Source organism: Drosophila eugracilis, unplaced genomic scaffold (genome assembly GCF_018153835.1).
Source record: "Drosophila eugracilis isolate 14026-0451.02 unplaced genomic scaffold, ASM1815383v1 contig_423, whole genome shotgun sequence".
Lineage (NCBI taxonomy): Eukaryota > Metazoa > Arthropoda > Insecta > Diptera > Drosophilidae > Drosophila > Drosophila eugracilis.
In genome coordinates this window covers 347,372-418,403 of record NW_024573287.1, presented here as the reverse complement: position 1 = coordinate 418,403, position 71,032 = coordinate 347,372, and the positions used below count along the sequence as shown (strand labels likewise).

The 71,032-nt window shown below is 41.9% G+C and overlaps 3 protein-coding genes across 3 annotated transcripts; 1 reads left to right on the top strand and 2 right to left on the bottom strand.

The window, feature by feature from the left end:
* Positions 1–17,026: 17,026 nt before the first annotated feature.
* On the bottom strand, positions 17,027–21,879 carry LOC108105193 (serine palmitoyltransferase 2). Its single transcript, XM_017211644.2, has 4 exons — positions 21,587–21,879; positions 17,662–18,780; positions 17,341–17,603; positions 17,027–17,271 (listed from the first exon to the last, which is right to left on the bottom strand). Exons 1-4 carry the CDS (start codon positions 21,794–21,796, stop codon positions 17,055–17,057), a joined length of 1,809 nt encoding a protein of 602 aa, XP_017067133.2. The 5' UTR covers positions 21,797–21,879; the 3' UTR covers positions 17,027–17,054.
* A 13,103-nt stretch (positions 21,880–34,982) lies between these two features.
* Positions 34,983–35,722, bottom strand: LOC108105137 (mitochondrial import inner membrane translocase subunit Tim17-B). The gene has a single exon (XM_017211570.2). It carries the CDS (start codon positions 35,610–35,612, stop codon positions 35,079–35,081), a length of 534 nt encoding a protein of 177 aa, XP_017067059.2. The 5' UTR covers positions 35,613–35,722; the 3' UTR covers positions 34,983–35,078.
* Positions 35,723–42,443: 6,721 nt separating this feature from the next.
* Positions 42,444–44,063, top strand: LOC108105129 (protein snail). Its single transcript, XM_017211561.2, has one exon. The coding sequence runs from the start codon at positions 42,582–42,584 to the stop codon at positions 43,746–43,748; it is 1,167 nt and encodes a 388-aa protein (XP_017067050.2). The 5' UTR covers positions 42,444–42,581; the 3' UTR covers positions 43,749–44,063.
* Positions 44,064–71,032: the final 26,969 nt, after the last annotated feature.

Sequence of the window (71,032 nt, the reverse complement as noted above, 5' to 3'; positions counted from 1 at the left end):
ATGTGTTCTCAACTTTAAGAGATAGATAGATAGCTCAGAAATGGAAATAAAAGTATAATTCCCATTGACTTATTAATATTGTCGGCCATCAGAGTAAAATCTTCTTAAATTTTCATAAGGGGGGCACTGATTTCGAGATTCCACAATCTTAATTTGATTATAAGTTCATTTTTTCAGAGAATCCATATTAAGCTTATCAAGGGTAATGCACTTCCAGGATACTGACTCATCGTAAGTGCTATTATTGTTTCAACTACATATGTAGATTGATTGCGCGTATTTTATTTTTTTGCCGAGTGGCCTGCTCTGATATATTAGTTACACTTGCTGCCTTTTGGCCACGTTTGTTGTTGGGCGGCCGTCGGTTGTTTTTCCTCCTCGCTTTGTTATTTATATGCGTGTGCGGTGCATGTGGAAACATCCAAAAAAGAAAAGCGGGAAAGAACGCGACCGACGGCCACATGCTGCGGTCAGCCACACACATCAACGGGCCGGGAAAAATGGAAAAAAAAAGGACGAAGGACCGGCGAAAGTTATTTACTGCAAATCGGTTGAGTGAAGCGCGGATCGCAGCTGGCTACATTTCGTACAAAAGTTAGCTTTAAATGCGCTCCGTGCTCTCGCTGCGTTCAATTAAAATTTCACAAAAATTATTTAAAAACTAACAAAACAGGAAAACTTTCGCTTGGCCCCGCCCACAAATGCATACACAGCCCACTTGAAATTAATTGAGGCCATGCTCCCAAATTGAATCGCAAGGCAAGCTTACCCACACTGATTTATTTTTTATAGTTTGCCATTTAACATCAATTTGGATATCGAGTGCCTGGCCCAGAAATTGGCCAACTTTATTTTTGGTCCTGTTTTGGGCAAAGCCAAATAGAAACAAAGGCTTTCGGCAAACGGAATTGAGTTGTGGAAATTTGCAGCGGAGTCGAGGTAATTAGAAAGTTGACTGCAACTTCTGGTTGGGAATAATGGTTCTGTAAAGTTAATTCTACCATAACCAATGGGGGGCTAAAAAGTTATATTCAAAAAGGAATGCTAAACCTGTTTTGGTAATGGAGTAATTTAAAAGCAAAAGTGTGATACAAATGAAAGTTTTTTAGAGCAAAGTTAAAGTTAATTTTGACAATAGATTATTTTTTAAATGAGATTTCAGGAATATAATGTTAAGGTCAAACATTTTAGGATAAATCCAATCAAATTTATTTTTTGAAGCAGCAAAATTCAAACTTATTTATGAAATTAAATACAATTTCAAATGGGATTATATTCATAAAAGTTTTGCATATTTGACACCGTAATTAAGGAATACATGTCAAGCAATAATCGAACCATAAATTATTGAAGTTGTAAATTCAAATTAAAATATTAAATTCAACCCAAACTGCTGGGCCTTCAACTAAATTTCTACATAAACTCTTGAGCCCTGAGAATACGTATGGCCTGAATGGATAGTAGCCATCTCTTGCAGTTCTAAGCCCCAGTTCTAAGCCCTTATCTCAGGTTAACTTATTTTGTCCCATCTTGTCCTGGTCGAGGACACATCTCATCGCTGTTTTGGCCGGCTGTCGCCACTTGAGAGTCAACAAAAATATTTTCCAGATGTCGTTTACAGGCAGAGGGAACTTTTCAACGGCCACTTCTGTTGGCCGAAAAGTGATTGGGCCAACTCAGCTGCAGATGCAGCTGCACTTGCCTTTCAGGATTCCCAATATCTTCAAGGACCCTCAAGGCGAAGGCGTTGGGGACATTTGTCTAAGGATGACAGACCAAGAACATATGGACTGGGGCCTAGACTTTATCAGCCGAAGGCATTCTTGAAAGCTGGCCAAAGTTATGAGCCGGGGCCAAGTAATTAAACGTAATTTAATTTGGCCCACAGCTGAGCACACAGACACAGAACAAACTAATGAATTCCGCGCGAAAAGTCAAGGAGGCCGAGAATTTATGATCACGACTAGGAGGCGAAGTGGGGTCCTTGACAAATGTTCGACGTTAGACGACGTCAGAGGCGACTTAGTGCTCTGAAAATTTGGCAATAAAACACTTGGCAATTACACTGGCCGGGACTAATATTTCTTGTTCCGCTCTCGTCAGAGCGCAGCATTTTAATTTCGCCCAGCTTAATTTAATGAAGACATTTCATTTGGAGTCCCTGATTTGGGCTCTTAACCCTTGAATCGCCCAGCGGTCGAAATGGCCCTGAAACTTTTCACGCAATTTCCCCGCAAATTGCAGGAGGACTCTTAATGCAACAATTGTTGCAGCAATCGGGCAAAATGGACCCTTAGCCATTGATGGCTGTTTCCCGCCCCCATCCTGTGCTCTCTGCATATGCACATATAAATGGCTCGTTCAGGGCCCAACAACATGCGGGATGTTCGCGTCATTTATGCAAATGAGGCCAAGGATGCGTTGTCCCATTTAAGCTCGGCCATTGTGCGTGATTCCCCACTCTCTTTCTCTCCGTCACTCCCAGCCCTTTCCCCATATCCTGCAGCTGGCTGAACTGATCGATAATTGTCAGCAGCCAAACAAAATGGCATCGAAATGGCAGAGAAATGGCCAAAAGCGACATCTCGCGAACGTGCCTCACATGCCGCCGAATTCGTGGGGGAAACGGCATCAGTTTTGGGAACACATTTCCATACAACTTTCCAATTGAATGGCCACGTTGGCTACGACTTCGAGCCGGGAAAGTGAGAAAATGTCTGTAAGCCAAGGCAAAAACTTTAAAGCCAGTTTGCAGATTGCCCAGGCATTTGGAAAACTTAAACTGCTAAATCTTGCAGTGATTAAGTATTGTAAGGGTTAATATTTTAATAAATAATTATTAAAGGCTAAAGGTGAAAAATACACAATAATATTCTATGCTTTATAATGGAGAGAATATTAATGATTGGATAGTCATTTTACCCAATAAGCTTACATCCGTTTCCTTATGAATACCATGTTCTAGTTATTCATTACCAAACTAATAAGAAAACTTTGGTTCCATCTGCCCCCTACCTAATCATTTATTGGCCATCAAATCTATAAAATACATTTTACTGAGCCAAAAATAATTGGGCTCCAACGAAAATGGCCCAGTGATTAATGAGCCGAAAATGATGTGGCATATTGAACAACAATTACAACAGCCCTCAATCTTGTGAAATATTTTTGGCAATGTGTTGCATCCTCAGCATTTTCCAGCAGCTTTTCATTAGCGTCGGCAGATGGCGGTCATTCCGGGCCAATATTTCGACATTTGGCGACCCCTCAAACATTGTTAATTAATTAAAATTCAATTAGGCAGGCCTTCTCGCCACTTTTGGTCATGCAAACTGTCTTGTCTGCTCATCTTTGAGCTGTTAATTGGAAACGCGAGGCGAGGAAATTAATTCCGAGACGCATTTATTAATATTCATTATACGCACTGTTGTGCGGGGTGGGCGTGGCATTTGCTTAACCCAATTCCGTTCGTCCAGGGACTCTTACACTTTTTCCCAGTATTCTCTCTTTTTCTCACTGGGTGGAAAAAAGGTTTTAACCTTTTGTTTTCGAGGCGGACTCTTCGCTCCTTCGGTTCTTTATCTTTGCCTGCATTGCCTTTGACACTGCAGCACTCGGTGTCCTGCGTCCTCGGATTCCTGGCTCTCTGTGTGTGACTCTAAGTGTGCATAAAATATGGCGCTAAAATGCAGTTCCACCTCCCCGTTCAGTTTTCCCGTTCTGCAGACCAACACAGCGCTGCACAGTCTCTGCTTCTTCGTTCCGGGCACATTTGTTAGCCTGGTTTTTATGGCCACGTGCGATGTTTAAAATTTACTCGGCTCCAGCATTTTTGCCCCAACTTGAGAGTTGCTTAACCCCAAACCTGACTCCATATATCCATATCCTTTTCTGCCCTGACAGCTGCATTGATTTTATTTTTTACGATATTGGAATCCTCCGGACGGGCATATTTGTGACAGGAATTTTGTTGATTTTCCGTATTTATTTAAATGCTAGCCAACGAAATTTTGTTTAAATTGAGATACACTTTCAATATTAAATTTCCGTTTATTTGCTTGCCCAAATTGGATTCCATTTCTTTAGGATGGCACGCAGCAAATGAATTTTTCAAAAATGCCCGAGACCACCGCAGTGTGTGTATGTTATGTGGGATCTATTCAAAGTGTCAGAAAGGACTCGCTGCTATAGAGATTTACTACAAATTACGGGGTCTATCCGGACCGCACATCGCCGAGTTGAGAGTCCGGCGGCGTGTCCTTATCAGTGGACATGCATCTTGGCTTGTGGGGCATCAGAGTGGCAGGACCAGCACCGTAACCAGCACCATGACCACGACCCAACCCCAATTCCAATCCCCTAACCACTCGAGAGGTAAGCACTGGCGCTGTAATTGAACCGGAAAATTACATATTTCAAGCTATTTTTACACCGCGCTTAATGGCGAACGTGAGAGCAGCGAGTGGAGTTGTTTGTGGTCAGCAATGAAATAATTTATTGTTGCCTACTTGTGGGGGCTACCCGCCTTTAGACCCTGCCAGTACCAACACCGCCAAGATAAGGCCGCCAGATATGAGCTGCCGCTGGAGTGCCTCACATAATTACACCTTAACCCGTCGCATCGGATCGGCGCGATTAAGCCCAATGTGCCAAGAGTCCTGGAATCGCCCATCGACCTGTTCTCGAAGGGCAAAAGAAATGTGCACCTGCCGGGATTTATCGCGGCATCAAAGCAAACTGCTGCGGACAGTCCACTTACACACAGTTTAGTTAATCGTTCCGCCAGAGGAAATGGGTGAGGTAAATAGTGGCAGGATTGGACTGGATAACTGCTGATGAAGTATCTTAAGATAATAACTAAACGAGTCACAAGTAGGTCTTGTCCGGCTTTTTGAAAAATTATAATATTATGATGGGAATTAAAAGAAATATACTGGCAAATAATTAACAAGAAAACATTCTTTAAGCCTAAGAAAACAGAAAAGATAATTTTATTAGCTTACAAAAGCTATTATCCAGGATCCAAGATTTTCCAAGCCCCCTTGGGTGTCCTGGCCAATTTGGTGAAGCCATCACTTATTCGCTTTTGTGCAGGACCAGAAAATTCCCCAAGCGAGCTATTCAAATGCAACCTCCGACACTTCGTCATCGTCTCGGCAATTGGCTCTCCAGTCGAGGATCCATTGTCTTATTCTTGTGGCAAACACTTACCAAAAAAAGCGAACTTGTGCTGTGGCGAATTTCGTGCAATTCATAAAAATTAATTAAGAGCCCTGGGGCCAGCTGCCAAGTACTTGACCAGCATCCCGGAGCGAACCCCTCCTCCTCGGCCCTTTCGAGTGGCACAAGTTATTGCCAGTGTTATTGTCTTGTTGTTATTTCAGACTATTGACCAGTTCGCACTTCAAGTTTGTTTGCGTTTGCAGGGCGACTTTCGTCCTCCTGCTCCTGCTACTTTTGCTGCACTCTGAAGAGATCCAAGTGTTTGTCTCCTCCAATTCCGTAGGACAGTCGACAGTCTACATTACTTCACCATACCCTTACAGAGGATAAATCTGGTCAGCTGAACAAAGAAAAAAGAATAAATAAAAAATATATATCATAGAAAAAATTGTACGATTATTGGCTTCTAAATTTTAGTCTTTACTAACTGATTTTCTGTTTGATAAAGATATATTTATTTCCACTTTATTTTTACTCTTTTACTTTACTATAAAATACATTGATTTCAATATTTTTGATATTATTACATATTATTTTATATTTTTTAAATATAAAGGGCATCTTAAGTTTACCACCGCGACAGATCGTTTGATTTCCCTCCACATTTTCACTGCTCTGACTTTACGCCTTCCTCTCGCCGGTTTGTTCAAGTTGTTATTTCATTTTTCACTTGCACTTGCCGCCTCGGTTGTGTTTTCCCAAACCAAACCAGACCAGAACAGAACTGAACAGACCGGAGGACCCGACCCGATCCGTCCGGAGATAAACCAGCTGATGTCTGACCACCGAAGTAAAGTTACCAACTATAAATTCTGGCCAAGCTGCTGCTGCTGCGGTTGGTAGTGGCCAACTTTAAGGCATAAATCGATGTCAACGCCGTTTAAAATCCCATTTCCAGTTGCCCCGCAAGTGCGCAACTCTAATTATGAGTGCCACTCATTTCCATGCCACAGGCTTAGACGTTTCCATGTTTGATTAGGCAACACTTACGGACGGAGTTACTCGATTCCCCGGCTAATGCGTTTTCAAATCATCCCAGTCGAGAATGTCAATTCGAGCGAATCGAAAGGATGTCGAGAGTTGCGAGATTTCCCCCTTAATAAAGGATGGCGAAGGGGTTTCAGGCAGAAGTGGAATTCATTTCAGAAGTTTTCCTAATGGTTTTAAGCGTAATGAAGCCGGAAATTAGTACAAATTTTGTACTGTGGCATGAAGTCAGTCGACATTGCAGTTTTATCTGGTTTTCTAGCGTCTTGACAGCCCAAACTATTTTTGCTAAAATTATCTAAAATGTTTAATCTGTATAAAAATAACTTAAATTTCTCAAAGAAAAAGAATTTGCATTTTAATTAGTTTCTTTTGGCTTGAACATTCTAAAATATTAAATGGAATAAGACAAAACTTATAATATAAAGATGTTGTTTTTAATTGCTTGGCTAAGCGGAGAATAAATAATCTGTGAAAATTGCGAGCCCCATTCGCCGATTATCTTCTCCATGATGGCAAAACTCTTTTTGCGGCTTCCACACTTTTTAACAACATTTTCTCTATTCCTATCTCAATGCTTCCTCCAGCGGCTTGCGCTAGTTAATTCGTTTTAAGTTTGAAAACTAAAAGTTTCAGTGTTGCCGCTTTGAATTTCGCTAAAATGTATAATTATTTTAGCAAATTGCGCGAAACGCTTGAACAAAAACTTGCAGACTCTCGGCTGTCTTGCCAAGTGGCTCACCTAACGCGAGGTGTCCGCCCGTCATTAGAAGCCCGGATCTGCGCCTAGGCCCCAAGTTCAACAGTTAAACAGTCAACAACAACGGCGGCAGAAAGTCATAATTTAACTCCGGCTTTCGGCAGACACGCAGAACTTTCAAGACGCCCCGTTCCCCCACCATTCCCCAAGCCCCATATCCCACTCCTCATCCACATTTTAATTAGTCGCATTTGTTGCAAGCCAACCGATTTAATGCACTCGAAATCATTTCGCAAAAGTTTCCAGTGGCAGCGGTTGAGGGGCGTTGGCATCAAAACCTCCTCCTCGAAATGAAATAATTGCTAAACGTTTTCAGAATGCAAAGTAGGGATAGTTAACGGAGTGGATATGTAGCGGACAAGTGTGTGAGTGATAAGAGATCTGCGATGAAGGTGTTCTGCCATTGAAAATCATCCTTAAAATAAACAAAATATTTGGGAGATAAATTAGTAAATTTGTTGAAGTAGTTAAAACCTGGATCCAGAATACCAGAAAGAACATAATAATTAGGTAATTTAATATAGTCTTCATAAAATATTTCACGTATAAAAAACAACTGTAAGATTTTTCCACTGAATTGATTTAGATGTGAATTCAGTTTGTGGAACACCTCTTCCCACATAAAGGCACGTGTAAAAGTCTCTCCCAGAAATCAGCGACAGCGGGAGATACTACCATTCCCAATACGAATCCTGTACCCCGAATTCCGTCCCCGGGAGTTGTCGCTACGTGCAGTGCATGGGGAATTGCGAAAAGTCCTGGCATTGGGCACAACTTTTAACACAATTTATAAATGCTACACAATTTATAGAATTTTTGAATTAAAAGCAAAATGTATTTCGGTGTGTGTCGCCTGGTGGCGGCGCCAGCATGAAAGTTGAGGCGGCCGCAAAAGTTGCCCAGACTCTCGCAATTGTCGAAAACAAACAGCCAGTCGCTTGTGGCAATTACCGCAGTCAAACGGTCGAAAAAGTTCCTCGGACTCGCCATCTGGGCCTAAACTCTTAAATTCTGTACCCAAAATGCAATTACGAAATATTTACGCATGCATTTACATAATTATTTAATTGGGTTATCAAACATAAACCGATTTGTATTTATGTTTCACTTTGCCTTGCGCACTTGCAGCTTAATTGGTTTTTCACGATGCCAAATGGAAATCGCAGCCCACAAACAGAAATATCAATTACTATTAAATTATAAATATAATTTCAAATTATTTACACCGAAATCAAATCAAATTCATTGATAAGGCGTGAGTTGAAAAAAGCGCAGGATTTAATTTGTAAATTCAAAATTTATACACAAATTGCAAAATATTATTGTGCAGCGAGAAGAGCGCAAATTGAAAATCTATTCAATAGAATATTTAATTAGAATTCGGAAAGACTAATGCAAAAATATTTAGATTTATATTATATTAAATATATAAACGATGTGCACTTTTGGTATAAGTGCTTAAAATTTGTATTTGGTTTGAGTTTAGTAATAAAATTCATGTACATTTTTGATTATTTACCAAGTTGACATCTTATATTAATCTTATTTCGAAAGACCTGAAGTTTTACCCCTTCCTAGATTGCGATTTACTGCCAACCGAGGTCTACGATGTTTGAATATGTCATTCGGGCCTCGCATATTGAAATGGGCGATGGCTAAACAAAAATCGGGGCTTGCCTTCCGTGGTATAAATTTACAATAAATTGCCTCACGCAACTCCATCGCCGCACAATGGAAATGAAGACATTACGTATACGCCACTTTGTACCTGCCAGCGTGGAACGTGCTCTGCAAAAGCGAGAACTAAAAGGCGAAATGTATTAGAAACGGAAACAGCTCAAGGGAAACACTTGAAGGGGCAAAATACGATTACGATTACCCCCGAAAGAAGAAGGTCGTCGATGGTGATGGCGGTGGTGGTCGGTTTCGGGGGAAACAATTTGTTGAGTGCGAGCAACAAGTAAGCGGCAAGGACGAAGGTCCCTCTACAACGGCACAAGGTGCCCAGCCAGAGACCAACTATCGAAACTAGGCAACTGTAACTACGAAGCGACGTGAAACTAAGGACGAATGGTGGCAGGCACATTCCTTGCAGACGGCGCGCCGCATAAAAATTTATGATTATGTTAAAATGTAAAAGTGGCAGCCAGGCGAGCAACGAAGGTGCGGAGATCCTGGCACAGCGCAGCAGGTGAACGGAATCGTGTTAATGTCCTTGCCAGGGATGAGCTGAACACACAAACAGTTTCTAGGAAAGTTGTAGTCATTGGAAACAAATATTTGTTGGTTAATTAAATATATTTCTGTGCCATTATTTTTTTCTAGCATACAGTTTTTAAAATTAAATTTATAAACTAGTTAATTTAGTTTTTTTTTTGCGTTAATATAGAAAATGTAACCGGCACGTGCTCCTCTCTAGCAAGCTCGCTCTTTTCTTGGCCAACTGGGTCGCCTTGCGGAATATAAAATATGATTTTTGTGCTTAACAAAAATGCGACAAAACTGATGACGGCAACATCGCGGGTATTATGGCAAATAATGACACTACAACGGCAACAGTAACACCAACAAATGATAGCAGCTTGCTGCATTATAGCAATTTTTAGCATTTTCTTCGCTGTTAGTTTTAGTTGCCAGTTAAGGGGCCTGTCATCCTGTCATCGTTCACAGGAGTCGCATTTTTGTTTAACATTCAAGTTTCCCGGATTTGTGTCGACTTTGCTTGTCCATCAACCAGGTTTTCACACGTGCGACCAAAAAGATGTCTGGCCAACTTTTTGATGCCTTAGAATTTCCTTATTTGGGTATGGAACATTTTCCCTCACTTCATTGGAATTTTCGGCACACATCTGGAAGTAAAGATATTCCAAGTAAATCCACTTAAAATGCGCTCAAATAGTTTGGTAATCCCATCTGGTAAGCCGATTGAACAAAGCTCATCGACTTGGGCATTTCCACAATTTTCAATAACCAAATCCACCGCCTTTGTGCCATAAGCAACGTTAATATTTCTCAGATTTGTGACTGTTGGAAAATTACTTCCTGCCAAGAGCAGCAAGCTTCCGTATCCGAATCCGAATCCACATCCGCAGCCAGCAAACTGCAGCCAGGATAAGGGAAAGGCAGCATCAAATCGATTATGTTGCTATTACTTCCGCCAGTTGTCGCTGCCAGCTGCATTCGTCCTTCCACTCCACGATTTTCCTTTGATACGGATGCGTTGCATACTTCCCAGATCAAGACAGGAAATATAAAGAACGGTGGCGGAGAAAATTTAAAACTTTATTAAAATTTATTTTTCATATGGGATTACTGAATTTCGACGCACCAGGTAATCCAAAGGCATTGAGTTATGGTAGCTTTGGTATTGCGTTGTACGTACCGTAATGAAATATTAATCAGAATTTGAAATTATAAACTTGATAGGTCCTTAAGCCTTCCGTAGATATTCTCTTTAATTCAAATAATGTGACTTCAACTGGTTATGGAATTGATTTCATTATATTTGATATAGTTTTGGATTTCAATGCTTTTGAGATGACGTAAGGTAACGTAATAGCATATGGAAAAAGTTATGTTGTTTCAAGGCAACATCTTTGGATCTCACACATGTTGCCGTATTTACTATATCCATTCTGTATCCCGTACTGGATTCCCTATATTCAGTCGTTCCTCTTCAGGGCCACTGCAAACAATTGTCGATTTTACAATGGGAATATTCTCCCGGCCAAATTGTAAAGGGCCATTAAAACTCCCCCGGGCAGGGACCTTTCAATTGGCCAAAAGATGGGGCTAGGCTACCCCTTTGATTGCCTGGCAGGTGGCCCTGGCCCCCGCATCATCGTCATCTGTCGCGCTTCTGTTGGCCATGTCATAGGAAGTGTGGGTGGGCCGCATGGCACTTTCCTGTCCATTCACCACCCATTGCCGGACCATTTCCGATGCCAACCAGGTCAGACAGGCAAAGCCCGCTGGGCATTCGATTGCGAATTCAATTGGCAGTGGACACCCGAAATGCAGCAGTTCATGTTGTCCAAATGGCTAATTAGCTGGGAAATGCGCTAAGCACTTGCACATAATTGCCCCATAATCCTGTTGCTGTTGTTGCATGGATCATGTTCAACGAACTCGACAAGATTGAGGACAGTTTAGTCTTTGATTGATAACAAATTGTGCTCGAATATCTTGACTCCAGAAAAAGCAATGCACTGAGAGAAGCTATGTCGGTTTTTTATTAAAAGAAGAGGCGAGAATTACAAAATTCTAACCGATAATCTGAAATAAATACCGTCCGTAATGGATACCGCACTTGTTAAAAGGGAAAAACCATATTTTTCAAACAAAAAATTAAAACAAATAGAAAAAATCAGAAGTGCCTTTAAACTTTGAACGGTGCCTGTGACCCGAGAGGATTGATCTTTGCCATTTCTCCAAGTGCCGGCAAGGCGTCTGCTAAATGAGGCGCGTTAATTAGAAACCATTTCCGGGAATTGGCTGGAAACGGAATGATGGAGGCTGTGGCCGAGTCTCGTGCGTGCCATCTTACACTCAATTGATTTAATGGTCCCGGCGAACAGAGTCCTGCCGGAGGATTTTCCAGGGAGCAGTGCTCACATGCTGTCCCCGCTCGTTAAGCCGTGCGATTGTCCTCGTTTTATGCGTGTCACATAATAAATCTCATTTGATTTGTTTACTTCCCATTACTCCATGGTGCTGTGAAGCTGTGTGGATGCGCTGCTTAGGATCTCTTGGCCATTGTCCTTTTCCGCCTGTCATTAAACACGGGTCATTGTTTTTGTGGCCTCAGCATCCGGCTAGGATTTCACCGCCCCTTTTTGGCCTAATTCGATTGGCCCCCGTTTAAGTGCCGTCGCTTGTTCGCTCACTCATGGCTGGCAATTTAATTAATAATCAAATTACGCATACGCCACGTGACACGCTGCTTTCAATTTTAATGCAATTCCTCACAGATACCCGTATTTAATAAATATCCGCCACAGCGCACTTATTTCATTCAATTAAATTCGTCCAGGAATCCAATTAGTCCCGATTATAGTGAGATCTGAGAGGACGATGCCCCGAAATGTTTACTTTCTTGTTTTATTGGCAAACAAATGGCAAATATTTTGCAGTTCTTAACTTAATTGGCAATCTAAGAAACTCAAACTGTCTTCGGTAGATTAATTTTCATTTAATTTATTCTTTTGAGTAAATATTTTACAAAATATATTTATTTACTGATGGGGGGAAATATTAAAAGTACAATTTGTTTTTAATACTATATATTTTTGATATATACTGAATAATTTTAAGGCAATGGAACAAACACTAGGTTATTCCTATTCGATTGAATTAATGAGTAACTAATAAGAGTTACATAATTATATAATATGCAGATAACTTTCACACTGCCCAAATTACTGATAATTTGAATGCTTAGTTAATTAGGAGTAGGTATAGATCATCCCTTCAAATAGTTTGATATCATTGAGGATTGTATAAACACCATCCACCCAATATCCTCCTAATCGATGTGGTAAATATAAACCAAGTGGAGCTGAGCATATTGGGCCAGCAAATATTTTAATTCGGAACAGTAAATTGCTTGCATATTTGGGGGACATTAGCCATGACCACGCCCACACATCGTCTGGAGAAAACAATATCCATAAATGTTAACAAGAAGCCGTCGGCCCACAAAACACAGAACTTAATGATGCCCAACAAGGAGAAGCCACTCGAGCCGAAAGTTGTGGGCCAGGACATTTAGCATGTGCCGGTGACAGGTGCTAAGGTGTCTGCAGGATTCGAATGCCATTTCTATCTGGCCATGGAATTAATTAGAAAACTGCGGTCGGGGTCCGGGCTTTTCCTTTCCCATGTCCTTCAGAACATTCGGCAGCAAATTTAATTTGCGGTTACCTCAGCAGGCGCAAGGACACAAAAGCAGACAGGCATTTAAATTTGCTGGTGAAAATCTCAGGAAATTCCTTGATTAAATCTCCTCCGTTTGTGGAAGGGGGTATGAGGAAACTGTGATTGATTAACGTGTGTGTCGAATCGAAAGTGTTCAGCACAAAGTGAGTGCAGACATGTAGCCTTATATCCTTATCCTTCAGCAGCAACAAAAGTCAAACTTCGTCTCATTGCCAGCCTTTATGGGGAATGACTGATTGTCCCTGGCCCTCGTCTGTATAGCCAGGATCCCCTTTTTTATATCCATAACTGAGCAGCCGGGCGACACGTTTGCCCATGAAAAATCGTTCCAGCGAATCTTGTTATAAAACATGTGCTTAAATAATAGCATCCGAAGTGAAGTGTTTGACTGGGCTCCGCGTCGTGTAACAGATTGCCAATCCACTCCGGCAAACAGGGTTAAGATTAATTTGTTTGCCCCTTGATGGGTGATGTCCTTGCGCCGAGTTGATGGAAATCAAAATTGAATTGAAGCGGGAGTCAATGTCCCACGGGGCCAAGGACACGCTTTACAGTAAAGGTTAAGGTAAACAGGATTAAAATATAAAGTGTTTTTCATGCAAATGATTTTAAATTCTAAATTTAAAAATATATTTTGGGATTTTATAAACCAATGTTAGTGAATGTTATGAATAGAATTAGTAAGAGATGTATGTTAACGTAAATGAAATGGTTTATCACAATGTAAAATTATTTAAAATACAGCCGAAATAATTCCAAAGAATATCTTCCAGATTGCCCCATTGTTATCAATGCCTTGAGCAATTGTATGTGCCACACTACTCAATCACAAACACACAGTGACTATGAAAAGTATGCGCATAACTCAGACGCCGCCATTTGCATGCTTCAAGTGTTCACAAATAGGATTCGGACTTGGATTTTTCCGCATTGCATAAATTCCCTTTGCGCCAGCTTGACGAGGGGAAACTTTTTGCAACATTTTATCAGATTATGAAACACACAAAATGCAACTTCCCGTGCTGGGGATATGCCATAAGAAGAAAGAAAAATATAACTCGAATGTGTTCTTACCGTACCCACATATTTTGCAAAGTAAGCGGAAACATTAAAATTGTATTTGTAAGCCAAAGCCGCGGGAGCTGAGGGGCTCGAAAACTAAGGCACAACAATAGTGAATCTAGGGGAGCCACCTTTGTGCACCTTACAAACTAAAAGTCCTCTGAAAATAGCTCAAGTTTGAAGGGGAAACTTATAAAAAAAATTTAAGAAAGTAGTGCTCGTAAATATTTTAGAATACTGAAAGAAATCATTTTATATTACAAATCAAATCGTACAAATTCTCCCCATTTATTTGTAGATTCAATCAATAATTAAACACTCAACTAGGCGTTCTTCATTATGAGTAATAAAGGTATAAACACCTTTTCATGAAAACGGATATCATATGTTAATCCTTTAATCCCAAATAGCAACTTAATAGCACGAGCGGAGAAATCGCTTTCCCAAAATATTTTGTCCTAAGCGAGCTAAGCGTGCTTTTAGTTTTTCCAGAATAGAGCAGTAAAGAACACAGGCGGTACAACAAACAAAAGCTGCACGCGAAAATCGCATCAGCAATTTGTAAAGGATAGAAAATTTAAGAAAGAAAAAGAAATCATTTTTTTTAAGGCCACAAAAATACTGATGATTTTTGTTAGTGCGATCAGTGACCGCGATATGGCCGCATTTCCTTATCAATCTCTATTAAACGAAGCTTTAGAAAGCAGCATTTGAATTCGAACTGGTGCACTTGCGGTGTTGAAGATGCAAACTCTTGTCTGTGGCGCCGGGCAAAAAGCCATGACAAATGGCCAACAGGATGCATATTTATGATTGCACACACTCCTCTCGAAATGTTGACCACACTCAAGGGCAGGCTAAAATGCTGCCGTTGTTGTTGCAGCCACTTTGGCAGTACTCGGGTAAAATGCCAGCACAAACTTTATACGCACGTAGTCAATTACTCACACCAAGTTGGCTGGCAATACAGCACCACCAAAACCACCCAATCCAAACCACCCACCCACTCACACGGGCTTGCATAGAACACACATATTTGTATACCGACGTGTATTGTCATTTTCCATTTTGGCAGCTCGAAAAAAGTAAACAGAACGGAGCAGATAAATTAAACCCGTTCAAACTGATGTGGCCTTGTCATTCTATTCAACCTGCCAATATATTATCGGAATTATCACAGCACTTTCACCTGATTTCCATACTGGCTTGAAGTAAAATATTTAACAATTATCTTTTACGTTTCTTAATTGAAAAGAAAATAGAAAAAAGGCTACAATTATAATTTCAAATATGAAAGAGCAGGCTTTTCTTCTGCTAAATTTAAGTAATTATTCTAATATAACGAAATATAACGCAAATATTGTAATTACAAGAAGAATATGGAAACTAGGAAACTAGGAAAAAGGTATACCTAAATTAACAATAAATAAATAGGAACTTGCCTGAAATACTATGTCCAGACCGTTGCTTTAAAATCAATTTCAATGCACTTTTAACGAATATTCAATCGTTTCTCCTCCTATCCAAGAACTTAAATTCGGTTTACATGTACTCCCCACAGGATACACAAGAACAACTCAATAAATATTGTACAGGATATAAAATTGAAAGTATTGCCCAAGCCCATAAAACCAACAAAACTCTTAACATGCCCCCCGTCCTCGTTCTCCCATTGTCTTTCGATCTGAGCCTGGTTCGCTCTTTGTCTTAATTTCTTAAAAGGCCGAGACAATTACAATTGGAATTTATTTGGCATTGTGGTCAGCGCCGGAAAAGCAAAACTGGCAGCGATGTAGAGATGTCATGAGTTACTGTTAATTAGAAAATTGTTATTTAAAGGACTACAGTTTCGTTTCGAGGCTTAAAGTGTAAAATCGTGTTTGCTATAGATTGCTGAAATTTGAAGTTAACTGTCAATTAAATTTGAGTCACATTTATTATTCGGTATCGCCAAAAATTCACTTATAATTTATTAAAATTTAATTTCATCACTACATAAAGAAATATAAACATATTAGATATATGGCTCTTTTACGTACTTTAAATTTAATTTTTATTTATAATAAAAAAAAAGTATAACAAAAAAACAGAGCAGCGGAATAAGTAAGACTTGAACCCGTGAATTCGGATTTGGATTCGCATTAGATGACTGCACCACCGACAACGTTGCGCCCGCGGCAATTCGATGTAATGTTAAGTGTAGCATTCGCCGTTAATCTACAATTTCAGTAAAAACACAAACTACCAAGTTCTGCAAACAAACGGTAGGTGTCGCACAATAGGGGGTGTAGAATTCCTGTGTAAAATGACAGTAAAGTATACATTTTAAGGAATACCCCTGTTGAATTGAGAGTTTTTGAATATTTGACTAGATTTATTCAATATGAAGCACTTTTACTTCGAAGGTTAAAAAAAAATCAATTAATACCTGTTTTTAAAGTTCGAATGGGAATATCAATAGATAGAAGTGAAACAAATTCAATAGATAAAGCAACAGTTTATTTCTTGATAGAAAAATAAAATCATTAATACATAATCATTATACATATATATACGTTCCTGACAAAGCCAAGACCCTGGCCCAAATTTTGGGTCCTACAAGGCTAAGCAAAATCTTGATTTACAATTATATCGCTGACGCTTTTGACGTTTCCTTTGGGTCAGCTTATATGGCTTAAATGGTAGAAGCGAGGTGCTTGACTGTCCCACGAAAAAGGGGATTCCCTTAGCTTAGCTATGAATGTAACCAAAACCTGATTTTCTTAATACATTTCGCTGTCATTTTCCGTTCTACAAATACTCAAAATGCAGCAGCCGACTGAAGACGTTTGGAATTTACAATTACAATAACAACTACCTAGAGGTAAATGCTAAATAATTAATAAAATTATATCATTTAAGCTATGTGCTGTACTGTTTTGTTTCCGTTGCTCTAGTGATAAATTAGTCATAAATAGAAGCCCAGTGCAACTGAAATTTGGTCAACGTAAACCAACGTTATGGACTGTGATTTTGTTTTGGTCTAACAATCGGGGAGGCTACCTATTTACCCCAGGCTTAACTCCTAAGTGCTTCTCGCGGTCTTCTAATACACGACGGGATTAGGATCGCGGGGCTTTCGTGAATACTTTAGGCCGAGATCATCGGCGATCTCGTCTATCGCCTCTAAGGCAAAGTCCAGCTGCTCCTTTGTATGGGCGGCCGAGAGGCAGAAGCGGATGCGTCCTTCCATAATAGGCGTGGCCGGGAATCCAGCACCCACCGCGGCAATATGTCGGGTCGTCAAGGTGCGAACCACAGCGCTAAGAAGAAGCGAAAACATAATTCTGTAAGTTCAAGCTCCGCTTTCAAACATTTCATAACAAACTTACCCAATTTTTGAAAACAGGTAGACCAGCATGGGCACCACAGGAGAGTCCTCGTGACCGTATGTGATTACTCCCAGCTGAGCCAGACGGCGACGGAAGTAACGCGTGTTCCTGGCTAACTGATGGATCTTCTTACGGCCAATTTCAGTGCCATCTTCACCCATAATGGTCTTCATGGAGGTCAGGATCTGCTGGGCAATAGGCGGCGAGATTGAAGCAGCATAACAGTGGGCGTGGCTGTTAGTGCGTAGAAAGTCGATCAGTTTCTGGGGAGAAAAAATTAATTTAGTCAGAATTTCAATAGGAAAAAGATTATAACTTTACCTTTGATCCAGCGAGATAACCACCAGCACTGCCGAAACTCTTGGTGAAGGTACCCATCAGGATGTCTACCTCTTTGGGATCCACATTAAAGTAATCTGTAACACCTCGACCGCGAGAGCCCATGGCTCCAACACTGTGAGCTTCGTCGAGATACAAGTATGCCTTGTATTTCTTCTTCAAAGCAATAACTTCCGGCAAACGGACAATTGAACCTTCCATGCTGAAAATGCCCTCGACTAAGATCATGACCTTGTCCCAAGGCTGGCCACCCTTCTTAGGATTTCCATAGCAAACTCCTTGACGTAGAACCCGCTCCAAGTCTCGCATGTTGTTATGCTTGAACACCTTAGTGGTGGCTCCCGACAAGCGCAATCCCAGGATGATGGAGGCATGGTTCTTCTCATCACTGATAACCAGGCTATTGGGTCCCAGCAGAGAGGGAAGGTTCAAAGCATTCGTAGCGAAACCCATACCAAAGACAATAGCATCCTCCACACCAAAATATCTTGCAGTTTGGGCCTCCAGTTCTCGGAGCTGCTCGTTGTCACCCAGCTCACAGCGGGAGCTGCAGTAGGCCAAGCCTGATTCCCTAGCACTTTCCTCTGAATCATCAGCACATCGTCCAGTGGCGGCGGCAAATCCCAAGTAGTTATACGATCCCAGATTCAAACAGCGTGTCTCTGTTCCAGTAAACTTAAAGCTCCAGCCATAATCATCGGTCACTCGATCTTTCAGAGTTAGTTCCTCTCCCGGGACACTACAGATGGGTCTGTTCCAGCAATCCTTGATCCTCCGGTAAACGTATCTCGAGTAAAAGCTCTCGAAGGCATCATACAATGCCACATAACCCTCGCGACCCTTTTCTGTGGCCACTTTGGGCACGAAGAGTAGCTGGTTGATGTAGCCAAGGATCATCAGTAGATAGAATCCCAGGTACGTAAGGCAAGCCGTGTGCAGGGGCACCTCCTCGAAGGAGGTCTTTTGGAAGTGCTCGAGTTCTGGGGGCAGTTTGCCCTCCGCCTGATTGGGCTTGGATTCCTGATTCTGATCCCGCAGACCGGATGCATGACCATTGGAGATCGACTTATTTTCCGGATGGTAGTTAATCAAGCTGGGACTCTGTGAAAGGCGAAGAGATAAACTATTAGTGACCGGTTATCGTTGCTTATTGATTATTGATTACTTATATCGCTGGAAATCTACATAGCACTTATTGAATATCACTTATCAGGAGGAAGATAATCAGCGTTCCAGGTGGGTTTAGCTGAGGCCAACAGGTGCAAAAAATAATTAACTTTCAGGGAAATATAACTGCACTGAGAAGTAAGTACTTACTTAACTGAATCAGTTAAGAAATGATTTATTTTAAGTATATAGAAAGTTCAAAAAGCAATTAGACCGTACAGCTTTTAGGGTAATCATACTTCGTATTAACCATCTTATATTATATAAAATAGAGGCACCTCCTAAATCTCTGTTACTAAAGTGGGATCAGATTTCTCAGTATAACAGAATTGCGTGTCGTCGCGATTTCTTACTAGATCATAGAGTAACTTAACTTTCGTGCCCTTTCAAACCGTTCAGTCAATTCATCAGCCAATTAACATTAAACTAATGGGTCCATATATGCAAGGTGCCTACATATATAGTCACACTACAACTGAACGATGAACAATTTGCTCCACTGCTCACATGAGCCGAGTTCGGCATGAAGTCACATAGAGAGACAGGGGCAGAAAGCCACAAGAAGAAAGAGAGGGAAGTCGGGGAAGCCATATATGTACATCTATCTGAGTACAATTCCCCAAATTGGCACACTTCAACCTAGCTGGCCAACAAATAGAGCGTTATAATTATTTAATCGAGTGGACAAATCACTCGGTTATTGATTTTCCAGGCTAAAGGATCCGCCGATAGCAGACCATCTCCAGTTAATACAGCAATTCACTGATATAAAGCCATATATGTATATTTGAATGCCGACTTAATCGTATAACAATAACGAGTCGGCGACAATAATATTTCGTGTTTATTATCATTTGCCACCGGGCTTGTTTACCGAACATATAGGAGATGGAGTGCGGGGTGGGCAAGATCAAGTGGGTTACGCGCTGCTGAGTTTTTTAATGGACTGCATGGGTTAGGGTATATAGACGAACCCGAAGCGAACGGAGTAAATAGATAAAAATCGATGCCGGGTTGAGTAAATAAATAAAAAAAAAGTGTGTAATACTAATTACGCGATTGAGTGGACCAAAAGGAGGACAGGAAGGAAGGAACCAGGGGGGTGAGAACCAGATAATGACTTTCATATGGTTAGGATCCATGGAATCGCAGATAACGAACGACAATCGACCAGCGCATTCCACAGTTCCAGTGACTTTCGTGGGGATTCCAAGGAGCATTACTTGTGAGTCATTAGGTAATTAAATTGGAAGCGTTTATATTTTGAAATAGTTTCCCCTATAATTTGTACATATATCTTTTATAAAAGTCGCTATCTTAAGACGCATTCATGCTATAATCTGAGCATGCTGATAAAAATTCGCACGCGCAGTCATTCCAAAAACCACTGATAAAACTAATAAACATTCCCAATCAAGTGAACATATCCAAACTAAAACTGAAACTTAAACTTTCTCTTAATATAGTAAAAAAATGCTTGAACTGCATAAGGAAATTTAAATGGTATTTTACCGACGATGGTAAGTAAACTAAGGTATAAATTCTGCAGAAAATATCAAGTTTCCTTTCGAAGAATAAAAGCTCAAGTGGCGATAATGGAATATTGATTTATTCAACTTAATTATTCTACTTAGAAAAGTAAAGTTGAGTGACCTCTTCGTGGCTTGTATTTGATCAGTATTTAAGATTGTAATTAAAATTATATAAGAAAAAATATATAACAATTTTCTCTGACTTTATTTTTATCAAAAGTATAGCGTCTAAAAGTTTTTGTTGGCACCCCCAAACATTTTCACTCTCCCGAAAACTGAACAAATCTTATCACCGACAAATCAACGCCCACCCGAAAACCACAGCCTTCAGCGATTGTGGAAGCATTCTGATTCACCCCTGAATCGCATTCTACGAGGCTTTACGTAAAAGATTGGCCGGAATGGGCCTGATAAGGCCCGCCCGGCATGGCATGACAATATTATTACCAGACCACGGGCGCTTATGGGCGCTCTCCACAAATAATGTGCACCCAATTTATATACGAGTATATGTATTTGTTTTGGGGATGGACACTAACTGTTGGAAAAATTATGACCAAGTGCAGGAGTGCCGGAGAAGCGACAAAGCCTAGATTAGGTAGTGCTAATGGTAAAAAAAAGAGGTGACATACATTTATGTTAAATAAACATATGTAAATACAACTTCCTCAAGGTGAAAGTAGTCTTTTTCGATTGGGCTATGTCCTATATCCTAAAAGCACTATAAAATTCCCTTACAATAAAAAATAAATAAGCTAAATCACTATGGTGACTAATAAGTTTATCGTAATTGGATTTTTTTAAAATTTGATTATTCTACGTTTCATAAAGCTAAATAGACCCAAAAAGAAAGCCAAAAAGTGGGCAAAATATTTTATTTGGCCATCACTTGCGGCGAAAAGGAAAACACGCGAGGAAACACTGCATTGAAGGAAAACAGCTGTGGGATGACCCAGAAAAAGGAAAGTCGAGGAAATCGCCGCATCACAAATTAAGGCGAACTTCTCCAGCTGACGCACCCTCTCATGTTCCCTCTCACTCACACTTTCACAAAATCAATTATTCGCCGGCAGCAAGAGTGAGAGCGATATTGAAAAGAGAGAACCACATTTTTCGGCCAATTTAATGGCTTTTTGGCTTGTTATTTTGGTTTTAACCAGGTGCTTATTTTTTATTTCTTTTCTACACTGCTAAAATACACTTCTCACCTTGGCGTCGCTGGGCGTTTTTGCATGGCATCGCCGCGTGCGAATTTCAGTGTATGCGGGTGCCGAGAACTTCCGTTGGCTGAGAAGTTCCTGTTTTTCTGGGGGGCTGAAGTTGGCCGCCCCATTTCCATTCGCCACTTTTCCGTTTCCGTTTGTCGTCGCGTAGCTTTGCTCGAAAACCGTTTCAGAATCACCGTCGAAATTGCCCATGTTTTCGATCTTCGAACTCAGGTTAACACAAACGCGGCGAAGAATTTCTTGCGAATGCTTAAATAGTTTTTCCCAATTGGAATGATGTGACCAATTTCGGGGCGGCCAATAATACTATATTTTTTTTTCTTTTTAGAGTATTTTTGTGGGTTTTTTACGGTCACACGATGCGGTATTTTTCTACTCGAAAGCTTTAAGCGAATTCACTAACCTTGCTAGCCGATACACCCTCAATGGCACACCGGATACACCATCCTTACATAGCTGGGACGTAAGAACTGAGAAGGTATCGATAAGCAATCGATTTTTCAGCCATCTCTTATACGTTTTTTGTGTCATCTCAATTTTTGCTGTTAAGAAATTCCCGCGTTTTACTGAAAGAAATTTGTTTTGTGCTTAGAAATATTTATGGATTTATTGGCAATCGGGACTATCTTTACCATGCTAACTTACCCAGCCGACAATTGTGCAGCCCTCAGTGGATCGCCATCGGATGTAACAATTCGAAATGCCTGGGCATCCTAGCGGTCATGCACACGTCCGGTTGATAGGTCAACGGATTTGTATGCCCAAATAGATTCAATGTATGTACCTGTCTTCAATGTGTTTGACAATAGGTAGTGTTCATGTCGCTGAAATCCAAAGCCCGGATTGTGATTCTTTCCATTTTGCATCTCGGCGAAAACGCGGTTTCCATAGTTGGTCATAACGATGGTATCTCGTCCACCTCTTTAGAATAATTTAAATTAAATACCCAATCCTATGTACCAATCTGCTTTTGGGTTTTCCTCAGAAGAAAAATTTTATTTTCAAGGTTAAAACTTTTATGTTTCTTAGGTCCCAATATTGTAATCCTAAAGTTTACTCAGAGAAAATCTCTGCCTTGCCAACACATGAATAAATTGGCTTGAAATTCACAAAAAAAGAAGAGGAAAACAGAATTTCAGCCACAAATTATTCAGATAAAAGTGCGTAAAGCGGCAGTTGTAGTAAAATTCATGAGTTGCGAAGTGCGTTGACTTTTTTCCGCAAGGAGACACGTCTCGGCCAGTGGATTTCGCCTCTTAAATAGATGATTACCATTTTGCAGGCTTTTGTTTTTCATCGCTTTATATTGCGGAAGAATTTCGACTATTTTGTAAATTAATCCGGGTATGGGCGATGACACTATTCAAGGATTTTCAGAGCACATTTTGAAAACAAAACGTTGAACCCGCCTTTGGTTTCGATTTCATTATGCGACCCATCGCCAGTTGGGGTAAACAACAAGAAAAGGAAAAACAACTCTCAGTCTTCTAATTGAGTTGGAAACTCTCTGGCAGATGAAGCTTATGTAAAATGCCAACACGTTCCCCTGCAAAAGCTGCACCGATCGCCACATCGATATGCAAATGATTGCCAAATTGTCGTAGTCAGAGATGCCAAAAATTGCAACCGAATTTTGGCCCAAAGTGGGTGCTACTGTCAGGGCTGAAGCCCTTTGAGCTGCAGGCCCAGAAAGCGGGTCACATCGGGTCTCCATCTACCGATTGCCAATCGATGCCAGCGGCACCCTGAAAGCAAAAGGTTCCGGCGAAGGCAGTGGATCATATACCCTTTTTAGATACTTATCCGGAAGTTTTTTAAATTAGAGATATTATTTTAAACAGATTTGTACTTTAAAAGAGTATTTGTAACCGATAAAAAGTAAATATGAAAAACCTCAAAAAATGAATTTCCGCTTTCATTAAATAATTTTATTTGATACTTTAAATTTTGAAATATTTTCTTTATTGCACTTTACTTAATGTCATAACAATTTTTAAAGTTTCCTAAACCCAAACAAAATTTGTATTGTACCTCAAAGTTAACCAATTTCTGTCAAAGATTCTTAATGCTTATCTTGCAGATCTGATGGTGCAAATCGTTTTTGAATGCCACAAACCGTGTTGCTGTCTGCTATTTTGGGCTGCTAACTGCGATTTCGATTGTCTGAGTGTTTGGTGTTGCTGCTAGTTGTCGGTTGTTGTTTGTTGCAAGTTGCTAGTTGCTTGTTTGCAGTTTGCACTTTGACTGTTAAGTTTTTTGAGTGCGGAGTTCAAGTACACTCAGTTTCTCGGTCTTGACAAATATTTGGCAATGTGTAATCAAATCGATGGCTTTTATCTCACTTGCCACCTTTTTGTTCTTTACTTTTCGGGAAAATCCATTCTAATTAGCCACAGTTGGTTTAGTATTTTATTTATTATAACCCATTAGAAGTAAAGTTGATAAATTTATATGTTCGATAACCTAGATGCTTGTTGTTTCTAGCCATTAAACAACATACATATCTTAGCAAGCCCTTAGCAATATCTTATTGGCAACTTTCCTTAAAGTTTTTTTTTGCTCTTGTCCCATCAGTAACATTTTTGTAGCTCTTGCCCCGTTTTGCATAATTACGACTTGGTTGGCTTAATAAATAAGAAAAGTTCACAATTTCCATTGGGCCACGCAGGCGTTGCTCTAACAAGCATAAAAAACGCATTTGCATATGCATTTGTGCGTGCGTGGGTGTTCCAGTTGTTGTTGCTTTTGTTGCTATTGCATTTGCTGCAGCAGCCGATGAATCACGCGTGATATTTCGCAGTTGCAGTTGCAGTCTGTGAACTATGGTCTACCTTTGCTGCCGTATTATTCTCTTATTTATTTGTGCCTCCCCCTTGCCACTCCCCCAGGCTAATGAAATGGACTTTGCACTCCGCCAACGGGTTGACATTTTCATTATGGAAACTCTTTTATTTTTCCTTGTTGTGTGGACATGTTTTCTCGCTCTCCCTCGATTGCCACCGGCGTCGCAAACAGCACTTCAAAAAATCTCTATATTTTAGTTTGTTTACCCATTCTTAAATCATTAAATCACCTTTAATTTTATTAATATATATAAATATCAAAAATGTTAAAAACAAACATGAAAATTGTTAAAGATTTAATATTACTTTTATAAAAAAAAATTATTTCAGTGTTTACTGGGAGGGTTAAGGGGCGTGGTCAGCTATGGCAGTCACTCAAGCGATTTTCAATGCGTTGACAGTTCAGGTTGTCAATCGTTTTGTGTTGTCTAGTGTAGGTGTTACAGTTGTTGACTTGGCTGTGCCTTGCGATTAAGCTGTGAAGTGCAATTGAAGGCATTTCAATTGTTGATTGTCAAGACCCCAAAACATTAGCATAGGCTGAACAAATTGTCCATGAGAATGCGCCGAACTGTCAGGGGACCATTTAGATTGGTAGAACAAACAAGGGACACTTGGTTTACTGTTTATTTACTTAATGCTCATAACAAACTTATTAAATATGGGGCTATGTTAAAGTAGATTTTAGATTAGTGTTTTTTTTTTAAAGTGTTTTAATTGCAATCGAAACACTATTATTACGTAGTCTTGCTAACTATTTAGTGATCACAAATCTTACATAACATTACATTACCTCTAGTATCCCCAGAAATAGCACACAAAAAAATGTCCAACATCAAATTTCAATTATCGCAATGGCAAAGAGAAGCTGTCGGAGGGTAACATTCGACGACCCCAAACCAGAAAAAATAAAAGAAAAGCAAGCCAACTTAAACAAGTGTCTCAAACCGAAGAGAAGCAGCCGGAAAAATGCAAATTCACTTCGGCGGGCGGCGGCAACTGAACACCTAAATGGCAACGAGCTGCGATTTTCACATGGGCAATTAATGTTTCAATAAACGATATTCTAGCAGCAACAAATTTGTAGCAACAGCAACTGTTGCTGCTGCAAGAGCAACATCAAATGTTGCTCCTGCCGCCGTTTCATGTTGCATCAACACCGAAAACACTCGCCGCGAATGGAAAATGTTATTGAAATTGGCTTTTTATGTTTATGAAAACGGCCAGCTGAACTGCTGGCAGTTTGGGGGAAATGAAAATCCCCCGCAGCCGCAGCTCGGATTCCCATTTCCATTCCGAATCCGATTTCCACTCTCGTTAATTACTGCCATTTTCCATCGTATTTATGCTCACGCCTCGCTCACGTTTTGGCCATCAGCGAACACTCGGCGAACATCGCGAACGCGTGCAGTGCGTGAAAATGTTTGCTAATTGCCCCGTTTATAGCCAATTTTCGCTACATTTGTGGGCGGCCAAACATGTAGAAGGGGTGGGATGGCGAAATCAAACACAAATTATGTTATTGTTCTAGTAAAATCCTGTTGCCAAGATTCCCCAGCGGAGACTTGGAGTTTTGTGGATTTGTGAATAGATTTTCCAAAGAAGGAAATATGATCTGGTATGTGTTTCTTTTGAAAAACTAGCAAGTTCTACATTAATACATTAAGTACATCAGTGCTTGCAATTATTGCTTTTTCAGTATAAAAACTTTTTATTAAAATGTCAGCTCTTGTGACCATGGGAAGCACACATTCCGCTGGCAACCCAAATTCTTTGGTTGCCTGCCTGCAGTTGGAAAATCTTCATGCACCGGCAGCAGTTTGTGGTGGATCACAATTAAGTTGTCTGCCCTTCCGAAGGCAACCTGTGTGATGGCGGCAAGGCTGCCGAAAAAAGCGCAACAATCTATAACTATTTATATGGCCCGCCGCATTCCAAGAGCTCCCAGAGCTCTCGGCCTGCCACATGCAAATCTGCAGTCCCTTTTGTGGGCCACAAACCGGCACTTAGCCTGGCTTTGATTTGAAGTTCGTGTCCCTATGCGAACTCTGGCAGACTGACAAACTGACTGGCTAACACCTTGGACCGCTCAAGTCGTTCCCCAGTTGCATTGGCACAGAGAGAGAAAAATTGTGTATTAATAGTTTTAATAAGTGTTATTTTCAGCAAGATTAAGTTTAAGAGTTTAAAAAAAAAATCTTCTAATGGTTTAAAAACAAAACTCCATAGCCTGCTTTTAGGCAAATAAATTAAAATGCAATTCATCTTTGAAACCTTCGCGTCTTATTAATTTATACATTTTCTTAAAGATATGTAGGTGTTTTTCTTTCCCTGTGCAGATCCCTCGGCTTGAGTGAGTGATTACAGTTGCTCGCCGGACGGTCGCTCCAACAGGTTACCCATGGGAAATCTTACAAGAGTCGGGGAGAGAAGCCCAATTACCTGGCTACAGGTCCAGGTTTCTGCTGCTGCCGCCGCTGCTGCTGCTGCTGATTTTGATTTTGAAATTTGAACTTGGGGCTAAAGGTAAAAATTGTTTGTCGAGTAATTGCCGCATAACGAGCTGCAGTCGAAGGCAGCTCTGGAGCTTTTTGCAAATGTCGAGAGACGAGCCTGCGGGCGAAAACAGAGAATCGGGTTGGCGTTGCACTTTGCTCTGGCTCCGGTTGTTGCACTTGCACTGAGATTAGTTTCATGTAGGAAGTTCATAAGCTTAAGATTTGTATAAATTTAATTGTAATATTAATAAGAACTTATTCTGGCATATATATTATATATTTAATCATCTTTTCATAGTAAATTCTATTAAAAAAAGGAAACATTCCTAAGAAAAGGATAAACCTATATCCTCAAGTTTTAATTGATTAAAATACTTTTTTTTTAGTGTTGTTGCTTTTGCAACTGCTGCTGCCCACAACCTTACGTGGTTACTAGTGCGTTAGAATGGACCAAGTTTTGTTGGTTGGTTTGAACTCCGATTCAGTTCGGTTTCGCTTTAGTGGCAACCAACGCCCCAACCGAAGTCGTGCAAATACCACAAACTGCAGCAAAAACCCATGATAGCCAGCGTCAGGTGCATTTCCATCAGCGATAATGCCATGTTGCTGTTGTAGCCGCCGCTGTTGCCTGTTGCAAGTTTTCCGCAATCGATGCAACAGCAACAGCAACAACAGCAGATATCGCAGTTGCAAGATCACCGAGAGTTGGCTTGGTTGGGCCAACAATTGTCTGAAATTTTCGTTTTCGACTTCGACTGTGTGAGGCATATTATTTGCACTTTATTATCACGTTAGCCAAATGAGCGAAACGTGCAGATCACCAAGGATTGCCGGCCAGGGAATCAATGGGGGCAGGGGAAACCCCCAACTTTGACCTTTCCAGGTGGGTGATAGATAAACCAGGGCTACCACTCGACGGCTCCCTCCGAAAATTCTTCGCTATTCCACTCTAATAAAGAGAATGGAGGCGGAGGTGCTGCCATGTGGGCGTGGCCGTTGCGAGGGCGTGTGCCATAATATCCCAAATAAACAAAAATATAAAAAAAACATTTGGCAACTGGAAAACGGAATCTGGTTATCTGGCCAAATCTCTTCGAGGCATTTCACATTAGTCTCAGCTCGGTTTCCACTGGCCAGAAGCGAATTTTTTGGTTTTCATTAATGCCGGTCAGTCATTTATTAGAGTTTCGATTTTATTTTCGGCATTTGGCATATAAATTACAATTATTTGGGTCGGTTGGGTCACCTGTGGGGGCAACAAATCGGTTTCAGATGGTCGTGCATAAACCGCCCCTGGACAGAGGTTACCTAATCTCTAGTCCACTTGTCGCTTAGAATTAAATCTACTAATGTGCCAAATAGATATCCAATTCCTTATTAATGATTTAAAATTAATTTATAATTTTAAAAGTCTTAAATTTAACAAAGTGAATTTTTTACTTTAGACCGTAATGTTTTCTTTACAAAAAATGTTTCAATAAAATGAATATGAATTTCGTTATGTAAGTTTATTTCCAGCAGACTATAGGGGATTTCCTGGCTGTCAGCTGTGACCTCGCTTCACCCGCAAATTTTCCCACCGACCGACGGAGGATTTTCCGCCCGCATCAGCTGTTGCCCACCCACACAGACACACTGGCGGCACATTCCCTCACGCAATGGGATTTTTGCCATAGCAACCGAGTCCATCAATCATTATATTTGTCCCTGAAATCAAACGCAAAAAGCATCCTGTTGAACCGGCGAACAGCAAAAGGACGAAGGCGACATTTCCGGTTGCACATTCCGAAGAGCGAGATGGCCTGAGAGTGCCGAACGAGAGTGAAAACAAGGTCAGGGTAAAATATTACAGAAGGACCCTGAGACTCATCCAATAATGCAAAAAGAACTCATCGAGAGAGAGCGCGAACGAGAGCGCGCGCAGCTGCTGTTGTTATGGTAACAAGGGTTGAACGCTCCCATCTCTCACTCTCTCGAGTCCTGGCCTGGAATTTCCTGCATCCTGTTTTTCCTGTTCGCCTGGTCGACGAAGGCGCCAAAATTCAACATTTTCACTTGTGTGCGTGTTTCGCAGGAATTTTTTCAAAACTAAATATACAATTTTGGTGCGGGCGTACAGTTTGAAGGACATCCCGGTTGAGTGGTGGATTTGGAGTTGCTCACTTGAGCATCAGCAGCCCTCCAGTCAGACAACCACCCACTCCACTCCGCCGGAAACTGACTCCTTTGGATAATCCTATTTGCCACCTTTTTTCTCATTTTTTTGCCTTCGCCTCAAATAAATGTTAGCTGGGATTTAAATTTTATATATTTTTTATAGAGAAGATTGGCTCAAGTGCGCGACATAGCGTAGATTTTACTTCTCAAATGTAACCGGCGATCAGAAATGTTCGCAAGGATTAACCGTTCGGGTGGACCACTGAACTTTTCCCACTCACTGTGCCACCCCCATTTCTCTATCGCCGCACACAAGCGCAGCACACATCACATTATCACAGCGACACGCATTTTAGGCTAACAGGCAACCAAAACAGCCAACAGCATCACGCATACTAAACTAACGGTGGAATGTATCAGCCTGGTATTCCCACCCCCTCGATATACACCCACTAACCACCGAATGTTCCCGAAAAAAATGGGTACACACTTTCTCTATACGCACGCGGAAATATTCAACTAATGCCTAAGTAGGGGAGTAACCCTGAGATGGTAGTATATGGGGCCGTGGCACTCCAATAACACACACACAGATACGCAACAGGGATACGAGTGCGGATGGTGTAGAAAGCGAAACAGAAGCGCAGGATCCCAGAGGAGGCGAATGCGCATATTCCCGATTTCGATGATTTAATGGGGTGTGAGGTAGTCGACAAGGTTTTACCACTTTATTGGGCTATTGTTCAGAAAAACAGTTGTAAATAGCATAGCTGGTTTCCCAAGAAAAACTTTAAAACTATGTTCAGTAAACTTTAAAGGATTAAGTTTAAGAATGGTCATCATTTTAGAGTAGTACCATTTTAGAGTAGTATCATTTAGAGTAGTACTGTACCATCATACTCTGTCTTGCCCCACGGTATTAACTATGAATTGGAACCTCCAGCTGTCATAATTTCTGCTAGGTGGGTGGACGTGTGAGAATCGCTCCAAAGGGGAGAGGGGGATACAGAGATTTTCACCGATTGAAAGAGAGACAGTGCATCTCCGGCTCCGACTCCGCTCGTCAACTATTAGCTAACGGGCACCCAGAAAGTTCGCGGTTCCCCAGCTTCTCACCATTACGTCACGCATTTTCCGCAGGGTGTCATTGATTTTCACACGCCTCTTGGGAAATGATAAGAATGCCAAAAGTTCCAGGCCAACATAAGCGTGCGCAGTTGGCTGCTGGCTTATATATCCTTGGAATGTTTGGCATCCTCGGCATCCTTGGAATCCTTGGTATCCCGATGTTGGGGTAGGTTATAACTAAGCTCCGCTCCTGTTCCCTGCATACTGTACACCATCGATCGATGGAATTTTCTTTATACGCTCGCTGATAAGAGTGCGTGGGAAAAGTTGCCAAGGTTATGAGAGGGTGGGTGTGACTGGGAGAGTTAATAAAAAGGAAAAAAGTTTCGGGCTGATAAGGAGGAGCTGATTAGGTGGAGTGCCACTTGAGATATGCTAAAGTGCAGATTGGGGATTATTTAACAAGTAACGTGACTAATCTAATCGTAACTAATTTAATTGTAACAGAAAGCAAATAGCTATTTGAATTAATAAAATCATAATAATTAATCCCAAATTATTACACAATTATATTATTGATATCATAAAGAGAATTGCAAGTAAATTCAAATCATCAAATAAGTAAAAATTGACTTGGTTTTAGGCTCGATGCAAGAAGACATAAGTGGGAAAATGTAACTGATCTAGGAACTCAAAAGGTAAGTAAGCCGAATGAAAGTAGCTCATCCTCTCCCAGTAAACGACGCATCTCCGAATCTAGATAGAAAGAGGCCATCCATCTGCGGCGTGGCACTTTCTAAAGGGAATCTGCGGATGCCTGGATGAACCTGATATGCCCGCTTATGACATTAAATCCGTTACAAACTCGTGAACCGACTGACTCTGGAATTGTTTAGTAGTAGAAGTGGAGAAAAGTCGGCAACCTGGCCAGAGAGTTCGTGATGTGGCATCAACAGTTTGTCATTAAACATTTCGACAATAATTTGCTTTGTGCTCGCATTTATATATATAAGTACTTCTCCTTTGATTCGACTTCCCGAATTGTAACAGTAGACGACGACCTGGACCTGGAGTCGCAGTCTGAAATTGTTATGGCAGGTAATTTACATAAAAGATAAGTGGGTCCATGCAGCACACTGCACAATTATTATGGGACCTGTCTATTGTGCGGATAGTTGGGGAGACTCTGACTTGGACTCTAAACCGAAAGCCCCAACCACGATCTCGCCTCCCCCTTTGTTATTGTAAACAGATATGTGCTGCCTTTTTGTTTTCTGTCCGGGAATGCTACCAGTGACTTCCTAAAGGCATTAAAGGTATCAAGACTTGTCGCTGCCCGCCTTGTTATGCAAATCCCGCTCAGGTTGCGTATACGACGTGTGTAGCCATAAGGTAGCGGCTGTGTCGGGTAAATGTGTGAACCACAGTCTACTCAGTCTAGAACCTAAATGAACACCCAACTTTTCGATAGACAATAACCCGGCAGCCCTGACCCGCTTAGTTAGCGTTATCGACATCGTCGCTCCTTCGCTCGTCGTTCGCCAATAAAACAAATTAAAGTCAACAATTGACGGCGGTTAGGACCTGAAGCTACTCGCCTTGAAAAAAAGCCGCAGCCACAATGGATTTCTGGCCGATACCGCTTGCCTGACTCTGAGTCCAAAAGCCCCGACTTGCTGTCTTATCAGACGCCCGAAATCGATGGCGCGACCATTTGGCAATAATATTTTCGTACTTAGTAACTGCAATTGTTTGCCCGCAGTTGCACTTTTCCACAGCATTTACAGCCTTTTCTGTTGCATTTTCCATTGCATTTGCATTCTGCGTTGCTTTGCCTTCGATTCTGCGTTCCGTTGGCCGCGTTTAATTTGGCCTAATGTCTTGAAAAAGCGCAAAGTTGAGCCCTTGGCGGCAGTCCAGGCCAAGCAAAGCCAAAAGGAGTTGTGGCAAACAAATCACCTAATGAGGGAATGGGAAAACATAACTGATTTATCAAGGAAATTATATAACAAGAAAGGTATCTAAAGGAGTGCCAATATCAATGAAAATGTATAAAAACTTATGGTGATGGTTTCCGTCCAAGATGGCTTTTTCTTATAAGAAGACTGCGTAATTTACTTGATTCAAGTCACCTTCATCTGGGTCAGTACACCGCATACTCCACTTTCGATTCGCTGGGAACTCCAATCCTAACCTACCACATCGTCATTGCTTTTCTTCAGGGCTCGTCAGTAAATTCCAAGAAATTGTTTGACAATGCAAAAGTTTTTATTTAAGTCTTATCACCTGAACCTTTCAGACAGATTTCAAAGAATTTTGATTTGCATTCCCTTTCTTCGAGAAAAAGTGTAAACAGGGCTGTTTTAATGAATCCGTAATGCATTTTTGGGATAAGGTCAAAGCTGATGGTGGAGTACGGATTTCAGATCACGTAGCCCTCGATGGATGCAGTTTTCCCCAAAGACAACGAAGAATTTTCGGCAGCTGCTCTGGACGATGATTTCATCAATTTCATCAGCCGAAAACATGCAAATGGATCGCATGCATAGTAAGCGGCAGTTGAAAATTGAAAACGATTATCGATGCGGTTGAAATAATGCAAATGGAATTGGACAATCCGTAGATCATGCCATGTCGAAAAGAGTCATTGCCTTGCAAACTATTGCAGTGCACACATTTTGGTGTGCCTAAACTTACCGTTTATGTCCCTGAGTTTGGGTGCAATGCTCTAGGATTTGGAGAAGGAAATTTATAAAAGATACAGCTTAAAGAAAGTTTTATATTGTTGAGTATTTTATCTTGAGAAAATATTGATCATAATTGATAATAATATTTCTTAATGGTTTGGACTAGTTGAAAAGAATACGTAACAGTAGATAAAATTAATATTTTTATTACAATAAATATTGTATATAACGTTTATGTAAAACATTACAAAAGACGATAATGTAAGCATAAAGTGTTATTTTATTTTAGTTTTTTAACTAAGATAAATATTTAAATATTTTTTATGAATTATCGCTTTGTTATTGTTAACCTAAAATTGTTCTGTGTAGCACCCTTGAACTTTTGTGAACTGAGTTTTCTGGGGGCTGGAGCCTAATTTATGCACCTAGCAGTAGCTTTTTAGGAATTCTAAAATCAAGTCGCGTAATAAATGCATTGGTCTGCCTGCAGACTTGTCCCAGTCCCACTCGAAATGTGTGTCATATATGCATGAGATTTTTGGCGCCTGATTTCTGGAATACGAATTTCAACTAACACTCCAACGAAATGCAAATCCTCTAATGCAGAGAGCTTGAAAGGTGCCAGTAAGTCGGAAAAATGCCTTTAATGCGCCTTAAATGAATTCGACAGAGGTTCAACGTTTGACATTGACATGTGCCAAGGCTTGCTACGGATAAACATTTCTGAGGCTATATAAAAATGCTATCAGGAATTATACGCATAAAGCGATACACAGGAAAGAAAATTTTTGGATTATAATAATTTTCTAAATATAAAAGTTATAGTTAAATACTAGGGTTTTTTGTATGTACTTGCTTAACTTGTGAGGTATTTACAATATTTTTCCAACTTCAATCTTTATTTTAAATCTCAAACAAATGGCATGCGTTTAGCGCCATGCGGGCGCAGCATGCGCAAAGTCCTCCATTTGGCTTGATTTCTCGCATTGAGGTGTTTTGTTGGCCAACGCCAAACATGTGCTGGCCACATGCCCCGTTTCAATACCAATCTCAAGCCTGTCCAGGCGAAGGTGTGAACTATTTGAGGGGACCTGGTCCGGAGCCTTATCTACACATAGAAAAAATCTTGCTGAAAATATCTCTCACCTCAGCTCTACCTTCGACTTCGCTGGGCTCTCCGTTTTCCCATGAGGGAGTTCTCATGGCCCTCTCACACATGGCGAAACTCCAACTGCGGAGCTGGGAAAACAAACAGGACTGGCCACACATGTGAGAACAGACCGGACCGGAGCACGTACTATGCGTAGGTGCGAGTCCTTGGATTACCAGCTATGCAGTTCCCACACATCCTGGCCGGGCCACATGATGGTCTTGCTGTGCTTTTCCCGTAGCGCCAGGCGTGTCCAAATGTTTTCTTGCGGAATTCCTCAAGGCAGAAAATCTCACAGACGTTACTAGGAGTCGGCGCTCGCGGAAAAAAACACACGAGCCAAAGTTACATATGTTGCTTTGTCCATCTATTCAAAAAATTTCCATGTCGGCCCAAAAGGGATTCCCTTGAAGGCGGCGTTTTCCCACGATTTTATAACTGGGCTCGACTTCCAATATTCCCATCGTGTTGAGTTCTCCATATGTGAAATGGGAAATCGCCGTTGCCCTTGGTTTTTTGGCTTGCAGGGGAAAATTCTGATTCGAGAACGCTCGAGATTTTCCGGCTGAGAGCGGGACATGTGGCCAGTAGCCAGTGCCGCTCAGCACCGACTAATGGCCAGGAACACCGCGGTCATTTCGAGTGGACAGGTTGTAAAGAGACCACACCCTCTGCCTCCGGACACTTGACTTTATGCGCCGGCGCAGCACCGCCAGGTAGTCAGTCTGAACAGGTAAACATTTGCCAATATCTCACGCTGACCTATGACACGCGTCAGGTGGTTTTGTCGTGGATTCCGGCAAGTGTGAAACAACCTACTACCTGTTGAGACAATCTTGAATATGAAAAGGCCACAAACCGTGTCAAATGGGAAACGATAAGTAGACATCTTTAACAAAGATTGGTCCATTACCTAGGATTGGTTTTCTTTGATAAACACCACAGATCAATGAATGATATTTCAATTATTGTGCGTTTCAAATTAATAATTTATTTTTTAGGATTATTCAGATGAATGAAGCATTAAATAGATATTAAACTGGGTTCTGGCCAGGGAACAATAACGGAAATTTAGCTTGTAACATTTGCCTGCTGACCAACGGGGAATCCGTAGCCTGATGAGGAATCCAAGTCGCCATATCCTCCGGGTGTGTCTATAATGTTTGGCGGGGCAGGGTTTCGAAACTGATCTGCCGAGAGACGGGTGAATAGAATGCCCACACCCTCGATCATAGAGAGTAGTACTCCTCCGATAATTGCACTTCCTGCCATGGCGGCCATTCCATTGCGTGAGGCTAAAACTCCTCCGGTAACTGCACCGCTCACGATCGAATTCCAGGGATCTTCCTTCTGGCGCAGATGAACCAGACTGCAGTCCACAATACTGAACACTGCTCCCCAGGCAGCAAAACTCCCGGCAATCACGGGCGATCTGGCCTTCATTGCCGCTACGCTTCCGGCAATCCTTCGACCTATACCCTGAGGTGCATTCCGGAATCCCTTCAGGCCCTGAAAGACTCCGCCTCCAATGGAACCCATGGCAAAGGCTCCTCCGCAATCGTCGACGATGCGATGGGGGCAGGGCTCCCGTGAGTACTCCTCCATCCTCCCTCTTTTCCGTAGGAGTTTCTACCTGAGGCCTACAAATTGTTTAATTTTTAGACTATGCCCTAATATTAGATTATTTCTGACCTTAGATTCTTAAAATGTATCTGGGATAAGAAAATGTCTAACATTCAGGGAGTGCGAAGTGACTGGTACGACAAAGCCTACTGAAGCTCGAAAGATAAGGAGAAATGCCATCTATTGCCATCTTCTACTAAAATTTAGGATTAATACCACTTCATGTAAGCAAATGATTCATAGTTTTACTCTAATACTTTTTATTAACTATATACTCGTTTTGACGAATATTTCAATTGGACTTTAAACGGGCTTTAGCTATGTGAACAGCCATTTCGAACTGCAGGTTGTAAGTAAGAAGTACTTGGTTTTCATTTGTGCCCCTCCAGACACCCATTAGCATATAGAACCAAAGTCAGAGCAAACAGAGTCGCACGTGGATCGGGGATCTTTTGCCCTGAAGCTCGACGGCACAAAAAGGTTAAATAGCACAAATGTCGGACCGTAGTTAACCATAAAATTTACTGCCGCAGCTGGACAACTTCGGATCGAGGATGGGGAGTGGACGGTGGGATTGGGATGGGGGGCCTTTCCAAAGACGCAATTCGTACAAAGGTAGACGGTGGGAAACGGAAACAATGAGACCGATTGTCATCGAGCGATAAAACCAAGCCGAACCAAAACCAAAACCAAACCAGAACCAGACCCAATACCATTTTATAATACATGTTCCAGAAAGGGAAGCTTGCGATTGCATGCATAATTATCACGCAAGCATAATCGAAATTTTGAAACTGCCGCAACTGTGTTTGCTTAGCTCGGAAAGGGGGGAGTCTTCGGGCCCTCGATGAATATCTCCGCATAACAAGGTGTCAGACAGCGGTGACAAATGAAAGTGAAACCCCGATCGAAACTGAAATCGATGAGCAGACATATATATGGAAGAGGGAATGGGGACGGTGACGGGGACACCTGGACACACACGAAGCGCCAGGCCATTGTTCCAGGACAACTCTCGTCAACTTGACATGTAAATCGTTAGAACGTGTTGCACTCGATTGATTGCTCTCACTCCCGAGAATATTATCTGAGATCATTTGTCAGGAAATGGCCGCAGGATAAGGCCTTCTATAATTTGTAATTGGAAATAGTGGGCATATTGTTAGATTTCCAGTGAAATCTTCATTTCCACGTTAATTGTTGTCGCTTATAAATGATTGTGTTGGGATTAGATTGATTTGGTGTTAATGTGGGCACATTATGCGAGTGCCCTGAAAGGATTGGCCATTCCTGCGAAGGACGCGAAATGGTCAGGGGTTTCCCACGAACTCGGGAGTTTCTTACCGGATATTTTCCCGGGAAATCACAGGCCAACTGGTATCTCCAATGTGAGAATGGGGAGGGATTGGCTTCGTAGCTTATCTACGGCATGTTATCTATCTTTATATTAAGGTAAAGACCAAAGATTGGATTTCCTATTTGCATTTCAACAGTATAGATTAAATACACAGTAATAACCGGAAAATATTCATATTGAGCAGATGAAGGCAAGCGATACAAATTATTATTCCACTTTCCATCTTCCGATCGCAATTACTCCGTTAGACCAGTGTTTGGGCAGCTGTGATGCAACCTTCTATATCTTTAGGAATATGCATCTGCATAACCGCTGACAAAGGAATCGAGAACGGAACTCATTTGCCCGACTCGAGGAGAATCCCTGCACATGCCAAAACGCTAGCGGAGAACAAAGGGGCGAAACAATTGCGGTTGCATTACCCCAGAAGTCCAATTCAAATTCCGACAGCCTCCAGCCGGGCAATGAAATCCAAAATTCGGAATCAAAGGGCAGGCCAGGAGTCGACAAAGGATGTGGCTCAGGTAGGACGCAGGGGCCTGCCGCCAAAATAAATGCTGAAAAATCTCGAACGGTGCACTATTGTTGTGTCCTGAGCCCCGACTGTGATTACTGGTATTCCGATGACGATCATAAATGCGATTCTTTCAAACACTTAAAGAAATGGATTGGTACATTAAGGAAAATTTATACATTTTTAAAGATATTTTTAAAAAATTAAAATAGTGCAAAATACATTATTAAAAACGATTCTATAACTTTTTATTTGCATATTTTCGGATTTTGTTATAAAGATAGCACGTTGTAATGATTCGAGTTTTATTTTTAGATCTATAGTATTAAAAATATTCAAGAAAGCATTAATAAATAGTATGCTCTCATTAACTTGTCGCAATCGTTCCCATATTTCTCGATGTGTATTTAATAAATTCCCCTCCTCAGCACTCGCCATTGTACGCCCGCAGATGCAAGTCAACGTCCGAATCGAGTCTCGTTTTTTTGGGCTGAGGGCAAACAGATGCACGTCTTGCCAAAAACCTTAAAATGAAAACAGAAAATCAGAAAACCCAAGCCAAAGGCCCAAGACGAAGACGCGCCAAAGGAGAAGAATCCAGGGCTGAGCTGCAGCTGTCAATGCCAAGCCACCAACGCGCCACCCTCGAGTTGACATTATTTCCAGCACCGATTTGTGATTCCTGATTTCCGAATGCTCCTGCCTGCCTACAGGCGCAGATGCGATGTCCTTTGGGTTTCCTCAGCCGCATTGTTGTTGGCCGTTCACCCGTCCGCCCGGTGCAATGATTTTTTCGTTAACGGCTCCTTGACTGCTTTACGTTTGTGTGGGTTTTTTTTGCAGGCTCTGTCCAAGCAGCATCCTTCTTAGCTCAAAAGTCCTGCCAAAAAGGTGTTGGAAATCCTGTTAATAGGGGAGTTTCTCTTGCCTGACCTCGCATAACTTGGTGTGCGGCTGGGGGAGGGAGGAGCTATGACCAGTATATCAAGGATTAGGGATATAGTAGAAGGACTTTTTTAGATTCGGAGCCTTTTGCACCTGGAAGATCTAACCTTTTTCCTTTTTACACTAAGTGAAGTTCAAAATTTAAAAGTTTTTCGGATATTTATTAAACAATTAAACAAGCAATTTAATAATTAACACACAGAAAATAAGGTTGCTCAAACCAAAAATTTTGTGCCTTTCTTTCGGAAGCATTTCCGCACGGAAATCACTTTCATTCGTAAATAATCACCTTCAACCCCTGCTGTCAGACAAAAAACTCTCCCTTTTTATGTAGGCCATAATCACCGCAACAGAATTAAATAATATTTACACACTTCATTTAGGAGACACGTGTAATAGGCTAAACAGAGTGTTTAGCGTGGCCAACAAGCAGGACACACGCGATGTCCCCTAATCAGCTTAGTCGTTGCAGGATAATGGAAAGTTGGGGGCGACGATGACGACAGGACGCTGACAACAGAACTCGTAATGCCGGCACTACATTGACAGGATAACGAACCGTGAATAGGCGCGAAACCTGCCAGGGACCTAAAAAACGGAATTCAAGGGGGAATCGAGCTGAAAGTCAAGGCAGCTGCCACAAGTGTAGGACTTGCGACAATAGAGCTTGCTGCTCGGATAGTTTTTGGGGTCTGTCTGGATTTTCAGACCCATCGGGGTCGGGGGTCATTCACAATTTGGCGCGAACAATGGGTCACAGGTAGCGATGGAACCCGCACATAATCGCCGCCAGATACGGCCAGGTGATCCAACTTTTTGATTTCTTCTGGCTAAAGGACATTGATACGCCGGCTTCATCATCGAAGGATTCCGGGAAGCAATTCCTTTCGCTGGCTTTTCAAAACATTTACTCCAATGTTCGTCCCTTTGTGTCGCGAACCTATTGATTGTGCAATGCACCCGGTCCACACACATACACAGCCCGTGGCAGTGATTTTCCCTGCTTCTCCGATCTTCGATTTATGGATCGCAGCTCCTTTGTTCCGTGCCAAAAAGAAAAAGAGCCTGACCTGGGGGTAGTAGAGTAATCAACAATTCATTGTCAACGAGATCACACATCGTATATCTTGGGCCATAGTTTGTTTTCCTTGGTGGTATCCTTAATGTACATTCCTTTCTTTTCCTTTCTCTTTTTTTCCTCTATTTTTTTTTGCAAAAGGTGCACCAGGCCAGGTGAGCCAAAGATACTGTTAGGTTATGATGGAACTATTTGATTCTTGGAGAGTGGGGGTTCAAAAAGCAACCCAGACTTGAAAGCTGGAAAAACAGTTAAAGGTATCTTGAAGAAAAAAACCCAAAAACTATCTGATATACTAATCTTTTATTTCGTATAATAGTCCTTATAAAACGTATATCATTAAAATAATAAATAAAACAAGGCAGCATAGCGATACAGATATATTATATGTAAGATTTTAATTTATTTGTAATTTAATGTGTTCCAAATCTTTATTTTCCACATTTTCTTCTACATTTTATTTTCTCTATCATTCCTCTCTTCTTGAGTTTTCTTTTCCCTCTCTTCGATCCAATTCTTTTTGCAATACGATTTAGCCTGGCTCCTCTTCCAACAATGCCAACTAAACTCTGCAGAATCTTGTGTTCCCTCTTTATTGTTAGCTATAACAAATGAGCCAGGACAAGGTGCAAAAATGGGACGGGCCCATTGTCAGCGAAATTCAACAAAAACAACAAGGCACAGGGAAAATTGAGAAACAGTTGAGCACCTGCAGAAATCCCAAACGAGTCGGGGAAAAAAGTATGAGTACCGAAAGGGTTTTCCCCCAATGTTGAGTTAATGAATGAAGTGGAAAATACTTGCTCGGCAATCATCTACGTAATGCTAATGAGCGGACCAGCCCAACCAGGGATTTTTGCAAGTCAGGTACTTCAGCGGATATGTGGGCGACAAGTGCGGATTTTCCCGCGGAATGAATGAGAACCGCGGGGTTATCCGCGGTGTCCTGCTGGCAATTCCGCGGCCAAGGATTTTGACGCGGTGATCATTAGGTAGATGTATGCCTGGATGTGTCATGGCGGTTAGTTAGGCGGAATTACACACGTAATAACCGAGGTATCCGGGATGACCCACCAGGTAGGATATAGGACATGTAGAAAACCCCCATCATGTTTTCCCACTCGTCGGTTGTTTTGCTTGAGTTTCGCTGACTGCGTAATTGGATAAGCTGGGAAATTACTTTAAATCCAGCTCTGATCCACATCCGGAGAGTGGTCGAAGGGAAATCCGTCGTAGGGAAATACAAAATGGAAATGCGGCTGGGTTATTGGCTCGACATTTCCCAATTTCCCTCACGCCATTGGTCGCAGGATCGCGGGGAATTGGAATTCCGCGTTGGAATTTTTTGTCACCTCTTGGGTTTATCAAAACTTTTGGGTTTGCTACGGATTTTTTCCAATTTTACCATTGCGCCTGGTTTTTTTTTGATGGACTGGGAAATCGGACTTGGCTATGCGGGCTTGTCTGTTTTTCCGGGCACGAAGTCTGCATGTCAGCCTCTATGCGGGAGTGGGAGTTAGGAAAGTTTCCCAGCGATAGTTGGAGGGGTGGCGAAAAAGTCTGGAGGTGCACGGTGGGAAGTTGTGTGTGCGTTATGAGGCAACGAGTCAAAGATCAGGGAAGATAAAAGCAAGGATGGTGGGAAATGACCAGGATTCAGTTAGATCCAGCTGGATAGATGGATATTTAGGGTAGCTTTATTTAATATGCTTTAACTATATTAGACTTTAAGTTCAATTTGTATAAAATTAAAAGCTTTATTTATTTCATTACTTAGTTTTATCATTAATTAATATATGCTTAATACTACTTACTATACTATAACTAGACTTTCTTTTAACTAATTTGTTAAACGAATGGAATGATTAATAAAAACAGTGAAAATTATTATTAATAAAAAAGATAATTATTGCCTCTGGTTTTTATTAAAATATAATACAAATAACAATTTTTACATTTTTTTAATTTATGATGGTGGCAGTTATAACTTAAAAAAGCATTTGATTAGTACTTGGCACATGTAATGGGCTCTTCATGTTTTACAAGGAAATCTATAAAATGTTTACAGTTTTCCAAAAGTCGTGGGAACAGGAAAATCCCAAAGACCCAAGGTAAGCTCAAAGGAGGCTTGGCGGAGCTGACAGATAACATCAGCTCCTTTTTGGTTATATAATGATGGCTTCTATGTCCCCGGGTAATCTTTACCGAACTCCAGCCAATGAGCCACTGGAGATGATCCATAAGTCAGCGTAGAGTGCACCCTAGAGTTGACACTTGGTGTTCGAATTCGGCTCATTATCAGAGTTATTTTTGGAACACCTCTCTGCGAAGGTGTCAGTTTTGTCAGTGCGTGTCGCTCAGGTTCAACTCCCCCCAAAAACGGAATTTAGAGCCCCGGCAGATGTACTCGAAGCACTCGAGCTAAGTGCAGAAAACCACCCCAAAAACTCATACTAGGAGTCCAATTTGACTCGTGCTTAAAAATAGAAAATTACTTAGGGTGATGCATAGGTGTAGGGAAGTGATAGTGTAACTTGCATTTCGGAGTCTCCTGACCTGCAGGAGTTATTACGGGTGGGTTGCGGACATGCCGGGGAAATTGGAGAGCCAGCTCTGGCTGTCATAACTTATAGGGGGATCCTTATTCCTGGGAGGGTGCGCCTGCGCCTGGTCTTCCTAAAAGAGAAGTAGAAAATCTCCAGAGAGAGAGAGCAGGTAGAGGGAAGTAAGGGAAATACGCAATAAGGGTATGGGAAAAGTACTATTGTTGTTGTTGCTAGGTAGCGACGCACACGTGTGAGTATTTTTTTGTTTTGAAGAAGAACCACCACCAAATGGTGGCAGCGACGTTGGCAGAGGCGCAGAGTTCCGGGTATAAAAGAGCGTGCTTGACGGTCGACCTGTCACAGCCACCTCAGCTCTCGTTGAGAACGCAACCACCGCTCTATATCTCGATCCCGAACTATATAAATCGCCCCTCGGACGAACACGCACGATCTCTCGATATATCGATCTCGATCTGTACCGGAAATTAAAACTTAATCGCACACTTTAAAAATGGCCGCCAACTACAAGAGTTGCCCGCTGAAGAAGCGCCCAATTGTCTTCGTGGAGGAGCGTCTGCCGCAAACGGAGGCCTTGGCTCTGACCAAGGACTCGCTGTTTTCCGAAGATCAGCCGCAGGATCTCTCTTTGAAGAGATGTCGCGAAGAGGAGACTCAGGATTACCAGCAGCCCGAACCGAAACGTGACTATGTGTTGAATCTCTCCAAGACACCGGAAAGGATCTCTAACTCAAACTCCTGCCTGCTGTCGCCGCCAGCTGAATCTCAGGATTACCAGCCCACCGACATCCATATGCGTGGACTCACCGCAGGAACTACGGGTTATACCACTGTTAGCCCCGCCACGGTTAATCCCTTCCAGTCCGCCTTTGTGATGGCTGCCGGATGCAATCCCATCTCTGCTCTGTGGAGCAGCTATCAGCCCCATTTGGCTGCCTTTCCCTCGCCAGCCAGCTCATTGGCATCACCTCAGTCGGTCTACAGCTACCAGCACATGACACCGCCCTCCAGCCCAGGATCCGATGTTGAAACCGGCTCCGAACCAGAGGATCTGTCCGTGAGGAATGACATCCCACTGCCGGCTCTGTTCCATCTCTTTGATGAGGCCAAGTCCAGCAGTAGCGGTGCTAGTGTAAGCAGCTCATCCGGATATTCCTACACTCCGGCCATGAATGCCTCGTCTACGAATGTTGCTGCAAACCATGCCAAGAACTATCGCTTCAAGTGCGACGAATGCCAGAAGATGTACTCCACCTCGATGGGCCTGTCCAAGCATCGCCAGTTCCACTGCCCAGCTGCCGAGTGCAACCAGGAGAAGAAGACGCACTCTTGCGAGGAGTGTGGCAAGCTGTACACCACCATTGGAGCTCTGAAGATGCACATTCGCACCCACACTCTGCCCTGCAAGTGCCCCATCTGTGGCAAGGCCTTCTCCCGACCATGGTTGCTCCAGGGACACATCCGCACCCATACAGGGGAGAAGCCATTCCAGTGCAACGACTGCCCACGATCATTTGCCGACCGCTCGAACCTGCGAGCCCATCAGCAGACCCACGTGGACGTCAAGAAGTACGCCTGCCAGGTGTGCCACAAATCCTTCTCGAGGATGTCGCTCCTGAACAAGCACTCCAGCTCCAACTGCACTATCACCATTGCGTAGGATTCTCAAATCTAGAATCCTTTGGCAAGACTTAACATACAAATCCTCACATTCCGCTGGCGAAGACCAAACAAACAGACAATAATTAAGATTAGCTTGTACTAAGTCGATTCGGTTTTGGTGCTATTATTAATATATTTATTTCAGTTCTAGTACTCATAGCCTAAGTTCATGTACATTCCTTCATTGTCGCAGCATTTGACCAAATTTATTCATTTAATTATTATTCTAATTTATATATTCTCAATATTGTTAGGACAACTGTTGTTAAGATTATTTCTAGTTTTAAGATAATGAATATTTTTATAAAATAAAACAAACAAAATCAGAAAAGAAATTTTTATGGTTCTTTTACTTCTAAAAGTTTTGAAAACTTTTCTTCCAGGAAAAAGTTATAAAATGCCCCTTAGGGCTAAGTAAGAGGATAATATATATCCCTAAATCTTCTACAGAATGTAAAGTTTATTTCATAAAAGATCATGAAATATAACAAATTCAAATAGTTGAACCAAATTCTAAACTATTCTTGCAATAGTTGCTAAGGGCATAAAAATATACAATAATTAACAGGAAACCAAACATCCGCACATTGGAGCCCCTTCTCATATTTTGTGACAATTTCCGCAAAACCCTCTCGGAAAACAGAAATCACAACAATAGCAATATCGAATTCTCGGAGAAAACACCTTTGGCATGTGCAAACAGGGAACCGATTTGTCATACACTTTCCATTTCGGGGACTTCCTTTCAACCCGCCCCCAGTAATAATATTCCATCAATCCATATCAGACAGAGTTTTGCACCTTTCGCCAATGCAAATATTTAATTAGCTGACACCGCAGACGCTCCACGTTTTCTTTTCTGCAATCCTTTGCCAGCATATTTGACGAACGGATCTCGGCGCATGCGTCCCGAGTCCCAAAAGGATACTAAAGGACCAAGGACTGCAGGTGATAAACGTAGGGACGGCTGCTTATCGAGTCCTGATTGACATGGCAGACGGTAGTTCAGGTCCTGATTGGATTGGATTACCACTGAAGCATGCTCTAAACCGAAACCCAGACGAGGTTTATCTGACTATTTGATTAGAGCCTTGCAGTGATAAGACTTCAGGTTGTACAGGTATGGAGTACAAATCCAAAGTATGAAAGGACGATACAAATTAGGCACGTACTGCTAATCAGAGTAAGCTGCATTTTACAAATAAATTAATAAAGTTATTATTTGGGCCTTGGCCAATGCTTAAATGCCTGATCTTAGGATAATATATTAGAATATACGAGGTGTGTTCAAAAAGTAAGGTGACTTTTCAAATTTCGCGGGCAACATATTTTCGATTATCGATTTTTTTGTTTTGTTATATTGGTACACTCTTCCCTAACATCTGTATCAAGTTTCAATGGAACATCCTCTTTTGTTTGGTTGTGAGAGGCGTAAAGTTACAAGTTATTTTGCGAGCTCGGCGATTTTTGCTATCGAAAAATATGGATCAAAGGATTTGCATCAAATTTTTGTGTAAAAAATAAAAATTAAGTGCTCTGAAACACTTGAAATGTTGACAGTGGCATACGGTGAAACTGTTCCGAGTAAAAAAAATGTGTACAAGTGGTACAAACTCTTCCAAGATGGCCGGGAAGATGCCAATGACCAGCCTCGCTCTGGACGCCCAAGCACGTCAACAACTGATGAAAACGTTCAAGCAGTGGCGAAAATTGTTTTGGAAAATCGTCGAATCACTATCAGAGAAGTTGCTGAAGATGTCGGTATATCGCTTGGCTCGTGCCATGAAATTTTTTCAAACGTTTTGGGTATGAGTCGTGTGTCAGCGAAGTTTGTTCCGAAATTGCTGAATTTTGACCAAAAGAACCGTCGCATGAGCATCGTTCAAGAGCTGTTGAATGACGTCAACGACGACCCAGATTTACTCAAAAGGGTCATAACTGGTGACGAATCATGGGTATATGGTTATGATATCGAAACCAAAGCCCAATCGTCCCAATGGAAGAGCCCAGGCGAGCCAAGACCGAAAAAAGCACGCCAAGTTCGATCAAATGTCAAAGTTTTGATCACTGTTTTCTTCGATTACCATGGCGTGGTGCATCAGGAGTTCTTACCATATGGTCGTACGGTCAATAAAACAGTATTATCTGGAAGTTATGCGCCGTTTGCGAGAAGCAATACGAAAGAAACGTCCAGAATTGTGGAAAACAATTCATGGCTTTTGCATCACGATAATGCCCCTGCTCACTCATCTTTGCTTGTGAGAGATTTTTTGGCCAAAAACAACACCACAATAATGCCTCAGCCACCATATTCACCGGATTTGGCCCCATGTGACTTTTTCTTGTTCCCAAAACTGAAGAGACCTATGAAAGGACGGAGATTTGCAACGATTGAAGAGATAAAGACTGCATCGCTGCAAGAGCTCAAGGCTATACCGAAAAGTGCTTATGGGAAGTGCTTTGAGGATTGGAAAAACCGTTGGCATAAGTGTATTGTATCTGAGGGGGATTACTTTGAAGGGGACAACATAAATATTGATAAATAAATTAATAGTTTTTCTTGAAAATACAAAGTCACCTTACTTTTTGAACACACCTCGTATTTATGCAGTTTATATTTTCATACTTTCATTGAACCTTTTTATTGGTTATATTGGGTTTTATTTTTAGCCGAAATCCTATAAAATGTTTGACTGCAAGACTCTAATAATCGATTGTGGGTGTAACGGAATGGGACAACCATTAGCGACATTTTCCTGCTGCGGCAACACCTTTTGGCCATAAATAAGGCGGCCCACAAAAGCGTATTCCCAGAAGGAGTCGATTCAGACAAAGACCAATCATTCCAGTTCCTCGGTAATCAGAGCGCGTCTCTTGTGCAATTGCAAAAAACTGCAGTACAGATGTAACTGGTCACAATGCATCAGCCGTAAGGGAAACACCTTGCGGAAAAGACAATGGAGTACGCAGCCGAGTCTAAGGATCGGTGTACCTGTCGCCCGATTGTCTGCCCAAGATTTCTTCACCCAGTGACCTACTGGGAGAGCTCTGCGACCGAATTCTGTGATGTCTTCCGCCCATTGTTGCTGCGGCATCTTTTTTTTCCATTGTCCTGCGGCTAATCACTGCTTAGGGAAGCCAAAAAGAATCACAGACCACAGAAGTCAGCCGCTCTATTCGCTTGGCTGAATGCAAATCCCGCGCCGGGAATCGATCCCAAAGCCACCTGAGATCTGGGACTTACTCCCCATTAGTCCGGCAACGCGATAACAAATTGCAATTGACAAAGCAAACGAGATGCGATCGATGGAAGCCACATATCGGAGCCTCCAATGTGGATGCGATTCCGATTTCGATTCCGTGGCCCATTCCATGCCATACAAATCGATGGCGGTCCGAGATACAAGCTGCGGCATTTGTAATTGCCAAGACATCTGGGGGACAGAAGAGGAGCAGGAGGAGTATGAGGACCAGGAGGAGCAAGAGGATCGGGCCAGGCAATCAGCGAGCGGCGCATGTCACAGAGTGCAAGCAAAAACTAGAAAAGTATATTTTGGTTTTCGAATCCGAAGAGTGCAGTACTCTTTGAAAATATATATTTTATGTGAAAGCTAAGATATGAACCAAGATGAACCGATTATATTATATAATTCATTTTTTAATTAATATTGAACTTTTGACTTTGGCACAAAATCAAAATACCCCACGAAAGAGTATATTGCAAAAAAGAAAGAAATGCCTGCGAAAAGGCAAGACAAAAACCTCATGCAAAACAAACATTAGGAAATCCAATCCGAGCTCAGGCATCCAGCATCCAACATTCAGCAGCCAGCAGCCACTTAGGCAGTCACTCAGTGGAAAAGCCAGCATTGGAGGAGTTGAGGAGTCGCCAGGTCGAGGAGTATGGTGCAGGAATCGTGGACCAAGTCGTCGTTTAGGACGTCTGAGATTACGAGCGATTACGTTTTACTCCAAATTTGTATGCTGCCAGAGTTGTAATTGAAAAAGCATCAACATTAATCTTGGTACTCGCACACACATCGCCAGCCAGCCAGCTAGCGATTTTCGATTTCGATTGGGAATCGGATTTCGTAAGCGGCCGGGAGATGCCAGATAAGCGGGTGTAAGTGCGGGTAAGTCTGATCCGAAAAAAATACATATTGCTTAATCGCTGCGCTGATGTGGAGCAGTAGATATGATCGGCAGATCTCCAACCAGCCCCTCTCAGGAGTCCACAAATTCAACACCGACAAGTGAGCGATGTGCGATCGCATGGCATAAATCAAATCCCGGAGAGAAATTGCGCCGCTGGCTGACAGCCCAGCCACGACAACTGTCCATCGCATCGCATTGGATCCATCCAGCAATCCAGTCATCCAAGCGGAGCTCAACTTTATGCTTTATGCCAGGCCACATGCAAATGATCGTGCCCAGCATTCGACACCGGCCTGCGGATCGCGGATGGCAACCTGTCAGCGATCAGCGACCTTAACTGTAAAGCCAGTCGCAGACCGCATAGGTTCTATGTCCCACACTAAAAACAAAAGATTGAATCATGCAAAAAAATTAATATTTAACATTGGAAAAAATAACAAGAAGTAATAACTGATGAAGAGGTATGTTGGTATTTAAAAGATCATTTCTAAAATTTTTTCCAAAACAGGGCACAAGGACCATGTTCTTTCACATACCTTCATTTTTTTCCCCAGTGCATTCTTGAGTTACATGACCGGCGAAACCTGGCGTTAGTAGTCGCTAAGTGCAGTCAAGAGACTGCGGACTCGAGACTCCTGTGGCCATCAACTTGATGATGAGGCAGGCAGATCACCCAGCTCCCCGAGCTTCCCCAGCCAAAAGCACCTCCCATAACCTAGGCACCATCTCTTAACCCCCTCGTGGGCTTCGTGCCTGGACTGCTGTAGATCGTCGAGCGTTGATAAATGTTGTTACTTGTCGTTGGATGTTTGTAGTCTTCTGAGTTGTCGACAAGCCCGATCGATGGGTGGTTATAGTTGACATGTCGCTCTGTGTTTGCTAGGCCCATCATCCCGGGATCTGAAATGGCATTGGGATTGGGATCGGGATAGGAAGACGGGACCAGGGCCACGATCGCCCCAGGGCTAGCACACTGATTGCTTTTGCCGGTGACATGTTCGCAAAACAGTTAATTGTGGTTATGATTTGGTCTTGTCTCCATTTAATTAGCCGCCTTATATGCCGCACTAAAATTACCTTCACTTCCTGCTTGACATCTTTGATCATCTGTGGCTCATCTGCAATTTGAATTTCCCAAGAGCCACGATCCAGGTATAAATATTGCATAAAGTACAGTCAAAGGGTAGAAAGTAGCGCTCTCCCCTCTCTCATTCCGGGCATATCCGATTCGTTAATTTTGCAGGCAAATCGATTCCACTCCACTCCGATCTCCAATACAATCCAATCCAGTGCTCACTTCGCCCAGCGATTGCATCTACTTGACACACATCGCACGCAAATCGATGCGGTAGCATTTACACATATACCATATATCGGGGGATACTCCACCCGCAAAGCCCCCTCTGAAATTTACAAAAGATGCGACTCGGTGTCCAAAAATAGCCAGCTCCCTTCGATGGCTTCAAGCCGATGCTCCAGAGCCTATGCCCAAAAATCAAATCATTGATTTATGTATGCGACTCTTCTCAGCTTCATTTCGCTGGGCCTACTTTTTGTGTCGCGGTGTATTAGAAACAGCCTATATGACCCTTAAAAATCGGAATAAATCAGTGTTTCACAAGAGAGTTCATTGCCCACGCTCACGGGCTTTCGAAAAAAAGTCAGAAAATGTTGGAACTTTTCCGAGATAGTAATATCATATAATATAAATGGATCAAAGTATTATTAAAGCTGACAAATTATATACAATGTTTCGGATATGGTCATATTCCAGAAGAAACATAAAAATAAGAAAATATATTTTGGCGGGTTTTGTAATATGTCGAATTCACGTGACGAGCCCTGGATCACATGTGATAAAAGACAAACGCTGGCTGTAAATGCAAATGTACTAGGGGATCTATGATCGCTCCCCAATAGAATGACGTATCTTGTTCTGCTGCTGCTGAAATATGCATGAGGAGAAAGACTTTCTTCCGTTTCCGTTGCAAAGAGCGATCCAAAGAGTATTTAACGAGCCGGTGATACCATGATACAGAAGTGTTGGCAACACTCCATAAACTAACAGATTGTAAACGCCGGGCAATTAACATTATCTTTGGGCGAGACGCACAACTGTCGGCTGGAACCTTATGCTTATCGGCGGGCTACGTTTACCTGTTCTGATTTGAACGCTGAAAGTGAAACCGTAAATTCTGTTCCCAAAGGTCCAATGCGCGTCGTCTTCCTTTTGGCCATCAAATCAGACATCAGGTGGCAGGACCTCTTCCATTCAGCGACCCGTCTGCCACGGCATCAGCGTTGCTTTATTGGATATTTTTCCGATAAAAGACAGTTCCCCTGTGTGCTTCAAAGAGAAAAGATGTATGTTCTAGCTATTTTTTAAATAACGATACGATAATTTTAGCTATACTTTTTTGCTTCTGTACACCACCAATTTGAATCCATAGTAGGCAGCCCCGCTGATCAAATTTTGGTCAGCTCGTAATTAATTCCAGAACTGCCCAAAATAGATACATCTTCGGGAGGCACCATATGGCTCGCTGTCCGCCCCGCAAACAATGTAGATAGGGCTCGACGCTCGACGGTCTATGCTCCCGACCCGCTTTCTATCGAATAGTTAGTGGCAATTAACACGACACGCTCATGTCCTTCGTGTGCCGTTCGTGTGCTGGGCCGGCTCAGTCACTTTTCATCAATTTCTCGGGCCCGAGCCCACAACAGTTGGCCAAATGCCCCTTTTTGACCAAAGGGTCAGCGGTCGGCCAACAGTTTTCCCTAATGAATTCATTCGCTTCACTTTCTGGCCATAATCGGGGGTTCATTATCCTGTGCGCTACACTTCTGATGTTCTGACATTCTGATGTTCCGATGTGCAGTTGCAACCCCCATGATCGAGTTTTTGGAAATGGTAAAAGGATTGAGCATTCTTCGAAATTTATTGGGTGTGTCCGGCATATTATTCCTTGTTTGGTCCTCGTGCGGCCGCATATTTCAGAACATTCTGATGGTGTTTTGATAAGCGGTTAGACTCTGAATCCGACCGCGATTAATCAAAAAGTAAGAGCTGAATATCTGAAATTTTAAAGGGTTCTTCATACTTTACATTTACATAGAAATTGTAACTAATTATTAAAATATTTCTGAGAAATATGAATATGAAATTCATGTATAAAATATTAAAATATGGAAAACAAAGATCTAAACGTTGCTATGCAATGTAATATTGTTTTTTAAACTAATCCCAGAAAATAATATCACTTCTTGGTCACAATTTACATATGAAAAGCTTAATTAATTAGCTCTCGTTTGTTTAGCCCTGGCAATTTGCATTAACCTGCAGGCAGAACCGATGCTAAACGGAACCAACTGCCGTAAATCAGTTCGAATCGAAGTTATATAGCCACCCACATGAGTCGGCCGACAACTGGCGCCAGTCTTCTGTTCCGACTCGGATTCGCGTGCTGTTCTTAGCATTTTCAAGACCCGGCGCATTTTCAATTAAAATTCAAATTGATGCAAACAAGTGGCCAAGCCCAGAACTGAGGCCCCAATCCCCAGATTCAGCTCCAAGTCCAAGTCCAAGCCTCCTCGCGCATTAACAAATTGAAATTGAAAATGCTCCACTGCTCCAATGCTCCAATGCACCAACGCCCCCGAGCCTTAGGCTTTGGGGTCCAACTGATTTCTTTATTTCAGCGAGTTTGCATAAAAATTATGAGAATGCCACTGAGCCGAGAGAGACGTCGAATCTGTCAGAGATGGCGTCGCTGGTGACGCCCGATAGTATCGCCACTCGAATGGAGTTAGCATTGCCCCCGGGTTCTTGGTCTCCGGTGGGTGTTGTCCCTATAGAGTCCCCTATATAGTTCAATGCCAGAGTTTCAGTATCACTGCCATTGATCAGGCGCTGGATTAATTGTCATGTGCGAAAAGTGAATGAAACTGGCGCCAAGTAAATCCGCCTTTGCTTTTTTGAATAAAAATTGTAAATTTTGTAATTAAGATAAAAACTATGGAAATTTACATATTGCATATCAATCTAATACTTACATTTGGTCTAAACTATTCTATATACTTTGAATGAAATAAATTAGTAGCGAGATTTTGAAGCACTTAAATAAGTTTGTTAGTTAATTTTTTGTTTGCTTCTTTTTTATGTTAAAAACACAAAATGTCACGAAACTCAATACTCAATGTAGTCTATGTAGTTAAATTCACCTTACATTCCACCCCCTGAGGCCTTCTCCACTTCGACTCCCACATGCACTTTCAATTGCCGGATGGACAGACCTATTGGAACCACACCCAGCTCACCAGCTCAACCACCTTACCGCATTACGTATGAACTCCTTTTCGCTCGTATTCATGCTTTTGAGTTGGCCACCCTCTAGAGCTTGGGAGTTGGCATTTCCTAGTCTCGCGGTCGGTCAAAAGCCTTCCTGGAATTAAGTTACAGCAAGTGCGAGGCCCACTCCCCCTGTGTAATCCCCCTGCTGATCAACCCCCTTTCTGGGGGACAGGGACATCGAACAGCAACCATGTGGCAACTGGCCGACCATAATGCAACATGACATGCGCCGCATGTGCAGCAACACAGCCACAGAGTCTCGGGCCGAGTTGCAAATATGAGTTCATTATTTAAACGTTGACCAAAAAACAAATTGACAAGTAAATGCGGCACATGGTCGGCCCGTTTTGGCTTTTTCTTTGGCGATACACGAAAAGAAAATTCCATTGGCTAATAGACCATCTTTAAAAAATAATTATTGAAAGATTCTATAAGTAATTTTGGGAAAAGCTGCAACGTAGCACTGTCTTATATACCAATCTCTCCTAAGATTTCTAATATTGCCATTAAATTCATAATTTTGTTGAGTGCACTGTAGCTTGGGTTGGGTTCAGTGGAGTTCGCAGCAGTGGGTTCCTAGGTGGGTTTTACTCCTTCTGCTCCAATAGATGTGGATGATGTTGCGCACATGCGACGCTCTGGTTATTGTTGTTGCTGCACACAGATCAGCGTCATCAACGCGTACACATTCTGCTCATAAACGACTTTGGCCGCTCGCTGGCAACGGACTTCAAAGAAATTCGCAGGAGGCCGACGAGCGCCACGCACTGCGCCAACTTTGGTGGTGCTGGCTTGATCTTTGGCCGGGCCCGCATCACACAGCACCACAACGCACCGGACCGGACTGGGCCGGACCTGATCGGGATGTGATGGGATGGGGCGGAACGGAAAGCACTTCCCACTTGTTGGGTCCAAGACACTTGGAAATAAATGTGAACAAAATGAAATTCCGGTTTATTATTACTAGTAAACATCTTAATATCTTATTTCGGTCTTCACAAAAACCTATTTTAAAATTTAATATTAAAAAATTGAAGACACTTACCATTCACTTTTGGATTTAAAAATCTGCATAAAATTAAATACTCTAGGAAATATTCTTATAAGCCTTAAAATATTTCCAAGTGCCATCGCTTTCGAATTTCGCGTCTCCAACGTCATAGGCCCGACTTGTTAACGCTTTTGGCCTACACAGTGTTAGCTTGCGCCTCGCAGGATGGTCCTTAAAGGGTGGTGAGGGGCAGGAGTTGCCTCGCCCGCTGAGACTTTGTTGTCGTTGTCGTTGTTAATGATGCCTTATAATGCCAGAGCGCCTGATTTGCCACAATTTATTATGAAAAATCGTAATAATCTCGGCGATTTTCTGAACCCACAAGACGCATTTGTCTTTGGCGGCGCTTATCTTCCGCCGGCTGCGACTCCTCGGACTCTTGGCCATCCGTCAGCGTCGTCGATAGCTGGCTAATGCTCTTGGTTTAGGCTTTGGCTATGGCTATGACTTTGGGTCTTGGCCTGACTTGTGGTAACATGAAACTTGGCCTGAGACAGTCAAGTTGCTCCTCCTCCGCTGAGCGTGTCATATTGGCGTTTCCTTTTCGCGGGCGACGCCCACGTCTCCTCCGAAATCGTTTTCAAATTGATTTTTGCCGTCAAATTTGCACAGCTTGCCGGGGAGTTCTTCCAATGGCAGGTCCTCCCATATTAGTGTTGGGAATATATATAGATTACAGCAAAAAATAGCTAAAGAAATAAGTAGCTTGAAATTCAATTTAATATAAAGGAACACGTAAACATTTAAAATATTATTCTTGAAATATTAAAAATCATAAATAGTTTTTACGGAATCATTTTCCCATGGAACTATCGTTAAATGTGAACTCAGCTACAAAGTAGTTAGGTGGTCATCACCAGAGTTCACTTCCTTTTCAAGGACGGAGGCGAAAAATCGGAAGAGAGGGGTCTGATAGAGAACGACCTCCTATTGGGTTTCGGCCCACGCCTCTGATCGCCCAAGCTGGGCTTGTTGTCATCGCAAAATGTTACTAATAGTCGGAAATTACAAGCCAATAATCGTTTGTTTGAGCAGCTCTGCGGCTGTCTACCTATCTCTGTCCCTCTCTGTCTTCCCTCTCTTTCTGAGTAGGTGTCTCGTGTGCGTCGGGACATTCTTTTGATAAATGATCTCGGGCCAAGTCAAAGCCAATTGGAGCCCGTTAACTCTTGGCCAGGGATCATATTTTATGCTTAAGTTGGCATATAACTAATCAAATTCAAATGCACTCCGAAGCTGAACTGCAGACATGAGAAAGAGAAACCTAATGGGAAATATTTGTAAGTATCGGAAAAAGTAAAGATTCGTTTTCAATAAATGTAATTTTTTACTAAGGATTCAAAGAGTTTTGTTAATGATCGGTATTAATTTTGTTATTTTATAAATATCTTTAAATTAGAAAATGTATTTTGTAAGCCACCTACGAGGATTCCCTGCCATTAAACAGAGATCAACTATCACCAAACAAGTTAATCGATTCAAGACAAATTGAAATGCACAACTCTTAGGGAAAAACACGCGCAGCGGCAGATAAAAACTTTGACCAATTGATAACTGGCTGGGCAGCCACATGAAAATAGAAAAATGTTTATCTGCTAAATGCAACAAAGGTGTTTGCACATGTCCAAGCAAATAAAAGCCGGGCGCCGGCTTTTCCGATAGTGGCAACCATTTTAGCCATACTCTTAGGAACGTGTGACGCCGTCCACCAGGATAATGCAAATAAATTCACTAGCCAACCGTTGGGCAAACAAATTGCCCAGAGTCGGAGACCCAGTCGCAATCCCAGACCCAGTCGCAATCGCACCAGCCGCATTGGACCCCGGCCTGGCCACATGCAAAATCAAGATAAACGCTTTAATTGAGATTAAATTCATAATTACGATCGCACGGGCGACACTTTTATGGTGTTCTTTAATTAAAGTTTCTGCCGTTTGCCGTTGCAGTTACCTTATATTTTTTGCTAGCCTTTTTGCCGCTGCCGAGTCTCGGGACAAGAAATTTGAAACGCGCTTAGACGACGACCAGAAACTCGCCCTGCAGCCACAGATCCGTCCAGCTCAGCTCCATTCAGGATACACTTCGAAAATATTTTAATCTGAAATATCAAATATGTATATAAAATTAGACATCATGTCTTACTCTTTGGACTTATACTTAAGTTAGGTGAAACTTTAAGGTTGAGAAGTATCTGAATTTAAAATATTTTTAAAATATTTTCGCAAGTGCAGTTCTTGGGGAAGGTGTTGAGTAATTTTTGTGTTTTTTCCTTAACTCTTGGTATCGCCGCGCGCGACTTTTTCGCTGATTGAAATCGCAGCCGCTGATCACATAAATTGCCAGATTTTCGGTTTACATGACAGTGCACGGCCCCCGCCCCCTCGCTTTCCCGGACGCATAATTGCATTGTGCGGCGTGTGTAATTGAAATTAATATGAGTGAATTACCACAGCCGGAATGACGTATTTTTATGTAGGTAAATTTAACGCCCAAGACCTGGCCAATAATTAAGCAATTTAAGCGGATTGAATTTTATACTCGGTGATTTATGGTAGCTCTGGCTTGAGGTTAAGAGGTGTCACGATATGTTAGGAAAACCTCCACACTGTGCACGAAAATCTGGAATAGCCACAAATCCTGGGCTTATAGAGGCTTGAGATCAGTTAGGATTGGCATTAACATAAAGGGCTAGCAGCTGTATGGCTGTGATCCTCACATTTGACCATTACTCATCACGCTGATAAATCTGGGATCCCCCCTTGGACTCACAAATGATTTCCCACACACCAGAAGAGACCGTCGAGTTCTTGTCGAATGCGTAAATTCATGGTGATCGCGTGATAAGGTAGCCATGCACTGAGAGAAGAAAATTACACAAAAATGTATTATTAAACTAATCTCGCAATATATATATATATATTATATATATAGTACGAGGTAGTATGAAACTCAATTGATGATAGCAAAGATATAAAATATATGCGAGTATGTTTTTATTTGAAATTTTATTTTAAAATAAAAACTTATTCAATATTTTTAGTGTAACCTTAGGTAGGCCAAAAGCTCCGCTTGCGACAACAATTCATTTGAGACAATTAAATGGCCCTCCTAATGATGATGCCACAGTCCCAGAAAGATATGGGGACAGTCAGACAGACGGGAAGACCGGACCGATAGATAAGGCATTAAAAAGCAATTATGACGACAAATCTGTAAACATACGGCACAGGCGTCGATCGTTTAATGGCGGACTTAACGCAACATTTAGAAGGTAATAAAATCGAGGCGGGCGCCATTCAGTAGGAGACATACAGAGGAGCAGAACAACCCAAGTCAAAGTTGCATTAACATAAAAATGTCATAAAGGTTTACGGCGGAGATGCGCTTAGCCAGATCGATCGGATAGATATAGCTGAGCGGGGTGGCCAGCTGCCGATCATTTTGCAATTGAAGGTGGAGTGGGGCTCCATAATTATGGCGTTGGTATTTGGAAATGGTTTGGTTTGCCCTCTGAATGTGACATAAATTATGAATAGCGATCGTAAATCTTAAGTTGATCGCAGATCATTGATCTTGCGGGTGAGTGTCCAAAATAGAATTTATAGATGGATTAGGTAAAACTATTTCTAAAGAAATGAATCAGCTTTGCAGTATCACAAATCATTACTTTAAATCCTGGATAAAAATATTATTTTATAGTTGAAATCTGGATAGTTCTACCTACCCTGTTTAGATATCATTATTGTATATTTAGTGGACTTTGCAATAATATTTTAAAAAATTGTAATGGAAATGGTCTAAACATTAGGTCCAACATAACTTTAGGATTAACATAAGCTTTGGATACAGCTCAATTTAAATCTTATTAATGCTTTGAACATCCAAATTACTGAGACTTGTATATTGATTTCCGTAGTCACTTTTCAAAGCTAATAACCCATTTGTATACAAGGTTGTCCGTACGATGGCCTCTAATTTGTATGAATCTTTTGACCGGAAGCCCCATGAACATTAATTATGTCCCTAATTCCCGGAAAGTAAACTCTACTTCTACCCCGCCCTCTTCAACATGTCGTAAGTAACGAAACTGACCAGGCGCATGCTACGAACAGACATATAGAACTTTATTTCGATGATTCAAGAGAAAGGGGATGGGGAACGCCAACAAAGTGGATGTGCTACCTCCTAAGAGACGGCAAACATATCGCTCATTGAGCGTAACAAAGGTGCACCTTCAATGAAGCCTAACCAAATAAGGCACGCCACGCAGTCGGATGACAGCTTTGGGGTGCGCTCCACAAAACTTGACTTTAGTCCAAGAAGGAGATCTTTCAGCGGGGGCTTCCACTGAGGCGGAGAACGGGTGTCCGGGCAAAGGAGCACCCATTTTACCTGCGATGTTCTGTTTGGGTGACTAAACACTTGTTTCGCTTCAATAACGCACCGATCGTCGCTCCAAGTCCACCTCCAAGTCGCCGCTGTCATCTTCTGGGCAACGCTTTTGAAATGAACGAAAAACACACAGCGCTACAAATGGCAAACAAGCAAATGTGTGACGACACTGAGAAAAAAAAAGGGAATATCATATAGAAACGGTTGAACGGAATATTATATAGAAGATGTCAATATGTATTTTAGAGTTACGTTGATTTCTGCGAGCTTAAAATATTAAAAATAATATAATTAGATGTCAATCATAACATCAAAAAAAGTTTCCGGTTTTAAGGTTTTACATTTTCTCATTTATTAAAAATTCAAATTTTTATCAGTGTACGCGTGTGCGATCATCGAAAACATATTTTAACAAGTACGCAATGCTAGAACGCTGACATCGTAGCCACCAAATCCAAATAAAATTTTAAGGCGCTGTCCGTTCGATTCGTTGACTCAAGGTGTAGTATGTGGTGTGGTATGTAGTATGCATATGGGAGGACCCCGTTCGGATCAGATCGGTTATGGAATGGGGAAGATAAGGGGTGGGGGTAGCACTGAGCCATAACGGTGACCCGTGTTTGCCGTTCGTCGCGGAAGTTCTTTTGGGTTGGCCTCAAGACATCGTCGCAGGTTAGTCGAGCTTGGCCTGCACTGGACAGAAATTTTGTGTGAGACAACTCAGAATGATTAAATATAATATTTAACATTGCATATTCATTTTTTACATATACAACACATTAAATATTGGACAGTAATCTATGTAAAGTTAAACATAAATCTACGTCCAATAAATACTATTCGTAAGATTTCTTCCAGTGTGACTTTATATAACGATTTGGGGTTGGGGTTCGGGAATCGGGGTTTCATCATCGATCGTTCTATATTATATTCGAAACGGACACACTCCCCGCACGAGAAATTCGCGGCGCACTGCGGAAAATTATGGGAAATTAAAAAATGTTTTATTTATGAGTAAGAATTCTTGGCACACACTCGTATTTCGTGTGGCAAGTCAAGTAAATCTGAGGTGTGGTTTTTGGGTGCACAAGCGCAACAGATATGGAAATTATAATTGTGGTTTATGAGCATTTAATGGCCAATCGCGGCAAGGGGGTAAGCTTTTTGCTTTATGAACCCGAACTGCGATTGCTCCAAAGTCAATCAAATGTGACACAGGTTCAGTTTTATAGTCGCTCTGGCCTGGCCGTATTCTAAGCCTATCCACTCCATCAAAATCATGGCTAACCGCCCCCAATCTCCTCTGATCCGGCGGCGCTATCCTCCGCCCGACGATTGCGAAAACAACTTTCCAACATTAATGACAATTTGTATCGTAATTGAAATCGAAATGCCGTGAATAAATGCCGCTTTGCACTAAAGCACCGAGACGCAGACAGAGACGCACCAACAAGGAACACCTTTTTTCCAAGTGCCAGCATCGGTTTATACATATTTATATGTGTTCCGCAAACCAGTCCAGTCGGGCTGGTTGCCACTCCAACTCCAACTCCAATCGGGGATCCGAAAACACAGGTGCCAATTGGGGAGTGGGCCACGCCGGGCGAAAGCTCAGCTCAGCTCGGTTCAGTTGAGATACTTCGGTTAATTTCAGGCAGCCGCTTTCGGTGTGTAATCCATTTTAATGCCAACACCATTACGAACAGTAGCCTCAGTGTCACATTTAGCAAAAGCAAAAGCAAAGGCAGTGCAAAGGCGACCAAAATTGCAAGCTGCCATCCACTTGAGTGAATCTGAGGATTCGGTGTAGAGCATCCAGGTTATAAGTTCTTCAGATTTTCAATCAATCAGCTTTCTTATTCATTTCGAAACCTTCCTTTCCTTCTTTCCCTAGTTCCTTTTCTATCAGTATCAATGAATTATTTAAATTTATCTATTTTTAAGGATTTGATATTCAACTTTGATAGTTTAAGATTATAGTTCAGAGGGGAAGGACTCCATTTGATGTAGCGCATTTTGGAGTCGCTGATGGCACATCATAAATCTCGTCTTGCACTTTGTTTTATGATTTAAATGAAGCGCCAAAATGGGATGGCAGTGCTGATAGCGAATAAAAAAGGCAGTGGAGTGCGACCTTAATACGGCGACAATTGATTAGCGAGCGACAGAGCAAGGCGCGCAAGGCTAATGAGGATCGGTCCGGTCTGGATCGAATCGGATTGGATAGGATGGTACGGGATCGTATCCAGGCGACAGAACTGGGTGTGCACTGTTGGGGTTGAAGAGAGAAGTGGCGGGGAAAAGGACGGTCACACAAGAAAAAAGAAGGTAAAAATTAAGATAATTATAAAGAAAATGTAAAAAAGTATAACTTTTATATCAATTTTATAATATTTATCAATCAATCGAACTTAGCGAACTAAAATGAATATTTTCTATATCCTATGTTAATATTCCATATTGCAATTTGTTACTGTGCAGCAGGCGCCAAGTGCAGTGGAAACCTGTTCCCCAGGCATCGTCATCTCCGTTCTGGGACTCGGTATTAATCACTGCGATTCAACGGCGATCGCCTTCGATAGCTGCCTGCACTTCACCGTTCCGATAGCCCTCGATAGCAGGCGCACAATTTATCAAATACCAGAAGGCAGGAAGGGGACGGATTTCGGAGGGACTGAGTCAGTGGCCAGGCATGCCATAACGAACCTTAGCCTACTTAGCAAGTCCAGCTCGAATGGCCGAAAAAAACCCGCTGGTTGTTTCCCACAATTATGCAAAACAAAGAGGGAGCCAAAGTGCTTCCACGAGGAGCGGGTGGAAAAAGGGTCAGAAACAAACATGCCCATACCACAAGGTGCATCTCCCATCCAGCCAATTGCCTGCAAATTATAATTCATTATTTCATAACTCCCGCCAGCAACTTGTTTGAACTGAGTCAGCCGCGGCCAGACCCCAACCCCGATCCGATCTCCACAATCGGGGACTCAATCCCAACCCGAATCCTATCCGCAACCCGACCCCGGGCAATGACCAGCAATCAAATCACTTGCCGCCCCAAGCGGAGAGCTAAAACGAGTCAATCTTAGAAATCCAATGATTCGAATAAGGCGTTCTCATTTGAAATCAGAATATTTTTTACCGCAGTAAGTAATCAAAGTATCTAAAATATGTTTTCTTTATTCTTACATATTATTAAATTAATTTGTTTTATTTTATTTAAAAACGAATTATCTTTTATATTAACAAGAACTTCATTCAAAGTTCATCACTCCCCTTGTTACCCTATTTTCTAGGCCAAGAGATTGCTAGACAACAATCGTCTTGGTCGTTCCGTTGTGGCCTACATTGGCAACATTGTCCTGACTCGGACTTCTCTTCTGGCAGTTAATTTGATTATGTATTTTCCGCTGGGCCGCATTGATTAACTGCCGTCTGACATGACAGCTCAATTCGGCGGGCCCCGCCGATGTCATGATTATCGATTGCGCAATATTCCCTCGAGAGTACTATCCTCGTCATCTTCGGATCGGGGTTTATGGTCTTCAGCAAACAACGAGAGCTTTGCTTGGGCCCTTTAGCCACTTTGTCTATGCTAACTTGAATCGGACAACGATCGCGTAATCGCCCTTAATCCATCAATAAAACGGGGCCATCACGATATCTGCAAGTCGGAGGTTGCAGTTGCCACTGTTGCAGAGAAGAAAATATGGCCAATTGCGGCGAACAATCCACAACACCATCAGTCAACACAATCAATCTTTAGCCAAGTTTTTTGGTTGTGAAAATATTTGACTTGTTTTCGTTCGCTAAGTGCATTTATTGGGGGCTAACGAGCCGGCCGATCGATCAAGTGCCCTAAAACCTTTCACTAATGATTTGATCATGCGGTGGTGGGTGGCTGTATTTGTATTTGTATTAAATCGGGAATGGAAACGGAATCCAATAGAAACATGTGGGGCTGCTGGCATAACCGGCATTTAGCCTGCCAAATGGATTGTGACAGTCCAATTAGTATTAATTCGGGGTTTCAGTTTGTTTTAGCCGTTCGGTTTGTTTTTCGGGCTTCTCGCTGTGCAATTTGATCGGATTTTGTGCCATAACTCATTGCCATCTTTCAATCAGGCGGGACTTTTTACCTTCACTTCTTTTCGACCCGATCTCGGTGGATAAGAAGTGTCCCACTGCCGAAAACAAACGACTCGCATTCACTTTTAGCCATACGGGCAATAAAGAAACAAATTAACTGATGATCAGTGTCAATGGAATGCAACCATGTAAATTACATCCTCGATCCCATCCGCTCGCTCACCCGGCGAAATCAGAGCCAGAGCCAAAGCCACCACAATCTGGCCATAACTTTGGCTGGAGTATCTCCCCTTACCACGATCCTGCCCTGAATCGTGTCGTGATTACAGGTTGTTTGGAGGATTGGCCCGAACTATGCGATGTGTTGTCGTTTTGAAGCGATGAATTAAGCGATATTTGCAATTAATAACTGTCATGCTTCGGAAATCTGTTCAATAATAAAATTTGTTTAACGAATCAAAGACTGGCACTGCGAATGGAGCTGGCACTGGGGCTGGGCCTCTCGTCCATCTGGGATTCTTTTGGAGCCAGCGTACTCGTCTCCACTCTCTTCGCGATGGCCTCAAGTGATTTCGCAATCGAGGCGACTTTCGTGTTAATGGCATGCAGGCACTGCCATTGATTTCACTTCGATTGCCCATAAAATACGGCCAAGTGGAAATCCAAGTTCGAGGCAATGTCGGAGGACTCACACTTTAGAAAAAAGATACTCTGTACTTAAGAAATGAGAACTACCAATAGTAAAAGTAATCGGATGTTTTAAGAAGAACAAACACTATATATTTACAAAGACAAGTTTATGTTAATGCTGTACTTTTTATAAATATCAATCAACTAAGAAAAATAATCATATTTATTTAAGTATTTTTAAAAATTAAAACGAACTATTTATCCTTTTTTCAAGTGCAGGGCCACGTGCTTGAAGGCGGCAAAAGTTATTGACTGATTATGAGATTTGGCACGCCATGAGGAGAAGGCGGAATGTCGGCAGATTATGTTTTGAAAGTGCAGTCACTGATTTCTTTATGAATTCATTAAACTTTAAATTGGTTTTAAATTGGCCCCAGCTCCGGCTCCATCTCGATGGTCTTGTCTTCCGTCGTGTGGAATTTGGCACGACCTGCCCGCCGCAATTATCTGGCAGCACACATCTCGGCCAGACCGAGTTGCCAAGTGGCCAACTGGTCAACTGGCCCCTGCTCGCCCTGTGTGGCCAATAGCCGGGAGCAGCCTGTGGGCCAATAATATTAATAACACGCACTTTGTAAGCCTGCCAGCCAACCAACCTTCCAGCCATCCAACCTCCTGCCTGCGAACCAGCTGCCTGCATTCTGGCCCGTGGCCTCCGCATCAGCGTCTCATTGTTTGTTTTCATTAAGAGAAATATTGCAGCGTCAACATGAAATCAATACCGGGTCCAAGGCGAAACACCCGCACCTAAAGAGAGGTCCCAGCTAGAGATGGCATTTTAGGTATGTCCCTTGACTATCGTATGTTCCAAAATTTGTTAACTTTAAGATAATAAAAAACTGTATTCGTTCTTGATTTCTCTTCTTGTACTTAACTTGTTGTTCTTTGTAAATCACCTTTATATTATTCCATGTTTTAGGACCCTTTTCAAGGCCTTCTAATATAATTAACTTTGATTTCTCACGCTGCCATCACTAGCCCGCACAAACGCACACACGCCTTTTGTTTCAGAGGCTGCCTTTCTGATGGGGGTGACTGATTGGGATTGTGATTGTAGCTCTGCAGCATTGTGTCCCAGTGCCCCGACCCTTTTCCGAGTCTTGGAAGTCGGATCCAGGGCTCAGGACACGGACACGGACATGGACATGGACATGTGCAATGTGCCGTTTATCAGTGGCGCATAAAAGAAAGGAGTTTTCTGTTTTCGTTACTTCGGTTCTCGGTCCTCGGCTTTCAGTTTTCTGCTGGTGGCTCTGCCTTCTCCAGAAATCTGATACTTTGGCCCCGCTCGTAATTGTGCAGATGCATTGGTCGAAAAGGTGTCACTCGAGTGGATATGGTTGTTCTTGTTGTTACCGATGTCGATGTCGTGCCGCCCAGATATATCCCCAGACTAACGACCGGATCGGAGACGAGGACACAGGCACAAGTCGGACACGCGTTTGTGATTTGAGCCACCTACCTCACACCTGTTCAGCCTCCGAAGGAAGTGCGCTATTCTTGGGCTAGGAAGTCGGAATATCGGAAGTAAGTTCTTAGGAAGGGTTGTTCCGGCACCCAAATCAAAGAATTGGGAATCTACAGCTGTATGAGATTTATAAATAGAATTGGAAATGTGTATTTTGTGCGGGTTCATTGGGGATTTAAAATGGAAGCCTAATGGTGTTTAAGACATCTGTGGTTTTTCTTTAGGTGCCAATAAATATTGAACTATAATTGTGTATATTTAAGGTAAGTATATATCACTTCTGTACCTATACTATGATTTACAGATAAGATTCATTATGTTTACCCAGTCAAATATAGTATTCACTCCTGTCTAATCCAAATAATGTTTATTATTAGCATTATCATTATCATTAGCACATATTTTGAGAGACCTTCAGGCCTCGTAATCGAATATACCATTGTCTGCTGAAGTCCCCACCCAGTGACCTCAACCCAAATTCTGTTGATCCACCCACCCACCAATAAAATGTGGATCGCCCCAGGATGCGTGCCAACCTTGAAGTCCCATCATCGATCGATTCAATCGCCTCGCTGGGCTACTTTTTAATTTCGAAACCTTGAACTTTTTGTGGCCGGACGCAAATTGTACACCGGTAAATGTAATAAAAATAAAGTCTTGCTGCAGATCTCTGTAATCAGTTGGCGAAATCGCAGCTGGCTGGCCAAAAGCAAAAAGTAAACAAACTGCGCCAACAACTTCATCACAACAATGGCTAATGAGTCAGTGGAGCTGGTCTGGCGATCTGTCGGCGGCAATCGACTAATAAAACCATCAAAGACATTAAACGTTGTGGGTGCCATTCATTTGATTGAACTTTGACACCCAACCCCAGAGCCATTCGGGCATCAGATGCAGCGGTAGTTGCAAATGCAAATGCAAGACTCTCCGACTTTGACCACCGCTAATACTAACTTTGGCTCGGAAACCACAAAAACACAAAGGCGCAAAGGAGACCCCATCAAAATAATAATAATAATAAGCGCAATAATAATGCAAGATGCTGCAAAAGAGTTGCAGATAGGAAAGCGTTCGCAAAATTACCTAAACCGATGCTTGTCCATCTACTGGTTTCGATAATAATACTCTTTCCAAAAATGGTACTAAAGAAATTTAAGGTTTTATGAGTTTTTAGAATATTTTATAAAATTAATTTTTAATTTTTAACTATTTTAGTTACAGTTTAAATGCTACAAGTTAAATCCCTTAAAAATATTTCCAAAATTAGTTTGAAGGGCATTTTGAATGCAACCTCCAAGGTCCCCATTTACCGCCTCGTTGCCAACGTTCAACGTTAGTGGATTTCTAAATTATGGCAAGGTCTGCACGTGCTCAGTGGCCATTGTTTTCGGCCAGCTTTGTTGCATCATCGGCGGCGGCATCATAATCCGCTAAATGGGCGACAAATCATATCGGCGTATTTTTTTTTTTTTGGTGTTGAGGAAGTTCGGAACTGCAAGCCACTTCCTATCGGTTTGATCGCTCGATCAGTTGGAAAATGCTGTAGGCACTTGGACCCAATACCATTCTAGAAAATCGATGGAAAAACGTTTTCGTACAAAATTATAATTGTGTGGCCATTTCAATTTCATTTAAGTCTGAGGCGCCCGCGGGTTATGTTTCGACTGTCGCACAGTTTCGACCGAACTGGCATTGTTTCTGTATTTCTGGCTGGCTGTCTGCCTGTTTTGTGGTGATTTCTTGAGCTTTCTGGGTTTCGGAGACTGAGAGATCGTTATAATCTGGCCCCTGGCGCCGCAGTTGCAACTGCCACGTCCTTCGCTTCGAGTGGGTGGCTTAAATTGTTTGGCAGTGGGTTATTTTTTGGCCGGTTTCTGTTATTTGCTGTTTGATTTAAAATATAATTTTATATAATCTGCTACCAGCCTCAATTAAATGCACGTTTTGGCTGGGTTAGGTCTGCTAAATGCAATCGATTATTGGTTTATTTTAATTGCTTTGCCTTGGCCAAAAGCAACGTGAGAACTTGCGATTCTGGTTCTGCCGATCCAAGACAGATAATAAAACAAACAAACAAGTTTCAAGCTAAATAAAATGGTTAAGTATTTTGGTTTTTAAGTAATGAAGTTGCAAGCATAACTGCCTTGCTATTGCTATGCACAGCCTCATGTAAAATCATCCTGGAGAGCTAACAACATTTATGGACACAATACAAATGATGTAAACATCTGTTGTTAACTCATTTATGTACCAGCAGCACCCCTCGCGACCACTCGACGTGTTAAACGTCAATAAAGTTGCTAAAATCAACAAAAACACAGACCATCGGCTCTTATGGAGGTGACTTTCCAGCCCGCTGGCAGCCAAATGGAAACAATAAAGCACCAACCGAACCCTTTGGTTCTGGATGTTATAAAATGGGGGTGTACTATATATGTACATGCTATATATATATATAAATATGCCTAGACGGGTCCGGCAATTAACTGTGTGAAGTGCCTTGGTAATTATGCCGCTGTTTAGGGCGTAAGTGTGCCACCAGACTCCGGGAAAGGGGTTACTTAGCCGGGCGCCGCCGAAAGCAAACAGAATTAAGCAGTCAAATTGTTGGCAATTGCGATTGCGTGGGGTTGATAAGGGAGTACTAAATACAGTGGTTATATTGAATTAGGAATAGACTTTTCAAATGAAAGATTTAGAACAACTCTTCAATTTCGATTTCATTCAGAACAAATCTCCTTCTAGTTTTAAATAGCTTTTAATAAAGGACTTGGCATTTCTTTACAAAATAAGTTAAAAACAAACTACAAAGAATTTTGTTAATAAATTTAAAATGTATTGGATTGGGATTGGAAAACCTAGGACATTTTCAATAACATCATAAAAAAGCATATTAATGTTCAATCGCCCACTGTACTAAATATACGGTAGGTATTAGACCATCTCAATTAATGTCGACTTGGGGGCGCCCAAAAAATACGAGTATCCCCCCGAAAGTGAGTTATTGAATTATGGAAAACCCCAAAAAATGGCCCCGAGCTAAACATTATTGTAATGCCCTGCGGTGGGGGAGGACTGAACGCCTCATCGAAATATCTCACGTGGAAATGGGCCGAATGTTCGATGGAGGCGTGTGAAAAATCAGCTTGAAAGGATGCCGACCCGTGGAAACGAGTGCCCGCACACCCCTCGATTCCCGGAACACGTGTCGCAGTCTGGGCGGCACTAAATCATCGCCAAATGCTTATGATTAGAGGGAAAAGGCGGCTCCTCCCGCCACGGTCACATTACACTTCACGGCGAGTTAAGCGCCCGGAGTAGCGAGTTTTCCGGCAGCTGTATATGGATATGCTGGCACCAAAAATAGCCCATCATGATGATCTCAGGCGATCTTGTACCTTGGCATTGTGTTGTCTTTGGCTTCGGTTTTTTAATTAGAAACATTTGAAAGCTATTGTCATCGGGAGTGGGGATTGGGGATCCGGAATACGGGGACCAACACTTGTTGGCAGCTATCACTGCCTTGGTCGGGCTAATGAGGCCCGGATTTTGGAAGTTACGGGGCAAACTTGGGGAGACAAGGCTCACCAGCAACAAATGAGCCTGTCAGTGTTAAGGCGGCAGATGGAAATTTTTTTAAGGAAAATGCAGGGAAAAGAAGCGACAACGGGTGGATGATTAAAATATGGAAAAAGATTTTAAGGTATCAAAGGGGGAGCAGTTCTTTACTGGGAGCTTCAAAGACATTCTAGAAGATTAAGTATCCGAAGAGTATAATTTCTTACAAAAAATATCTTAAAGATAACATCAAACATTTTCGAAAATGTTCTGAAATTTACAAAAGATAGTTTTTTAATAAATATTTGTTAAGTGTAAAAAAATCGTAAAAATTATTATTAAATAGTTTTTTATATAATTGAAATATTTAGCAGCTAAACTTACATATTTATAATAAAAACAAAATGCTTTTAAAACACAGCACAACCTATTGTGTGACTCTTTATATTTTTGTTGGCAAAGGCTTTTCTTGTATTGCTCTAAAATCCCACTTTAAAAGCACAGATCAGCGCGCGTAAAGCTCCCATCAGATCGTCTTTGGAATACCAGTATTTACAATATAATTTTCAAGAATGGGCATTAGCCTCCCATCTCCCATTCTGAGAGGACATAAACGTCATGTTTTCATCGGGGCTTAGCCGGGCCAAGTGTTATCCCTCTGTATCGATCGATGTGTTATGTTTTGTTAGCTGCAAACACATCGATGATGGCCCATAATCGCTGAAATTGGCTTAGTTGCAAGGGACATAAAACGGGGGATTTCGTAGTCGGTGCAGGGATACTAAAAGAATAAAAACAACTTTTACGACGGCCGCAGATTCACTCTCAAAATGCAGTAAAACTTGCATGGAGACAATCCGTCAATGGAAGGGAGATTTTCCACATTCCCCTAGATTCCTAGTGAAGAGAGGCGAAAAGGTGACAAAGCCCTCGGAGATGGGTGAAATGTACTCGTAAAATCAAAATCAAACGCACCGATTTGATGGCATTTGCCGGGGAATCAATTTAATCGCATTTAATGCCAGGCCAGACATCGAAATAGACGACGCAAGGCCCACTGACGATATAAAATTTCAATAATTTTTCCAGAGGCAGCGCCAAAAATACCTACCGAAAAAGGGGGAAAGTTAAGTTAAGTGCGGCATCACTAGGGGATTTGATTTAACATCATTGTTCCACCCCATCCGAGCCGCTCGAGAGATGAGATGAGAGGAGACCAGGCGACACCTTGCCTGCGACAAACACCCACTAATTAGTTGTACCCCAAAGATATTTATGCCCAATAAAACTCTTCCAGCAGCTGTGTGCGATAAAAACGCACCCAAAATTAGGCAAAGCGCAGTCGACTGAGAAACGATTGACGACCTGCATTAGCCGCCACTGATTGATGCCAAAAATTAGCAGCGCCCTCGATGTGTGTACTCTGCTAATATGAAAATAGGTCTTTCCTGGCCGGGAAACTGGCTCTGTCAAACCCCACAACTGCTTACCACTATCCCCAAATCCCATTTCCCATTCCATTCAGCTGCTTTGAAAGACTGACTGGCTCGCCTGATCGCCCCAATGTATCACGATGGATTTATAGTTTAGTATGCACGATCAATCAAAAATCGTGAAGTGCGCAGAGAGAAAGAGAGAACTCCAATTCGAACTCTTCTGCGTCTAACAGTAAACGACGGACCAAGGAGATGGACTCGTGACTGTCGTGCTGCAGGTTCTGGTATAATTAAAACGTATTTAAGTAGTCATAAAAAGTATTGGCGTTCTTTATGAGTCTTTAAAAAATAAGTCGACACCTTGAGTCAATTTAATGGGCTTAGTTACAGCTCATCTAATTATGTTCTAATGGTACTAATAGCTATTCGATTACTGCTCATTTTATTTATAACTTATAAATTAGTTTTGAAAATAAAAAGAAGTCAAGTGACATCCTAAAAACCATTTCCTTTTCCGAATCACGATTCCATCGCCAGTGAGTTGGCATTACAGTCTTCAGTCGTCGGGCCATATTAAAAGAAAGTCTTCCCGACGAAGCGTTGCCAATAAGAATTATTACACCTGATTGGAATCTGCTGCCGCAGCATCGGCAGCTTGAACTTGACCACTCTCTACTTGTGGGTGGGTGGGTCGTCTAGAAATCAGAATCCGCCAGAGAAGCCAATAAAGCTAGAGAAGCCGCCTTACAGTTACCTAGCTTCAGCTTCAGATTCAGATTCAGCTGCGGACCAACTGCATTTATTAACATTTTGACTTTGTGACCAATATAGCAAACGTAACGTTAGGCTTCCCAAATCCCAAATCCCGAACTGCGGCTCGGTAGGCGTACTTAATCGATCGCTTGTTGATAGGCAAATTGGCAACAACAAAGCTAAAAAAAACTAGCCATAACCTGTTTCAGTTAACTCCTCTTGGCTCGGTGGAAAATTCGTGATGAGCACGGAACCAAAAACAAAAATAAAAAAAACTTGCAAAATACAAAACGAGGGAGAAAAGAGGCTGCTTTAGTTCTTTTTGGCCAGGTCCACTGTGTGATCTTTATCTTGGCCGCTAGAAATTTTTGCTAGGGCTCCATCGTCCGTCTCGAAGTCATTTACATTTGGCGGAATGGGATTTGGAACGTCTGAGCCAGCCAGAGCCCGCCTGACAGTTTGGAGCATTGCAAAGTGATCGTTAAATCACGAATATTTAATTGTCTTCATCACCTGAGGGTGCTTGAAATTAGTTTGGACTTGCTTTTAACATTTCTTCGTCGTTCGAACTCCTTTTTGTAATGGCCTGTAATGGTCTTGGCTTTCAGATGGGCCATTTAAACTGACGGACTAGCTGGTTGGCTGGCTGGCTTGCTTGTTGGCTAGTTGGCCATGGCCCTGGCCCTCCCATGTCTGGGGCTTAGGGTTTAAGACATTAGCCGCAAATTGCATGCATAGATTCGGCCTTTAATGAGCTCAAGCGGCGAGCGATGTTTAGTGCTAATTTTATGGATTCAGGCTGGCCAAAATAAAGGTTTGGGGCAAGAAATGGTCAAGCCAGTCCAGAAAGTGACTCTGATCTATCAATTTTTTGATGGTTCGTCATGGGCAGGCCCAAAATTCCACAATGTATTAGTAATATGATGACTGTCTGTCTAAGTGCCATTCTTATTTTTCATCAATTGACTTTCGTCATATATTTATTAAATCAGTTCATAATATCTCTCTTATTGGAATCAAATAAATGCTAATTAGCTTCAGCCATTTGAGAATCCAGTTGGATTTCATTTCCCATAACAAGTGATATGTCATTAGAATCACTGAGCTGAATCTATTAATAGCAACGTTTAACTTTCTTTTTAATAATTCTATCATTATTTCCCATGTAAGCAGTCACACTTTGTCGGATATGATCACACCTTAAATCATTGAGTAAGTCATAAAAGTTTCCATTAGAGCAAGTCCATCGATTTCCAATTCCCACGCTTGGACCTCTACGAATTTCCCACTGCAAATGCACTTCAATCTATGACCTATCCTGGGTAAATATGTACTCTTATTT

Bases quoted from the DNA above. Each gene is read 5' to 3' on its own strand.
- LOC108105193 (XM_017211644.2), bottom strand. From the start codon at position 21,796: ATGGGCAATTTCGACGGTGATTCTGAAACGGTTTTCGAGCAAAGCTAC. The intron at 18,781-21,586 runs GTGAGAAGTGTA...CGCCTTTCACAG, and splicing joins AAACGCCCAGCGACGCCAAG to AGTCCCAGCTTGATTAACTA. The intron at 17,604-17,661 runs GTAAAGTTATAA...TTTTCTCCCCAG, and splicing joins GTTATCTCGCTGGATCAAAG to AAACTGATCGACTTTCTACG.
- LOC108105129 (XM_017211561.2), top strand. From the start codon at position 42,582: ATGGCCGCCAACTACAAGAGTTGCCCGCTGAAGAAGCGCCCAATTGTC.
- LOC108105137 (XM_017211570.2), bottom strand. From the start codon at position 35,612: ATGGAGGAGTACTCACGGGAGCCCTGCCCCCATCGCATCGTCGACGAT.